A 72,089-nucleotide genomic window follows, 5' to 3' on the forward strand; every position below is an offset into this window, starting at 1 on the left:
CAAGTAGTTAAAAAGAAAATTCCATATGCAATTCCTGTGAAGGGAAATGTCTTTGTGCTCCCCCATTTTTGGGAAATGTATTACAAAATTAGTATTTACTGGATCTGTAGACATAAAATATTTATATTAGTACATCTATAAAATTCTATTTTAACCAATGCTGCAGTGCAGCTAGAAACTAGATATTTAAAAAAATGAAAATATGTACAAAGGAAGGCATGAAACATCATTAATTAGTCATATGGCATTTCATAAGGTATTAAAATATCTCTCAACTATAAAGACAGTAGTCATAATCAGGTGTATAGACATAAAATATTTTTCATCATTTCATTAGGCATTTCTATAAATCATAAATTAAGAGCTCCACAGTGTAATCATATGTTTTCAAATTTGAGCGTGTCGTATTTGGGATGCTTTCTACAAAGGAATGTCAATAGCGAGGATAAGGGCCTCCCTTTTTCTTTTTCTACCTGTGCCTCTGAAAACGCACACACTAATGGCTTTTTCTCCAGGCGTCTGATGCAGCTGGGTGCCCACGACGCATTACGTGCAGGTGGTCACTTAACTTTCTTACGGAAATATTTACGACAGCAGTTTCCGCTACAGTGACAGTCTCATATACAAAATTTCACGGGTCGAGAATTTGTGTTGCAAATGTGTAGAAACAAAATCTTATGAATATAACAGTGTCCAAAAAATTTTCGCCGGCATTGTGATACATTCACGCATTTACACACATTTCATAACTCTTAAAGTACGATTCTTGGTTTCCAACATCCTTTTTCACAAGTCAGAGTCCTTAACCACTATTCATTACTCCTTACCTTATTGCACATATATATATATTCGTCGACACGTCAATCTTGCGACGACACTTCAATATTTCATCATAATAAATACATAGCATAATCAAATTCCTCATATAGCATCAGCTTATTGATCATAAACATACTGCAAGAGCATAATACACATAGTCATCGTAATAATAACATCATAACACCTCAGTCAACTCTCAAAATCGTCGTAGCTTCCTCCAATAATTTCAAAACCTAAAAAAATTCTCTGCTCATGTCAAAAGTGCCATCTGCCTCAAACATACTTTAAAAATCGTGATCCCATACCAAATATATCATTCAAAGCTCTCATAATATCACAATGGGTCTGAAAAAATATCAACAGTTCACAAAGTACAGACAAAATACAATTTCGTAAGTGTGAAGTTATCCAACGGAGTAATTACGTAAACATCTGTCACTGCCGTAGTAAAAAAGTTTGTCTCAGTTAAATGATCAGATAGCTATGTAATTTATGTGTTAGAGGAATATGGTACCGATGTGTAAAGTTGTATAAGCAAATACCATATTAGCTAGGGCTCCTTGTGCTTGCCAAACACATGATACACAAAGTAAGTGTGTACCCCCCTGAGGATTAATGTAATTATACCCTTAGGTGTTACAGATTACAGCAATGGAATGAAATGTATCACGGAAAACCTTTGTATCATTGTACTTCAAATATCTTTAAAAATAAATGTTGTAAGTACAAAATTAATCACTCAAATACGTGTACCATAGCGCTAAACTGTGCGTCTTGTTGTAAGATAATCTCTGTGGAAGTGTCGTAGTTATTTTCCTCCGAAAGCTAAGTTCTGCAGAAGCCAATGTACTTACCTCTTCATAAACAAAAGTGAAATGCTTTGCGTATAGATATCGTGGTTATTACGTACAGTACCATGATCAAGAAAGTACTACAACTGTAACGTATTGTTGTGCTACAAAGCAAAAAAAAGGCTGTCTTATTGTAGCTATACCACAAAGTTACAATTAAACATGTTTTACTTTCCAGAAGAATTCAGAAAAACTATGCAGATATAAAACAGATACACCGCAAAAACAACATTGTAAATTGTCACTCATTAGTAGCGTCGTGATAAAATCGTGTAGCTGTGACATAAACTAACCACTGTGTCATCTGGTATCTCTCAGAAAGTAATTTAAATCCAGAATGTATTTTCAAGTAAACCAAAATGTTGCATTAAAATATCATTAGCAGTACTGGTAAATGTTCTAAGTATGTGAGCCTTATAGTCGCTATGTCATCGTGCAACTAACAAGCAAGAATGTACACACACAATAACACTGTGACGTCTGTTCACTATCACAATGCAGTGGTAATTTCTGTTTAAATAAGTTCTCTTGGTTCTTGACTGGATATTTAACTTCAAACATTGTTACATGTTAACAGTTTCTAAGATTGAAAAAGAGTACTAGTAACGTGACATGAAAAATTTTATAGCAAAGACTAAGTTAAAATGCAGATTATCTCCCAATAAATGGTTTTACATGTGAAATGTGATGTAACCCTTTGGTCTTCCTAGTATGCAGAGTTTCAACTTTAACGCAATTATCATGTGGTATACGTCGGTAAAGAATACTGGAATTTTTCTCAAGGTTAGCGTCTATGTTATTTTTCCCTGAGCCAGCGGGCGCACGTGGCTGCCTGCGGTGCGAGTCATTGTCTGTTTCTTTGTTGGTGCGCGTCGTTACTGGGATTAGGAGACCTAACTTCTACAAATTCGCCTTGTCGAGAGGGCCCTGCCCTGTTTAAATCCCGCCAGTTCTGATGCAATTCAGCTCTGTCGTTACGATCATATCGTCTGTCGTCATGTCGGTAGGTTCCATAGTTTCTTTCTTGTCGGTCACGTGGTGGAGAATTTCTCCCTGAATCGTAACTACACGCTGGACCGTTGCGTCTAAAGTTATTCTGTCTCCCTTGATAATAATTATTTTGGTTCCCATTTTGTCTGTTTCTCTGATTGTTTCTGTGATAGTCACTACCGCTGAGAGGTGATCTTTCCCTGTAATTATTACTGCTCTGCCAACGGTTGTCATACGGGTGGTGTCTGTTTTGGTCTCGATTTGTGTTGTGAGAATAGTCTTGTCGTGTCCAGTTATTATTTGTTTCATCACAGAATTGGAACGGATGTGACCTGTAATTGTTGTGTTCCTGTTTTCGCGTTCAGCGATTGTCAGTGTCAATTTCTAATTCTTGTAAGAGTCCCTGAAAAGCTTCAATGTCGTCTTTGCAACGTCCTGCCAAAATAATATATCGTAAATGTTCAGGTAATTTGATTAAGCAAATGCGGATGAGTTCTGAGGGGCTGTATGGGTTTGACAGGTACTGATTCTTGTGCAACATGTCTTCAAAATATTTCACAAGACTGGAAAATTCAGATTGTTCGAAATGTTTCATCATTATGATGCTATGTTTTACTCGGTCTTGTGTGGCTTGAGACCAATATGCTGAGAGGAAGGCATGGTAAAATTCTCTTTCACTGTGGCAATCGTGAATGACCGATCGCGTTCTTACAGCTGGTTCATTCTCTAAGTAGCCACACATAAATTCTAATCTGTGTTCTAATGACCAGTTGGGAGAAAAACAATGAGAGAATTGATGAAGCCACGCTTGTGGATGAATGTCGTTGCCAGAATTCTTAAATGTTTTGAATTTACGTGTAGTAATGAACAGCTTATAGTCCAAATCATCATGTCGGCGAGTCACATGTCGGTCATTGTTACGTCGTTTCGGCGGTTCCATCTCAAAATTCGGTGTGCCTTGCCAATTTCTTTCATAATTTCCGAAGTGACCTGTGTTATTATTTTGTGGTTGTTCCGTATTTCTATGTCCGTCTTCCCATACTGGAGCGCGAGTGTCCTCTGAAATATGTAATTCTTGTATTACTTGTGCCAACTGATCTTGTACTTCTCGGATTTCTCTTTTGTATTGCGTATTAATTTGATTCTGATTTTGTTTGAATTTCTTAATTTGTTCATACTCTTCTGTGTCAGTGATGGCTACAGGTCTTGTGTCATTCAGATCATCATCTACCTTTGTAGATAAGTTAGTGAACTGATCTGAAAGTTCGGCTACTTTATCCGTTAGTGAAATTATTTCCTCTATGTGTTTTTCTGAACCAAGTTTCAGAGTGTCCATTTGTGTTGAAATCGTATCTACTGTGTCCCTTAAGTTTTCCTGCGTTTTTGCAAGTTGCATAACCGAATCGGTAGATGCAACTGAGTCAATTTTAGCTTGCAAGTTCTCATGATTTTCATGAACAGTAGTTTGCAGTTCTTTTATGGCTGCTTCGTGCTTCTGTAAGGCATTTTCATGACGCGAAAAAATAGGTTGGAAATGCTCACAAATTTGTTTTTTTACGTCATTACAGACTTTTTGACATTTCGATTCGATTTTATGTAACTCAGTAGTTAAATCTTCACGTGTTTGTTCAAGTGTGGTGTCTAACTTTTGAAGATTTTGTTCCATTGCGTCTAACTTTTGAATATTCTGTTCCATTGTGTCTAACTTTTGAAGATTCTGTTCCATTGTGTCTAACTTTTGAAGTTTTGCTGTGTTTGTCTCTGGTGTTGTTCCATTGTGTCTAACTTTTGAAGCTTTTGCTGTGTTTATCTCTGATTTTGTTCCATTTGTTGCATTAGCTGTAATAACAATGCATTAGTGTCTGGAATATGTTCCTCTACGCTTTTCGGCAGTGCATTTGCACCGGAAACATTCACATTTTGACAAGCTGAAAATGTGTCTTGACTTATTTGAGAAAACGGTGAGGACGCAAAACCTGAATCTACAGTATTTTCAAAATTGTGTCCTGTCATTTCGGATTCCTGAGGCGAGCTGTTGCCGAGCAATCGATCGATAATGCTTCCCTGTTCACTAATTGTTTCACTGCCTACGCCGTTGTTTGCCGCCCGCTCCATTTCCCTATGCACAATTACCAAATTACTATGTTGAACATTAGTTAATTCATTATACGGTGGCGCTAACACACTGCTTTCGTCTTCACTGTCATTTCTCAGTTTACTTTGGAGCCTAGTATTACGTTTTTCACACGCCATTATTGACACAATATTTTACACGATAACACAGAAAAGCACAATTTGAAGAGCAAAAATAAGAGAACACATTAACATAGCACTGAAAATAATATCTAGTTAATTGCAAGCGCAGCTGCGAAATACTTGGTGCAAATCTACATGCATGCCACAACTGGTTTACTGTACAACAATGAAAGGCTGCAACTACAAAGGAAATTCTCTCTACAATTACGTGCTAGCAATAAACAAAGGCTGCACTAATTGCACAAACTACAAGAAGAAATCAGAAGATTCCAGTGAGGTATCCTCGGCTAAGGGTCGACATATGAAACGTCCCCTCTGAAAAATTATACAAGACTGTGCTTAAACTGATACACAATATTTTTAGCGCAACGCAATCTGACTTTCAAAAACCCTTACAAAAGAATGGCCCTGACTAACATTAACCTATACCTTTCACAAATCACTTACCGCACAAAAATCTTCATTACTCGAACTACTGCAATACAGCGAGCGCCAATACTGTCAGCTAAATAAAAGATTCAAACTACAGAAGGCACTAACTACTGAAAGGCATAGTTAGCAAATGAAAGATTTTAATAGAGAACAAACAATGTATTTACCTCAATAGTCATCAAAAGTCATAATATATACAGCAGTTCATGACATCCATTGTTACAAATTTCAAAACTCCGCCATTTATCTCCCCACATCCACCACTGCTGGCGGCCCACCTCCAACTGCGCAACGCTACGCACTGGTCACTTCCAGCTGCCCAACGCTACAATGGCAGACAACAATGCAAACTAGCCATAGACTGCACACAGCACAGCCAGTGATTTTCATACAGAGCGCTACGTAACGTTGCCAATAAGAAAACATAAACAGCCTACTTACATTTCGATTATTATTTTATAAATGAATCCAGAAATAAACATAGTAAACAGTACAGGATTCAGTAATTAATAATAGAAACTAAGTGTGCAAATAATTCATAATTTCAAATGTTTCTAGAAAAAAGTATTTTCGCTATATATTCAGAACTAGTACTTATCGATTTTAACATCCAAACGAAAATATTTTATAAGGTACCGTGTATAAAATTACATGAAAGTTTTCAGAAAAGCGACTGAGATAACATTAACCTGTCCAAAATTCGAAAAATAATACTATTGAGGAAAAGTAATTGCTGAAGGAGGATGTTCAGTTACAGGTTCACTTAGTGGAATTTCTTTATTCACAACGATGTTTCGGCTTCTGACAGAATACATTATTTGCGATTAAGATGAATGGAGTGCAAAGAGAGACAGGTGTTTGTTAACAGCAACAAGCTAATAAAGATAACATTTTTTTGAATGATTAACCGCCATTTGACTATGTATTACAGTATTTATCTTCTGTACGGGATGTAAATACAGTAATACATAGTCAAATGGAGGTCTGTTCATTCAAAAATTACTGTATTACTGTGGCTCAACAATGTCGCAAACTTTTTCAAAGGCAATACGTTAAAAACATAAAGGTCCTCTTCCTTCCAGTAACACTTAGTAAAAACTGCAGGCTGGTCACGTTAAACATTCACTTTACTATTGGGAAGAATTAGATTCCATCATTTTAATCTCGAAGCTAAATGCTCAGTCTGTTACTTCGACAAATTTAAATAACGAGCAAGACAACCTACATATCCTCGAGAGAAAGTATCTTGTTCAGTTGCTGAAGTACCCTTGAAGTTTTGTGTAGTAGGCACGCGTATCTCCTTCGCTGTGGTTCAGCGCGTTGGTCACTTTGCTCGCCTTCGCTCACTGTCACGTTTCCAGGATGCTGCGCCTTGCTGTCCGGATCTCAGTACGGTGGAAAAACCACCAGCGCCATTACGGTTGCCGCCGCCAGTAACACCACAGCAAAAACCAACAGCTAAGTATCTGAAGTAGACTCTCAGCCTACCTGTAAAATACTTCTACTCTCCATCCCTTAAAATACTTACTTTCGATTTAGTGTATATTTCGCAGTAATAAGGACCTCACTAAAGACTCCAATTCAGCTGTAGATTTAATACCACTGAACTAAACTGTCAACTAAGCTCAATGCCGACACGGAAGGATCGTGAAAATAAATCCAGAGGAAACACAGATAAATTGCAGACATCAATTTAACAATAACATATAACACTTACTACAGACAAGTGAGCCGTACCATAGCCCGCACAGTTTACAACAAATTCAAATGATATCGGCATTTCAGATGCAAAGAATGGCGTAGCCTTCGCAATCAAATAGTGACTACGGCCTTTCTGACAGCTGCATTCACAAACACACTGACAACTACAAGCTCAGGAGAAATCTAAAACACACATATAAACTCATTACAGAACTTAACATTAACAGATGAAGTGGCCAATAACGCTGCAGTTCAAAAACCAGAGAACTCCTTTAAAACAATCAAAACTTAATCGGTCAATCTTGCCACAACAAAAGCCTACATGTAAGACATATAGGCGTAGGTTTCACAGCCGTTGTCACACTCAACAAAATTCTTTTGGGTTTGTGACCGCATTTTCAGTGTGTAAAATTCTCCGACGTTTTGGCCACTATTTGCAAATGGCCTTTCTCAGTGTCTGTTAGCAAGAAGACTCTGTCAAAGGTATTTCACAATAGTAGCCGAAACTTCGCAGAATGATAATGCGGTCACATACCCAGAAGAAGTTTGTTGAAGAAAACTACAGTTAATAAAACTTAGCATCAGTAAATAAACTATATAATTTTCACTAAAAGCACTGCGTGCAGAAGTGCAATGACGTTTAAAATGAATTAAAATTCTTTAGCAGGAAAATCCTAAGAAAGCTTTCTTTAAAACAGGTTTTAAAACACTAAGGTTAAACAAATTTAAATCCTATTAGCTCTTATTCTCAGCTCACAATAATCAGCTGAAACAAACCAATCACAATCTATAGGCCAACTAGAATCTTGCTTCAAAACACAATCATGAAGAAACAGTTTCAAAATGGTTCAAATGGCTCTGAGCACTATGGGACTCAACATCTTAGGTCATAAGTCCCCTAGAACTTAGAACTACTTAAACCTAACTAACCTAAGGACATCACACACACCCATGCCCGAGGCAGGATTCGAACCTGCGACCGTAGCAGTCCCGCGGTTCCGGACTGCAGCGCCAGAACCGCTAGACCACCGCGGCCGGCAAGAAACAGTTTATTCCTCATCGTCCTAAGTGGCGATTGCAGGAGAAATAAGCCAGGAAATGAACTATTTAAAACATTACACATAATGAAACAGGACGAAGCGGTTTTTCTGTCATTTTTTAGAATATAGACAAAATGCGTAAGCAAGCAGGCGCGTTCTGCCCACTGAATATATGAGACTTGAAGGGAAAGTCACACATTGCATCATCAAGAAAATAAGGGACCCATTCGTCTGAATTCGAGCCAAAATTGTTTACATGCAAACATAATGCTCACCATTTCATGCCCTGTCGTATTGATTGCTCTTCGCCATAAAAATCCATCATTCATGTATCAGGAAGGATACACAATCCGGAACATGTACAAGCAGTGTCTGGCAGCTCATCTGATCCGCCAAATCGCACGCAAATAATACTTTTATTAAAGAACCTTATTCGCCAACCATACACAAAGACTACCGTGGCCCATCTCCTTCGATGTGCAATGTGTCGACCATCAAAGGACAATTACGTGCCATCAGTTAGAGAGACGTGCACAGACAGCACTAACTCTTGCCTCGAACGGAAACCACAACAGATGACGAGTCAGAGAAGGCACTGCCAACCAGGTGTCTCGTAGACAAGACGGGACGGACGGCACACTCACAGACTAGTCGCTCAGCCGGACCGCTTTCATTCCGAATCCCGCGACTCGGACGCCACCTAGCGAGGCGGCGGAGTAGCGCAGCCTCCAGCGCGGCCGCAGATATTTTCCTGTCGATAGCGGACCGGTTCACTAATATGCAAATTCATTTGGGACTAGTGACCTCAAGCAGATGACAAAGGCTTCTGACTAACACCGATCCTTCGATTACATCCTTAATGTAGGATGGCTGCGAATTCCTCGAACATATTTTCGCTTCAAATGTAATAAATTTCCTCGAGAGGGAAAAAAACTTCTATGCACAAATCAGTACGCTTCTGGAAAGCATTGCTCGCGCGAAGCTCAACTTGGCCTCTTGTCACCTGAGAGCCTGCAAATCACAGATGCAGAGCAACAGGCAGATTCAATATTCCTAGATTTCCGTGCAGTATTTGACACGGTAACGCAATTCCGAGTGATAACGAAGGTAAAAGCATACGGAATAGGTTGCCAAGTATGTGAGCTTCTCGAAAAATGTTTAAGTAACAGAACCCAGTAAGTCATCCTCGGCGGCGAGGTTCAGCAGAGACAAGGGTATCCTCAGGAATGCCCCAAGAAAACGCGATATTACCGCTGTTATTTTCTATAAACATAAATGATCTGACGGAAAGTTTAAGCAGCTGTCTGTGGCTGTTTGCCGACGATGCTATGATGTATGGGAAAATGTTGCTGAGTGACTGTAAGTGGATAAAAGATGACTTACACAAAAATTCTATTTAGTATGATGAATGGTGGCTAGCTCTCAGAGTAGGAAAATGTAAGGTAATGCAGATGAGTAGGAAAAAAACCATAATACTCGAATACGGCATTAGTAGCGTACTGCTTGACACAGTCACTCAGTGACTATTCTATCTACATATAACGTTGTGAAGCAATATGAAATGGAATAAGCATCGAACGACTGTAGTAGAGAAGTAGGATTGTCGATTCGGTGGAGAATTTTGAGAGAAAGTGGTTCATCTGCAAAGGATATCGCATATAGGACACTAGTGCCACCCATTGTTGAATACTGTTCGAGAGTTTGGGGTCCGCACCAGACCGGTTTAAAGGAAGACATCGAAGCAGTTCAGCGGGCTGCTAGATTTGTTACCGGTAGGTTCGAACAACACGCAGTTGTTACTGACATGCTTCAGGAATTCAAATGGGAATCACAGGACTAAATGTGACGTTCTTTTCGACGAACAATAGTCACAAAATTTGGAGAACCGTTATTTGAGGCTGACCACAGAACGATTCTACTGCCGCCATAGCATATTTCGCATAAGGACCAAGAAGTTAAGATTATAAAGATGAGGGCTCGTAATGAGGCTTAAAAATGTTAAAATGTGTGTGAATTCCTAAGGGACCAAACTGCTGAGGTCATCGGTCCCTAGACCTACACACTACTTAAACTAACTTATACAAAGAACAATACACGCACCCATGCCCGAGGGAGGACTCGAACCTCCGGCGGGAAGGACCGCGCAATCCGTGACATGGCGCCTCAAACCACGCGGCCACTCCGTGCGGCATGGACGCATATAGATATCCGTTTTTCCCTCACTCCACTGGAGAATGGTTGCTTCAGATGGCTCTGAGCGCTATGGGACTTAACTACAGAGGCCATCAGTCCCCTAGAACTTAGAACTACTTAAACATAACTAACCTAAGGACATCACACACATCCATGCCCGAGGCAGGATTCGAACCTGCGACCGTAGCGGTCACGCGGTTCCAAACTGACGCGCTTAGAACCGCACGGCCACACCGGCCGGCTCACTGGAGAATGGAACAGGAAATGAAATGGCTAGTAGTGGTACAGTCTACCCTCCGCCATGCACCATACGGTGGCCTGCGGAGTATGTAAGTAGATGTAGATACAGGTATGAGACAATCTTGCGCTAAACACAACTTTAATTTGAAAGAATGTGTGGCGTGGCATCTGGAATGCCTTCTCGCGAGAATGGCCTACACTTCTTCGAAGAGAACAATCAGGAAGCATTTTCCTTCTCATAAAAGAACAAGCCACAAGAAAAGAGCTACCTCAGCAGCGTACGATCCGAAAGGCGTCTCTGAGGCTCTATGTGATACGGAATTTGAAAGATGAAGAGGGTGGTATGCGCTAATTAGTGCGGTGTGCTGAAACATCAGAGAATATCTATATCTACTCCTAAGAGCGCTTGTGATTGTAATTGTGAAGCAGATGTTCGCTTCAGTTTTATGTCCGGCGGATGGAGAGAACTGACAGAGTGGAGGAGCGCAGAGATATGAGTACAGTCAGTTCTATTTAGTAATTTGGGTGTTCCATTTGCAAAATGGAAATTGCTAAATAAAAGTTAAACACCCGGCCGACTGCGAACTTTTTCAACATGAAACATAGCTCGAATTTGGTAAGCAAAGGGGAAGGGCAACGGCCATGGCCTTTTCAGAAAACCACACCAGCATTTAATAATCTTTCCCTTGTGGTTGTCACAGGTATACAGAAATTTCGAAAGAAATTTCCGCCATTTGACTGTTAGTTGTTAGTTTATTTCACACAATCATGATTTCGGCATTCTAGACATTTTCAAGTGCATGTTGAAATCTTACAACATTTCTGACTTGACCAGGCATGTCATGATTTAAGTGATGTAGGCAAATAATCCGAAACCAAAATTTGGGTGACAGCATCCTGTTTTTCAATACTTCGGGCTTCGCCACGTCTGACAGTGAGATAGCTTGCTGTCTTCAACTGGAAACATTTTCAGGGAGAATTTTTCACTCGTGAGTGTGAGCACTTACTGTCAGCTTACAATGTTTGCGGAACCGAGAGTCGAAACCCGAAACTTGTTTTTCGCGGCGAAAACTCTTACTGGCTGAGGTATGACCACACTTTCCCATCTATCCACCCAAACCACCCAGATACACACACACAGACACGTACACACACAGACACGTACACACACACAAATACATACACTGAAAGCTTAACTTTTGACAGTACCTCACTGATACCTTCCAAACGTCACGGAAGTTATCTAGCGAACCTAGGGATACTTAAACAGGTACAGATGGAAGTTAAGCTCTGAGGGTTAATGTGGGTCGTTTTTTCCCGATACTTATGTCCGTAAGAGCATTGTACTCGAAAGGCGAAGTTCTGCATTCGAGTTCCTGTTTCGAAAACGGTCCGGCAAACGATCCGCTTGGTATTTTCTGAAAACACTTGTTGCAAGGAAGCTTAACCATTACAACAGTAAATATCCTGCTTATGGTGACGGTATTGAAAAACATTTGAACTAAATGGTATAAAGTATGATTATACAACGAAGGATTTCATAACCGGATGACAAAACTGCTAATGAGTCTTTCGAGCTACATGACCGTAGTCAAAGAAACTTTTCATTCTTGAAGTTTCGTCCAGAGCTGTTGGAACTCCTCAGAGTTGCTCCTGGCGACACTGTCATGCACTGAGATCTATAAAAGTCTTTGCTGACTAGAAAAAAAAAACAGTAAAATTAGCTATTGCACCACATGCTCTTCACTCAGGCTAGCATGAAATGAAGCATTTATCTACTATGCAACTGTAAAGAGAAGCCACCGAAATATGTGAGCATAGTGATAATTTAAACAGAAAAGGAGAAGCATTCAAACTCAGTAATACAGGGACAGTGTCTCTGCAGAATAGATAAGTTTTGGTCTCCGACAAAGATTATCTGTGCTGATCACATGTAAACTCTACCACGCCCACTTTACATGGTATTTATGTCGCTCTACAACGTCCGACTCGTCCGTCGGCAAGTATTAGCATGGTTAGAAGCACCCCCGAAGACGTCCAGCGCAGTTCTGGACGAAATGTCAGGAACCGAAAAGTTTCTTTGACCGTGGCCTTACAGCCCGGAAGACTCATCAGCAATAAATTATGACTGTATTAATTGGGTGAACTGTAGCGTAGGAGATGAGACAGTGTAGGACTTGGCACTGCATCTGGAAATGTTTTCTAATCAGGATGGACAGGTTTCTTGCAATCATTTGCATGGAGATCGTTGTTTAGGCTACAACACCCAGCTTGCGCTATTCGTCCAATAGACTCAGAGGGCCATAGATACGGGTTCCCACGTAGATGCCGTGTTTCTTGACTTCCGCAAGGTGTTTGATACAGTTCCCCACAATCGTTTAATGTAAAAAGTAAGAGCATATGGACTATCAGACCAATTATGTGATTGGATTGAACAGTTCCTAGATAACAGAATGCAGGATGTCATTCTCAATGGAGAGAAGTCTTCCGAAGTAAGAGTGATTTCAGGTGTGCCGCAGGGGAGTTTCGTAGGACCGTTGCTATTCACAATATATATAAATGACCTTGTGATTAACATCGGAAGTTGACTGAGACTTTTTGCGGATATACTGTAGTATATCGAGTGCTTGTAACAATGGAAAATTGTACTGAAATGCAGGAGGATCTGCAACGAATTGACTCATGGTGCAGGGAATGGCAATTGAATCCCAATGTAGACAAGTGTAATGTGCTGCGAATACATAGAAAGAAAGATGCTTTCTCGTTTAGCTACAATATAGCAGGTCAGCAACTGGAAGCAGTTAATTCCATAAATTATCTGGGAGTAGGCATTAGGAGTGATTTAGAATGGAATGACCATACCAAATTAATCGTCGATAAAGGAAATGCCAGGCTGAGATTGATTGGAAGAATCCTAAGGAAATTCAGTCCGAAAACAAAGGAAGTAGGTTACAGTACACTTGTTCGCCCACTGCTTGAGTACTGCTCATTGGTGTGGGATCCGTACCAGGTAGGGTTGATAGAAGAGATAGAGAAGATACAACGGAGAGCAGCGCGCTTCGTTATAGGATCATTTAGTAATCACGGAGATGATAGACAAACTCCAGTGGAAGACTCTGCAAGAGAGACTCTCAGTAGCTCGGTACGGGCTTTTGTTGAAGTTTCGAGAACATACCTTCACCGAGGAGTCGAGCAGTATATTGCTCCGTCCTACGTATATCTCGCGAAGAGACCATGAGGGTAAAATCAGAGAGATTAGAGCCCACACAGAGGCATACCGACAATCTTTCTTTCCACGAACAACATGAGACTGGAATAGAAGGGAGAACTGATTGAGGTACTCGAGGTACCCTCAACCACACACCGTCAGGTGGCTTACGGAGTTTGGATGTAGATGTAGATGTAGATGTGCTACAATGTTGCAGGAGAGTGAGGACAGCTCTCCTTTAAAAGGATTTATTGTATGCCCGCATCAGTATGTAGAGGTGTAATCTGAGTATAACGATCAGTAGTACCACTAGTCTGTTTAAAAAAAAAATTGTGGTTCTGTGTGTACATCAGCTGCACTATGGATCACATTTTAGCCCAATAAGCAAGCAACAATACAAGGAATCCTGCCAACAAATGATATTTATCAGAATTCTGTTATTTCTGGACACATACCCAGAATGATTTTTTTTTTTTTTTTTAGGCTGGATGGTCGTTGAGAATGATTCGTTGGATTATCTGAATAAAAAGGAATGGCCAGGAGAAATTACATAAAGCCTACATATTTTCAAATTCTGGGGTTGGGATTTTATGATGGTGATTCCTCTTTAAAAGCCTATAATGTCAGTGACGGACATAGGACGACTTAGCTGTAGAGGCGGTTCTTCAGAGGACGATTTCCTGGTTGGATGAAGGAGGCACGTGGTTGCCATTTGGAGTGGAATTAATATAGAAAGTTTACGAGGACCGAATTTTTAAAGTTTTAGTTTGGTATATCTGGATATCCATAACTCAGAATTTCAACAATAGGTTGTCTTGATTCGTACATCGGCATGGCAAAATTGAAGGAAGATTCGTGAGGCTCCGGTTTATCACTTTGATATTAGGTCGAGCTACACCTGCTTCGTTTCTTGGGAGCAACGAATATCCAAGGTTTTCTCTGTGCTCTTTCGTTGCTGTCATATGGCGCTCTGTACGCATTTTATAGAGCACCCCTTGTCCCGAGGTTTCCTTGAAACAACATACTCCATTCGCAGCTATTTTCTCTGCAATGGCTATATATTAAAATATAAAATAAAATTCAGCCCTATATTAAAATTCAGTTAGATAAAATAAGGAACTTCATAAATTTATCAGTGACGAATAGAGCACTTGTGAATCATGAATCTGGTTCTGCATATAACTATTCAAATACCTTTAAACCGAGATATAGGTTAGTCATGGATCAGCTGAAAGGGACCTATTAAATCTTCATTCCAGGTCGATAGCTGAAATGAAGACGTTAACCTGACCGCTTATCGTCTGATTACATCGCAGGAGGCAACAGGTGGGCACCACGCCGGAGCGGCCGACTTCTCGCGTTGCCGGTAGCTTTCCTTGCGTAGCTTCCCTGCCTTACAGCGTCACAAAAGGGGGGGATTAGGCCATGCTGACGTCTCCTACAACGTACCTAAATATTTGGTATTCAACGTTAGTTGAAAAAAGAACAAATAAAAAATTCCTTTACTCTATGGTTTACAAATATTTAACATTAATTACCTTTGTATTTTGATTCAGGACCACCCGAGACTCCTCTAATATTATTCGATAGTTTGTATAAATTCATGAGTGATAACGAATAAAGGTAGGGTGACACAATTCAGATGAAGCTGTGTGTCAATTGATCACGAGAAATTATTCGCCATTACCACAATCTTAGCTGAAGCCTAAAATCTACAGATAATTTCTGTCTTTCCTCACTTTCCCTTCCAGGTGCATTACATCCTGCTAAGTTTCTCCGTGGCTTACGGACAGCGTGTCTGGCTACTAATCAAAACGCTCTGGTGTCGGGTCAGAACCCCGCCACTGCATAAAATTTGAATAAAAGTAGTCAACAATTACGGCCGTAACTTTGCGGCATAAAAAGTCACCCTCCATATGCCAACAGCATTGTCAAAGAGGGCTGAGGATCGCGTAGGTGTTAAGGGCACTCTCTTTCCCTTGGGGTGGGAAGAAACAGCAATTGTCAACGGCATGAGGATGCAACTGTAAAAGAAAACTACTGAATTAAAAGCATATAATTTGTGTCCACAGGATATGTGGCCTGTAACTGAAAAAGTGCCATGACGATCTCTCCATCAACAAAAGATTCTAGTCAAAACCCCGATTCGGATATCCACCAGGGGCGTGCCCCATGACCATGAGAGAAAGCTCGAATAATCAACGAAGGGATAACATTAGCGAGTCGCAGCATGGAATGTCAGAAGGTCGACCGTAGTAGCAAAGCTACAAAATATGAAAAGGGAAGTGCAAAAGCTCAGTCTAAATATAGTGGAGTTCAGTGAAATAAAGTGGGAAGAATGTAAGGATTTTTTGCCAAACGAATATGAGGTAACATTAAGAGTAGCAATGTTTATGAAAAGAAAATGCGGCAGGGAATACGTTACTGTGAACAGTTCAGTGGCAGGGTTGTTATCATCAAACTCAACATCACGCTAATGCTAACAACAATAGTTCAGACATACATGCCGGCGTCGCAAGCAGGGTATGAAGATATCGGGAAAGTATGTAACTCAATATGAAAAGAGACGTAAAAAGGTAATAATCACGGGGGACGGGAAGACGGTTTTAGCGCGAAGAACAAAAGAAATTTTACCGAAAAAATGTGGTCTATGCTATAGAAATGGCAGAGGAGAAGGAGTAATTGAGTTATGCAATAAATTTCAGATGCTAACAGCGAATACGCTACTCAAGCCTCACAAGAAGAGGAAGTATAATTGGAAAAAATCCACAGACACAGAAAGATTTAGGTGGATTACATCATGGTCGTACAAACATTCCGATTTCAGATATTGCATTGTAAAGTGTAGCCACGAGCAGATAACAGGCTCATAATTTAGTTTTGATGAAGAGCAGACTGATGTTTAAGAGAATCAACCGGGAGAAGCAGTGAGGAAATAAGAGCAATATTGTATTACTGACGAATGAAGAGACGCGTCTGAATTTCGCTAAGGCTGTAGACACTGCTATAAGGAATACCCCATTAAGCAGTTCAGATGAAGAGAAGTGGACATCTCTAAATAGAGCAGTCACGGATGTTGGACAGTCAGCCACGGAGATAAGTAATGAAACTCCTAGGAAACGTTGGATAACCGAGGGAATACTTCAACCGATGTACGAAACGAGGAAGTACAAAACTGTTCACAAAAAAACGCAATTATAGGAATAGAAATCACTTACGAATGAAATAAAGAGGAAGCACAATGTAGCCAAGGCGAAATGGCTCCAGAATCGATATGAATAAATTGAAAAAGAAATGATGGTCGGAAGGATTGGCTCAGCATATAGGAAAATCAAAACAACCTTTGATGAAATTACAAGCAACGCCGGTAACGTTAACAGTGCTATGGGAATTCCACTGTTAAACATTTAGGAGAGAGCGGGTACATGGAAAGAGTACACTGAAGACGTCTCTGAGGTGGAGCACTTCTCTGATTACTTGGTAGAAGAAGAAACTGTAATCGATAGGTAAGACATGAATCGATAAGTAAGACATAGGGAACACAGTATTAACATTAGAATTTCAAAGAGCTGTGGAAGCCACGAGAGCAAATAAAGCAAAAGGGACAGATAACATACGATCAAAACTGCTAAAAACATTGGTAGCAGTGGCAGCTAAACGACTGTTCACGTTGATGTGTAAAATGAAGTGGCGAGGAGAAGTACCTTCAGACTTTCGGAAAAATATCATCCACACAATTCCTTGGATAGCAAGGACAGATAACTGCGAAAACTATGGCTCAGTCAGCTTAATAGCTCATGCAAGCAAGCTGCTGTCAAGGACAATATACAGAAGAATGGAAAATAAATCTATCAGATGACGATCAGTTTGGCTCTAGGAAAGGTAAAGGTTCCAGAGAGCAGTTCTAACGTTGCGTTTGATACCGAAAGCGAAGTTGAGAAAATCAAGACACGATCATAGGATTCGTCACCCGAGAAAAAGAGTTCGACTATATAAAATGGTGCAAGATACTATAAATTCTGACAAAAATTTTGGTAAGCTATAAGGAAAGATAGAAATAGTGTAAGGTGGTTCGCTGAACCTTCTGCCAGGCACTTCAGAGTGAATCGCAGAGTATCCCTGTAGATACATATGCAGAAATGCACTTTCGGAAAAGAGACGGGCAACATGTTACTTCCTTCCACATATGTCTCGCCAGATAATAACGATGACAAATAATCGGGGAAATTGGCACCGTTACAGGAGAGTATTGACAACCGATGTTCCCACGCATTTGCGAATGGGACAGGCAAGAGAAAAGATGATAATGTAATCCGGCACACACCTTAAGGTAACTCGGGTGTATACACACACATCAAAAAAAGGTTTACATCACCCCGGTTTCCAGAACTCCTGAAGATACACGCTGACTGTGGATACGGGCCGGCCGGTGTGACCGAGCGGTTCTAGGCGCTTCAGTTTGAAACCGCGCTACCGCTCTGGTCGCAGGTTCGACTCCTGCCTCGAGCATGGATGTGTTGAAAGGTGGCTACACTGAGCCACAGCGCCAAAGATCGCGCCTGAGAGTATTGTTCCGCCGCCTCCACTGGCAGTGATTATTGAGACGTAGCGGCAAGCAGTGCTTGCCGAGAAGTTGTGGTGGACACTGCATGTCGTGAAGTCGGAGTTAGATGTGGTAGTGGAGAGTGTTGTTCCATGTTTTATGCAGTGGTTTGATGGGAGAGATAGCAGATGTTGTTCTAATGGAGATATTGTAATGGTCAGAGTGCATTTCGTCAATATATATGGAGGTAATAAACATTAATTTCTTTTATTCTTTCAGCGTCCTGAATAATGTGTCATTACAGGTTCAGTCAACCAAGCATCTGGCGTGTGTTCTTGTATTAGAGTGTAATTCTGATTTTCTTGCGCAATTATAGTATTTCTAATTTTCTTTTATCACGTCAGTATAATTGGCATTTAAAAATTCTGGTCTTGTTGAAGAAGAATCGTGCCAGATGTGCGTTGAGTCATACTACCACATACAGAACAGCTACACTTGTGTTTATTGTTTCGTAGGTTCTATAGTTGCTGTTATTGTGCTAACAGAAATTTTCTTACATTCTTTGTTGTCATTCTAAGCAGTCAGATTGCTTACTAAAACTAGTCAGGGCCAGCCGTTTACGAGACTTGCGTAATCGGACTTACAGCTACTACAAAAAAAAATATTTTCATTAATATTTAATAAAGCCCCCATGCACGTGGCGACCGCTGCTTCGGATCGTCCCTTGGAATTCTTCTGATTGTAAAAATAGTAGACAGTAGTATTATTGTAGTAATTTGTAGTTTAGTAATTGTAGTCTATATTGCATGTGTAGATTTGGTAATTGTCATTCTTCTTATGGTATTTCATAATTTAATTTTGTTGTCTTGTATACGCGTTTGACGATTTAGTGCAATTATTTCATTTGTTCGTCAATCGTGTTTGAAGGAAACATTTCGTGTGAATGGTATTGTTGGAGATAAAGTGTCATTATGTGCAATTTTCATATAGTGACGACTTTTGTATATTTTGTAAATGATTACGCGATCAATGAAAAAGGCAAAAATGATGAATAGTGAGAATGACGAAATTGTTAACATGGCGAACTCGCCAACACAGGAGAACAGTGTGATGGATAATGAAGTGGAAAACAATGTAATAAGTCGGGAAGATAGTCCGGAACCATTTCAAAATTTTTCTCAATCAGAAAATTCACAGAATATGAGATTAACGATAGAAGATTGTGGAATAGTATCGAACACAGATAGCTTTACAGCTATGACGAAGGAAACTGGTTTTGCGGGAAATGTTAGGGGCGAAAAGAATTTCGAACAGGTTAATATGGAGCAGTTGATGGGTGCAATATTAAATTTGGGATCACAAATGGGAACAATTAAAACACAGATGGGAACAATGGAAACACGGTTAGACTCATTGGGATCACAGTTAGGATCTGAATTGAAAACGGTGACAACACGGCTAGAAACAGAGATGGAAACAATGGAAACACGGTTAGATTCACGAATAGGGACATGTTTCAAAAATATGAAAGATGAATTAAAGAAAGAAATCAGAGAAGAAGTACAACCGATTTTGAATTCTCACAATAATAGATTAATTGCAGTAGAGATTAGACAAAGGGAACAGGATAGAGAACAGGAGGAAAAAGATCGCGTGATAGTACAGAAATTTTCAGAGTTAAATTTACAACGTGCACACGATAAGAAAGAAATATTTGAGAGAATCGAGGAATCCGTACCAATTGACAGAATAAATAACTTAACGCAACAGTGTGAACAGTTAACTACTAAAGGTGACAATACCGAAACGCGAGTCGCGACACTTACGGAAGACGTAAATAAACAGAAAGAACAAATAGGTGATTTATCGGAAAGAGTTGAGGAGATTTCAGACAAATTGACAAATCTTAGTCTGAATGGGGACAGAGATTCAGATGATACAGCACCATTGCCATTTGTAGAAACCGAAGAATACCAGAACATAAATAAACATGTTGAAAATCAGGGAAAATTTAATGAACGCGTTAAAAGGGAAGTTGAGGCATTACAAAAGCAAGTCAAACAAATTGAAGGCGAAATCGTAGCAAAAGACAGCAGAAGAAATCTAGAATCACAGATACCAGAGGGGTTTGAAGAAAATAATTTGTTTCATTTACGGGATGCAACAAGAGAGCGCCAGGCGCGCGAACTTGACAATAATCGACATTGGGACTGGGACAGACGCGGTAGGTCTTTGTCGCCACGAGGCGAAAACTTTGACTATAAACACTTTTTGACTGTTCGGAAATTTAAGATCTTTCGCAAATCTAAGAATGACATACATCCATGTTCATGGTTAGCTCAATTTCTGTACGCACTTCCGCCAAATTTGCCACTAAGTCACAAACTAGAAATTATGTGCAGCTATTAATGTCCTCAGGGGATTCACTACTCTAAGTGAATATGTGCCGTAGCAAGCATAGGGCCCCGAGCTGTAGTGTTGCTATTTCTCTTTCAGTTTTCTGTACCGCTGCCTACTCTTTTACTATTCTTTGCATCTGTCAATACAACTCTTCAACTATCAATCTATCTAGAGAGCGAGTAAAAAATAACCGGATATGACTATTTTACCCAAAAGTGACTTTGGAATTTACCGTTTGGACTTACTATATTTTCTGCAGCATTCATTTGTAGTTTAAACGAAATTTTACCTGTTTATCTTCATGACAATATTACTTCATAGGTTGACGATATTCTTATTGCTAAACATTCTTGGAGTGAGCACAACAAAATTTTGGGTTCATTATTACGTATTTTTGCAAGAGTTGGCATTACAGTGAACTTAGAAAAATCTGAATTTGGTCGTTCTCAGATGAGATTTCTCGGTCACATTATTTCTACAGAAGGTATTCTTCCTGATCCAGAAAAATTAGACGCTATTCGTAATTATGCTGTTCCTACCACAAAACGTGATGTTCGTAGTTTCCTTGGTGTCTGTAATTTTCTTAGACGCTTTGTTAGATTGGACGCTTTGGCCACACCTCGTTTATGTGAACTATCTGGAAAGAAATCTAATTGGTGTTGGGATGAGGAAGCTCAGTCAGAATTTGAACAACTTCGTGATGCTTTAGTTGCTGCTCCACTTCTTTCACACCTGGATTTATCTAAAGATTTTTGTTTGGCGACGGACTCATCATACAAAGGCCTAGGTGCACATTTATTTCAAGAGATAGAAGAAGACGGCGTTGTAGTCCAGAAAACTATTGCATTTGGAAGTCGTGTTCTTTCTAAATCAGAAAAGAATTATTCGATAACGGAACTTGAAGCTTTGGCGGTTGTTTGGGCTTTTACAAAATTTCGCACATTTTTGTTCGGCAGACATACTAAGGTTTATACCGATCATCGAGTTCTGGATTTTTTTATGTCGACAAAATTAACTCATGGTAGATTGTCACGATGGGCGTTGTACCTACAGGGATTTGATTTTAGTATTGTTTGCATACAGGGTTCTTCAAATATTGTTGCTGATGCTTTATCACGTGCACCTATGGGTTTGAAACAAAGTGCTGAAGAGGACTGCAAGGAAAACAATTATTGTTTGATGTATATTCAAGGTGTTGCGTTTGAGAACTTTATTTCGTCTTCGCTCCAGGACATTGCTAAGGAGCAAAATAAGGATCCAAGCTGGAAGGGCATTAAGGAGAAGTGGAGGAGAAAGGAAAGCGTAGCGATTAGACAGCATTATTTAGTTCGCAATGACATTCTTTTTAAACGAAAATCGGTCGACAACTCTGTTTGGTTAGTTTGTATTCCTGATGAGTGGGTTAATAAGCTGATTTGGTATACGCATTTCAGTTATGCACACTTTGGTCCCAGAAAATGCTTTCATAAATTGCGGGAAAATTGCTACTTCAGTAATATGGAAAAACGTATTCGATCTGTTCTGGCCAAATGCAAATTATGTCAAAAGGCTAAGCCGCCAACAATTTCTCTCAGAGCACCGTTGTTTCCTGTCATTCCAGCGAAATTAAAGGACATGGCTGCAGTTGATTTGTTCGGTCCAGTGGTTCGTTCTACTAATGGTTTTGCGTACATTTTCGTAGCAGTGGAGTTGACATCAAAATATGTGTGTTTTACACCGTTACGCAAAGCAACAGCTCGTTCAGTATCTAACGCTTTCATCAAACATTTTCTTAAAGAAGTGGGTCATGTTGATAAGGTTATATCAGATAATGGATCACAGTTTCGTTCTAAAATTTGGCTTCGTACTCTACGGTGTCGTAAAATTAAACCAATTTTCATTTCACTTTTTCACCCTCAATCTAACACTTCAGAGAGATGGATGAAGGAAATCAATAAATTGTGTCGTCTTTATTGTCATCAGAATCACAGAACGTGGGATCAGTATCTTCATATTTTTCAAAACATTCTGAATGAACTCCCTAATGATTCAACTTCTTTACCGCCTATACTGATATTAAAAAACAAAGCACCGACAAATCGCATATCTGAAATCGTTCCTTTTCCGCCTTCACGGAAACTGCGGCATTCTGAAGTTGTGAACCTGGCTTTGCAAAATATTGCATCTGCTGCTGCTAGAAGAGAGAAATCAGCTAAACATCCTGGTCGTTTAAAAATTTTGTCAGTTGGTCAGAAAGTGTTAATTAAGTCTCATCGTTTGTCTCACAAAGGAAAAGGCTTGTGTCGGAAATTTTTTCTGCTTTATAACGGTCCATATAGAATTCGCAAAATTATTCATGATAACACTGTCGAAGTAGAAACTCTTAAATCACGACGCTCTAAGGGAATACATCATATATCTAACGTTAAAATTTTTGTGGAATGATATACTTTTGAAAAATTTTTGTAGAATGACATACTTTTGAGAAACTAACAGTTGTATGTAAACACACGGAGAATGGAAGGATACCGCGCCGTGTTCCGGCGGCGGCAGATACTCAAAGCAACAGTCAAGTCTGTGCGCCGCACAAGGCAGTCGTTGACCGCAAACAATCACTTCCTACGTCACGCGCCTACAGCTGATCGAGCGCTCAGTGCGAATGCACTGACAGCCGTAAACAAATACACAGTCTTTCTCCGAATAAAATCAGTATAAAGCTATAGTGACTTGATGAATTATGTTATTAACATTCAGTATTTTTCAGGATACGGTTCTATAAAATATTTAAGAACTTCAGGTAAATTCTGTGCGTGTCCGACGTTAAGACGACTTGCTATCGAGAAAATTTCAGGAAAAATGTCATTTCGAAGAAGAAAGTAATAAACTAAAAAGGTAATTATTAATTGAGTTTATTTTTCAGGTAACATATTTCCACTTAGGTACGTACTTTAGACGTAATTTACTGCTGGCGATTACGTGATTCATACTTTGTGCTAATTACATGTTCTATGAATTTACTTGTGAAGCGACGTGCTTGCGTACGTTAACTGATTTTGACAATGATTATTAATGAACTGGGTTGTAACTTGTGTATATTATGCATCGCTTGGCTGCACTGCTTTTTCACTGATGTCATATTTTTTTTATTATGTGCCTGCTGTGTTTATTTATTTAAATTATAATTGTCACCTGATTAATTGTGCTGATGTGGTTAGGTATGTAAGTTATACTTTGTGATTTATCTGCTTGCGCCTTCATGTTTACTTATTAAGATTACATATGAACATTTATTTGCTTATGATGATATGATGCTAATGACCTGTTTAGTACGTAAGATATATGTTTGCTGCTATGCGTATGGATTGCATATTTATACATCTCTGTTTGTCGTCACAACTACTCTTTAATTTGGTATATAGAAATGCTGATATACTGTGAATGAACATAGAGTTTAGGTTACACTATGGTACTAGTTACAGATTGTTCGCTTGGCAGAGCCTCGTTGTAAGAAATTGTGCTGCATTCACTTGTTGACATTCTGTTCACTACTGGTATATTTACTCGCTGTTGCTTGTTTTGCTTACGCTCAGTGCTTTATATTTTAACATAAGAAAATGAACTGCAGTAATTCGACGAGCGACTTTAGTACAAGAAACGTCATAGAAGTCACATGAGCTGGAGGGTTTATGGAAGGTGTATAAATTTATGCTAATAGGAAGGAAGCTAACGACATGACATACCAAAACTAGGTTTAGACCATTGACAGTTATTACACTGCAATTGAAATAGGCAGTGACACTTGACACAAGAAATACTCCACATGTTTGCTTCTGTTTGCCATAATTCTTGAAGTGGTGTACACACTGTGAAATATTAGGATCATTCACACTCCGTAATCGTACTTAATTACTGAGAGTTATTCGAACTAAGTCTGTTAGAGGTCATGTATGCATTCTTGGTTTATAATTCATAATGAGTAGAAGATTTTGGTCAGATGGATTACACAGAGATTGTGTGTTGACAGTGTGTCTTCGGATTGTATGGGATGAGGAGGTTTGCATTAGGATTTTATCTGTACTTGTTCGAGGAGACTGACTAGAGGAAAGAGTTGTTATGGAAGTGAAATGATACTGGCAATAAGGTTTATATGTATCGACGTATTGAAGAGGTATTATTGAGGTATTGAGATTATATGAAGTTGATTGGAGTTTTGGTGTATAAGAGGTAAAATAAGCGAGGCGCATATTTTTTTTTTTTTTTTTTTTTTGTTGGTCTATATGGAACAAGGAGGATGAAGATAGCAGACTAGAACACTAAAATGGAAGGAAGATTGTCTACACACACTTTGTTAAATCACTAAGCAGTATGTACTTTTTTTTTGGAGAGAGGAAGTTGCATATCTTGGCACACTGACAGTTGTTCAGCAACCGTACATTTTGATCTGGCTTGGCAAACATTGGTCTTGACATGATGACTATGACGTTGACTTAACTATTATTGACTGTTATACATTGCTGTCACTACTACTTGATACACATAATGAACATGAAATTTTGACAGAAGTGCATTTACACAGTTAACACTATTCAATTACACAGTAGTACTTAATGTGGATGAAAGATGAGTGAGTGTGTTTTGTGTATTTTCCTTTCCTAATGCTACCCACCTATCTCCTAAATATTATTTTATTTGTTTGTAGTGGTTTGCACTGACACCCATAAATATTATAGGTTTACTGATGTTTGTGTATTTGTAATAGTAATATGACAATTATCTGATATCATTTGTGTGTTTGTTATGATTTGTATGTTTAGTGTAAGAGCGTTGTAAAAGCATTTGTATGTGCATCAAACTATTGTTCATGCTTGAACTGTCTGAGTAGTGATGGTGAATATTATGAACTGTTACCTGCACTTTTCAACATGATGTGTGACAGAAATGTTTAATTTCTGCTGATGAACTGTGTGAGCAGTGATAGTAAATATTATGGACTGTTACTTGTACTTTTTCTACATGATTGGTGCCACTAGGACATGTTTAATTTCTGCTGATGAACAGTGTGATCAGTGATAGTGAATATTATGGACTGTTACTTGTACTTTTTCTACATGATTGGTGCCAATAGGACATGTTTACTTTCTGCTTATAAACTGATGAACAGTGTGATTAGTGATAGTGAATATTATGGACTGCTGTCTGCACCTATTCAACATTGCTGGGTGCCATTGATGGACTGCTTCTACTGAAATGATGTCACCTGATGGTGTCTGCACCTACTCAACATTTCTGGGTGCTAGTGATGGAACTGCTTCTGGTGAAATGATGTCACCTGATGGTGTCTGCACCTGTTCCACAATGCTGGGTGCAACTGATGGAACTGATTCTACTGAGATGATGTCACCTGTTGCTGTTTGCACCTACTCAACATTGCTGGGTGCCATTCATGAACCGCTTCTACTGAAATGATGTCACCTGATGGTTTCTGCACCTACTCAACATTGCTGGGTGCCACTGATGGACTGCTTCTACTGAAATGATGTCACCTGATGGAGTCTGCACCTGTTCCACAATGCTGGGTGCCATTGATGGACTGCTTCTACTGAAATGATGTCACCTGTTGGAGTCTGCACCTGTTCCACAATGCTGGGTGCCACTGATGGACTGCTTCTACTGAAATGATGTCACCTGATGGAGTCTGCACCTGTTCCACAATGCTGGGTGCCACTGATGGACTGTTTCTACTGAAATGATGTCACCTGATGGTGTCTGCACCTACTCAACATTGCTGGGTGCTACTGCTGGAACTGTCAACCACTTGTTGTGAAAACATTTTATGTGAATATTTGTATAAACTGATTTTTTGTGTATTACTGTTTGTGAAAAGGTATGAGACTCTTACCTGTACATATTCGTCATTGCTGACGCTATTGATTGAACTGTTTAACCACATAATACTTGTGTAAACTATTATGTAAAGTCACATGTATGAAAGAATTTGTATTGCTTAGTGTATTTTATATATTAGGCTATTGAAAGGTCAGTGCAAAGCCAAAATGTTATCTAGTTGTATGATATTTACGTATTAATATTATCTTTTATTTTTGTCTTCATTTTTTTGACGAATTAGGTGGTATTTTCACCACCAATGCTGGCAAAAATACCATCAAATTCTAGCCCGTGGAGGAAGGGCATATGAAAGGTGGCTACACTGAGCCACAGCGCCAAAGATCGCGCCAGAGAGTATTGTTCCGCCGCCTCCACTGGCAGTGATTATTGAGACGTAGCGGCAAGCAGTGCTTGCCGAGAAGTTGTGGTGGACACTGCATGTCGTGAAGTCGGAGTTAGATGTGGTAGTGGAGAGTGTTGTTCCATGTTTTATGCAGTGGTTTAATGGGAGAGATAGCAGATGTTGTTCTAATGGAGATATTGTAATGGTCAGAGTGCATTTCTTCAATATATATGGAGGTAATAAACATTAAGTTCTTTTATTCTTTCAGCATCCTGAATAATGTGTCATTACAGGTTCAGTCAACCAAGCATCTGGCGTGTGTTCTTGTATTAGAGTGTAATTCTGATTTTTCTTGCGCAATTATAGTATTTCTAATTTTCTTTTATCACGTCAGTATAACTGGCATTTAAAAATTCTGGTCTTGTTGAAGAAGAATCGTGCCAGATGTGCGTTGAGTCATACTACCACATACAGAACAGCTACACTTGTGTTTATTGTTTCGTAGGTTTTATAGTTGCTGTTATTGTGCTAACAGAAATTTTCTTACATTCTTTGTTGTCATTCTAAGCAGTCAGATTGCGTACTAAAACTAGTCAGGGCCAGCCGTTTACGAGACTTGCGTAATCGGACATACAGCTATAAAAAAAATATTTTCATTAATATTTAATAAAGCCCCCATGCAGTGTGTGATATCCTTAGGTTAGTTAGGTTTAAGTAGTTCTGATTTCTAGGCGACTGATGACCTCACAAGTTAAGTCCCATAGTGCTCAGAACCATTTGACACATTTTGTGGATACGGAGGGGGTCCGACAGCCGATCAGTTCCAGTCATTCTACCAGGAAGGAGGTACACGGCTCGTGTTGCCTGTAGTTCAACCATGCCTAGACGGTCAATACCGCGGCTCAATCGCGCCCGCATTGTTACTTTGTGCCAGGAAGGGCTCTCAAGAAGGGAAATGTCCAGGCGTCTCGGAGTGAACTAAAGCGATGTTTCCAGAATGAGAAGTTTCATAAAGCGATGTTGTTCGTACATGCAAGAGATACAGAGAGACAGGAACTGTCGATGACATGCCTCGCTCAGGCCGCCCAAGGGCTACTACTGCAGTGGATGACCGCTACCAATGGATGATACCTCGGAGGAACCCTGACAGCAACACCACCATGTTGAATAAAGCTTTTCGTGCAGCCACGGGACGTCGTGTTACGACTCAAACTGTGCGTAATAGACTGCATGATGCGCAACTTCACTCCCAACGTCCATGACGAGGTCCACCTTTTCAACCACGACACCATGCACCGTCGTATAGATGGGCCCAACAACAAGCCGAAGGGACCGCTCAGGATTGGCATCACGTTCTCTTCACCGATGAGTGTCGCATATGGCTTCAACCAGACAATCGTTGGAGGCCCGTTCGGAGGCAATGCGGTCAGGCTGAACGCCTTAGACATATTGTCCAGTAAGTGCAGCGAGGTGGTTTAAATGGTTCAAATGGTTCTGAGCACTATGGGACTTAAAATCTGAGGTCATCAGTCCCCTAGAACTTAGAACTACGTAAACATAACTAACCTAAGAACAATCACACACATCCACGTCCGAGGCAGGATTCCAACCTGCGACCGTAGCAGTCGCGCGATTCCGGACTGAAGCGCCTAAAACCGCTCTGCCACAGCGGCCAGCGCAGCAAGGTGGAGGTTTTGGGGTGGCATTATGTGGGACCGACGTTCGCCGCTGGTGGTCAAGGAAGGCGCCGTAACGGCTGTACGATACGTGAATGCCATCTTCCGACCTATAGTGCAACCATATCGGCAGCATATTGGCCAGGCATTCGTCTTCATCGACGACGATTCACGCCCTCTTCGTGCACATCTTGTGAATGACTTCCTTCAGGAAAACGGTCGACTAGAGTGGCCAGCATGTTCTCTAGACATGAACCGTATAGAACATGCCTGGGATAGATTGAAAAGGGCTGTTTATGGACGACGTGACCCACCAATCACTCTTAGGGATCTATGCCTAATCGCCGTTGAGGAGTGAGACAATCTGGACCAACAGTGTCTTGATGAATTTGTGGATAGCATAACACGACGAATACAGGCATGCATCAATGCAAGAGGACGTGCTACTGGACGTTAGAAGTACCGGCGTGTACAGCAATCTTGACCACCACCTCTGAGGGTCTCACTATATGGTGGTACAATATGCAATGTGTGGTTTCCATGAGCAATGAAAAGAGTGGAAATGATGCTTATGTTGATCTCTATTCCAGTTTTTGTACAGGTTGTGGAACTGTCGGAACCGAGGTGATGGAAAATTCTTTTTGATGTGTGTATTTAGATATAGATGTAAAACACGTATAATCTGTGATCAAGGCGGGCTAAAAAAATAAGTGTCGAAGACACGCAGTTGCAACGAACAACTACCGATAGTGGCTGGAACACTATGCCTTTGTAGATAGTTTCTTTATTTTCTTTTTATTTACACGTCAAGTTCCGTAGGACCAAATTGAGGAGCAAATCTCCAAGGTCATGTAACGTGTCAGTACATGAAATTACAACATAAAAGTAATAACAGATAAAACAAAATGTTTATGAACCCAAAAATGTCAAAAGTTTAAGTAAATGCAATCAACAACATAAGATAAGAATGAGCTTAATTTTTCAAGGAACTCCTCAACAGAACAGAATGAGTGACACATGAGGAAACTCTTCAGTGTGGATCTAAAAGCGCGTGGATTACTGCTAAGATCTTTGAATTCGAGTGGTAGCTTATGGAAAATGGATGCAGCAGTGTACTGCACACCTTTCTGCACAAGAGTTAACTCTTTGATGCACAGATTTTATGTTTAATTAATTTTTTAATAAAACATGCATTTTCTATGTCTGGTGGGGTTGCTAATAAAGGAAAACATGAATTAAAATTTTTTATTGTATTGATTTTGGTTTTAGATGGTGGTATATATAATATACCACCATGCCACTTAGGGCCGTACCTAAAGTTTTTGAGATATCTTGGTTTGTGCTTGTAACTCACCTTTAAATTCTACTCTAAGCAGTAATAATTAGTATAATTAATGTAAAATAATTTTATTTCTGGCAATTGGTCATTTACAATACAAAATCAAATTACAAACCTTACAAATAAAATATGTTTCTTATTCCTTTTTGTGAAAATCTTGAAAGCACCTTTTTGTTTTGCTAAGGCACAAAGGCACTTTGCATTCAGCGCACATCCAGAAAGTGCGCACTTGCTTCTTTTTTGTACTGCATTTCGCACAACGTCTGGCGGTAGTACGCTCTGGCTGGTGGGATGAATTGTCGAGACGCTGGCGTGAGGAAACATATGGCTTGTTTTTCTTTACGTGGACTTGACTCTCATGAAGTCTAGATGGCCTCAATGGTGTTTTCTGGGTTACTAAGCTTTGCAGGATACTCATCCTGAAGACTTTGGCAGTCATTTTTTCTCTATCGCCTAGTTCCTTCCAAATTATATAGCTGTTGACGATACTGACATCAAGCAGGTGAAAGAATATTCGGTGCCACCACTTTTTACTTCTCCGGCTTATTTCATATGATTTTTTCAGTTGGTCGAACTTGTCGACATTGTTCATGTGTGCATTGTAATCCATCACTGCTTGAGGACAAGGTAGCTCTATGCGTGAACCATCTCTTTCACGGCGAGTCACTGTAGTAACTTCAGGACTGTGAAAATTTGAAAGGAGATGAACAGCTCTCTTATCTTTCCACTTCAAGTAGAGGATGCCACAGTTGCTGACCCTCCAGTCAAATTCACCTCTGCTTAATTCTTTGTCTGTTTTTAATTTGGGTAAATGTTTCCTTGTTGGTTGAACTGTCCCACAGGCATATATGTTTCTCTGCTGTAAACCAGCCAACAAGTTATAGCTATTGAAATAGTTGTCGAAATAAAGATAATGGCCTTTATTTACGAGTTCAGAGGACAAACTCAGCACTACATGCTCCCCAAGGCCTGTTTGCACTGTGTCACCTACTTTTCCGGTGTAAATATCAAATTTCAAGTTGTAAGAGGTCTTGTCACACAGCATCCACACTTTGTAACCACGCTTTATGGGTTTATCTCTCATGTATTGTTTCATACTGTTGCGGCCTTTGAATTTGATCATTGACTCATCAATTGCTAGGTGTTTGCTGGGTTGGTAACACTTGGAAAAAGATTCAGATAGTATCTTGATCACTGGTCGCAGCTTGTACAGTTTGTCATAACCTGGGTGTCCTTTTTCTGGATGCAATGTGTTATCATTCAGATGAATGTTCCTCAGTAACCATCCAAACCGATTTACTGCCATCAGAGATGCAATATAACGATCATGAAGTTCTGGGGCACTAGACCAGTAGTCTCTGTATGCTGGCATACGCTTTATACCCATCAAAATGTTGATTCCCAGGAAAGTTCGTATTTCATTGTCAGTTGTTGGAGTGAAAGACTTGCCAGATTGCGTCGCATATAAATTTGTTTGGAAAACGATTAGCTCAACTAGCTCTTTTGGAAATATTTTTTCGAATATATCGATAGGTTCTGGATCATCAATGTCCCTAATAAAAGCACTTGGTCCTGATTCACTGTCGAACTGCATTCCTGAGGTAGCATTGAATTGTTGTCCCCAAGTTGGCGCTGTGTCAGCAGCGCGTTTTGGCGGAGTGGACTCACTTTCTTCCTCGCTCTCTGAAACTTCGCCTTCAGACGACACAATAGCCTCCGCAACAATGCTTGCTTCATAATCAGATTCGTCATCTGTGGTGTCAACAGTGGAATCCTCGTCTGATGGAATTTCACACAATAATCGTTCGATTTCTTCATCTCGTAAGCCTCTTCTTGACATTTTCATTTTCAAACAACAGCCTGAATCCAAGTAAAGAATACGTAAGCAAAACAAAATGGAGAAAGAGCTAAAATAAGTCACAACACAATTAAAAACTAAACTTTGTAGCGGAGGATTTCGAATTTTATACTAGGAAACGAAATGCAATAGAATACTGCTACATGCACGGTGGTACAAATAATATACCACCAAAATAAATTGTATATAAATAACGGAAGATTGTGCATATGAATGTATACATGGGTTCATACCGTAGCTGTGACGTCCAAGATATGGAAAAAACACAGGCGCAACAAGAAATTCGTTATAAACCACTATTCACACGCAAAAACCATGCACAACTCAGCACGCAGCTTTCACAGTTGTAATCTATGCAATTCTTGGCGGGAACTGATTCCTTATAGGCAGTGAGTGCCATCTGTCTGATAAGTAGAGAACTAGGTGAGCATATTAGAGTGGTGGTCGTGCAGTTAAACCACTGTGCAAAGAGCCAAGAAAATTTTCAAAAGGTGGTATACTATGTATACCACCGTGCTCCAAAGAGTTAAGGAAGTCCGATCCAAATGCCGGCTGGATTTCTGCCGATTATTTACTGAGTGAAAGCTGCTTATTCTTGGGAATAAGCTGATATTGTTAACGATATTGTTAACGACAGTATCGAATATATATTGAGAGGCCGATGTCAAAATACCCAGACTAGTGAACAGCGGTCGACAAGAGGTTCGCAAACTTACACCACTTATTGCCCGAACCACCCGTTTCTGAGCCAAAAATATCCTTTTAGAATGGGAAGAGCTACCCCAAAATATAGTACCATACGACATAAGCGAATGAAAAGTTCAAAAGTAGATTAATTTTCGTGCCTAACGATCACTTAACTTCAGGTACTGTTCGAATAGTAACAATGGCAGCATTAAGTCTTTGAACAAGATCCTTAACATGGGCTTTTCACGACAGTTTACTATCTATCTGAACACATAGAAATTTTAACTATTCAGTTTCACTAATCATATGCCCATTCTGTGAAATTAAAACATCGGATGCATCAGAACTCGTAAGCTCGGTACACTTACTCGACACCGACGACGACAATTTAAGCACACCTAAATTATTTTGTACTACACTGGTGTGCAAAATTTAGGCACGAATGTAACTTTCGCATGATGTGTCGTAGTCAAGTTACATAGATCGATGAAAATTGTGTCACCGAGTTGGGTGTCACAGTGATTAGCACACTGGACTCGCATTCGGGAGGACGACGGTTCAAACTCGCGTCGGCCATCCTGACATAGGTTTTCCGTGATTTCCCTAAATCGCTGAAGGAAAATTCCGGGATGGTTTCTTCGAAAGGGCACGGCCGCTGTCCTTCTCAAGCCTTCCCTAATCCGGGCTTGTGCTCCGTCTCTAATGACCTCCTTGTCGACGGGACGTTAAACACTCATCTCCTCGTCCTCCCCCTCCTCCAGAAAACTGTTTTGTACACAGAAATTACTGCTACTGTGTAATACAGAAATGAAACGTAGTATTATTGTGAAAAATGAAGAAACCGCAGGACAGTTGCTTAATCTACGATCTTTTATTGTGTACACCGACTGGTGTCGGAACAGTTACAGTTCCGTCATCCGATGTAAAAAAATTCCATAACAACCGTTCCCCCGTGCTGCGCGACCGGGAACGCAAACAGAAAAGCTGCAATAGTTTTCTTAATAGATTGTGGACTAAGCACCTGTCCTGCGTTTCTTCATTTTTCGAAATGGACTTGTACAGTTGCAGCTGCCCCATAGGAAGAATTCTTCGTAATTGAAAGACATACCCAATGAGACGAGTAAAATAATGGTTCAAATGGCTCTGAGCACTATGGGACTTAACTGCTGAGGTCATCAGTCCCCTAGACTTAGAACTACTTAAACCTAACCAACCTAAGGACATCACACACATCCGTGCCCCAGGCAGGATTCGAACCTGCGACCGTAGCAGTCGCGCGGTTCCACACTGTAGCAACTAGAACCGCTCGGCCACCCCTGCAATACGTCTTCCGAACACTTCTAACACGTGCTCAACGACATTTAACTCGGTAAATGAGACCAGTCAGAAACCAGTATTACCTCGGCGAATCGTAACACACTCAAAGGACTAAGCGGAATGAACGGACCTTAGGGCAGCGGAGCATTCACCTTTTATTTTTCACAATATTTATGGATGTCAATAATAAATGGTCAAACTTTAGTTGTCACAAACTTCAAGTGAGAACATATGTACATGGAGCCCATCAGTTGGCTTTTAGTAACCAGTCAAATATAGCAACTCTTCAAATGAGAAAGACAATACCTAAAAAAAGGACAACCTTGCACATGAACTGTGAATAACTGTTTTGTGTTAACGAATAGTGAATAAATAAATTTGTAATAATAAACTCCCAGTCAGAGAACATTTATACATAAAGCCCATCACTTTGCTTTACTTACTTACAAATGTATAACAACTTTTCGAATGAGACAGTTACTAACTTTTTTATAGAAAATAGAAAACACAGCACGTCCAAAGCTCTATCATAAGCTCACTTACAGATAGTCTTTAAACCTTGCCATATATATTCATTTAAAAGAAAGAGTAATCTTACAAACACATTCCCAACTACACAGGCATTAATCTACATCAGACACTTCTCTTACAAATAGTTCCCAGCTCACAGTATCTGCCAAGTGCGGACATGAACGTCCTGCGGAGCGGCCAACACGGGCCACACCAGGTTGTGCCGTTCGGACCCGATTTATCGGCCCGACTGAGGGAGCGGAGCACAGTAGGTGCGTCCGACTTCACTTCCAGGGTGCTCCTCCCCCTCAAAAGGCTCTTTCAGAGGCCTGTTATTGGGTGCACCTGGTTCTCAATGGAACGTTCAATTCCGTCAGATTCAAGAGCAAGGGAGAAACCGAAGGTGTAGCCCAGACCCACCACCTAGCCACAGATGTAGAACAACACAAATATAGTCCAACACATTGCGTGTGCTGACGCTGCAACAACACCCTACAAATGTCTCAAACAGAGTTATGTTAATAAAACCAAAATCAATCACTTAAAAAGACTTTAAATAAAAGGGAATAGCAGCAGTATCGCAAGAGTTAAAACAAACTGCTTCAAATGGTTCAAATGGCTCTGAGCACTATGGGACTAAACATCTGTGGTCATCAGTCCCCTAGAACTTAGAACTACTTAAACGTAACTAACCTAAGGACATCACACACATACATGCCCGAGGCAGGATTCTAACCTGTGACCGTAGCAGTCGCGCGGTTCCGGACTGAGCGCCTAGAACCGCTGTACCACCGCGGCCGGCAAAACAAAGTGCGACTGCTAAATTTAGCTTACAAGTAACAATTAAACAAACTCAGGGTTGAGGTATTTTAAGTAACCGATTGAGCTCACTTCCGCACGTGATGTCCCAGAAAAGAAAACACCAAACGATATTTTACCCTTACGATAATCGACCCTTAGTGGATGCCGACATTCATACCTCCGCACAAGTGCCTCACGGAGATAGCGTACCTTGCTACATCATACAGTTCAAGATCCACCAGACTGTCTGGAACAAACTAAACACTCAGTTTTAAAACATTATACAGATATACACAGTAATCCCCACGGCTGGGATGGTAAGGCAGAAAACCGACGCTACTACATCTACATCTACATCTACATCTACATCCATACTCCGCAAGCCACCTGACGGTGTGTGGCGGAGGGTACATTGAGTACCTCTATCGGTTCTCCCTTCTATTGCAGTCTCGTATTGTTCGTGGAAAGAAGGATTGTCGGTATGCCTCTGTGTGGGCTCTAATCTCTCTGATTTTATCCTCACGGTCTCTTCGCGAGATATACGTAGGAGGGAGCAATATACTGCTTGACTCTTCGGTGAAGGTATGTTCTCGAAACTTTGACAAAAGCCCGTACCGAGCTACTGAGCGTCTCTCCTGCAGAGTCTTCCACTGGAGTTTATCTATCATCTCCGTAACGCTTTCGCGATTACTAAATGATCCTGTAACGAAGCGCGCTGCTCTCCGTTGGATCTTCTCTATATCTTCTATCAACCCTATCTGGTACGGATCCCACACTGCTGAGCAGTATTCAAGCAGTGGGCGAACAAGTGTACTGTAACCTACTTCCTTTGTTTTCGGATTGCATTTCCTTAGGATTCTTCCAATGAATCCCAGTCTGGCATCTGCTATACCGACGATCTACATTATATGATCATTCCATTTTAAATCACTCCTAATGCGTACTCCCAGATAATTTATGGTCTTAACTGCTTCCAGTTGCTGACCTGCTATTTTGTAGCTAAATGATAAAGAATCTATCTTTCTGTGTATTTGCAGCACATTACACTTGTCTACATTGAGATTCAATTGCCATTCCCTGCACCATGCGTCAATTCGCTGCAGATCCTCCTGCATTTCAGTACAATTTTCCATTGTTACAACCTCTCGATACACCACAGCATCATCTGCAAAAAGCCTCAGTGAACTTCCGATGTCATCCACCAGGTCATTTACGTATATTGTGAAAAGCAACGGTCCTATGACACTCCCCTGCGGCACACCTGAAATCACTCTTACTTCGGAAGACTTCTCTCCATTGAGAATGACATGCTGCGTCCTGTTATCTAGGAACTCCTCAATCCAATCACACAATTGGTCTGTTAGTCCATATGCTCTTACTTTGTTCATTAAACGACTGTGGGGAACTGTATCGAACGCCTTGCAGAAGTCAAGAAACACGGCATCTACCTGTGAACCCGTGTCTATGGCCTCTGAGTCTCGTGTACGAATAGCGAGAGCTGGGTTTCACATGACCGTCTTTTTCGAAACCCATGCTGATTCCTACAGAGTAGATTTCTAGTCTCCAGAAAAGTCATTATACTCGAACACAATACGTGTTCCAAAATTCTACAACTGATCGACGTTAGAGATATAGGTCTATAGTTCTGCACATCTGTTCGACGTCCCTTCTTGAAAACGGGGATGACCTGTGCTCTTTTCCAATCCTTTGGAACGCTACGTTCTTCTAGAGACCTACGGTACACCGCTGCAAGAAGGGGGGCAAGTTCATTTGCGTACTCTGTGTAAAATTGAACTGGTGTCCCATCAGGTCCAGAGGCCTTTCCTCTTTTGAGCGATTTTAATTGTTTCTCTATCCCTCTGTCGTCTATTTCGATATCTACCATTTTGTCATCTGTGCGACAATCTAGAGAAGGAACTACAGTGCAATCTTCCTCTGTGAAACAACTTTGGAAAAAGACATTTAGTATTTCGGCCTTTATCTGTCATCCTCTGTTTCAGTACCATTTTGGTCACAGAGTGTCTGGACATTTTGTTTTGATCCACCTACCGCTTTGACATAAGACCAAAATTTCTTAGGATTTTCTGCCAAGTCAGTACATAGAACTTTACTTTCGAATTCATTGAACGCCTCTCGCATAGCCCTCCTCACACTACATTTCGCTTCGCGTAATTTTTGTTTGTCTACAAGGCTTTGGCTATGTTTATGTTTGCTGTGAAGTTCCCTTTGCTTCCGCAGCAGTTTTCTAACTCGGCTGTTGTACCACGGTGGCTCTTTTCCATCTCTTACGATCTTGCTTGGCACATACTCATCTAACGCATAATGTACGACGGTTTTGAACTTTGTCCACTGATCCTCAACACTATCTGTACTTGAGACAAAACTTTTGTGTTGAGCCAACAGGTACTCTGAAATCTGCGTTTTGTCACTTTTTCTAAACAGAAAAATCTTCGTACCCTTTTTAATACTAGATACCAAGCAAATACTAGACACCAAGCAAAAAGAGTTTCATCAAAATGGTGCAACAAAATGCGTAGGGTTCGACCGTCTCAAGGCACAGCGGTAACAACTGCCGCCTGTACAGTGCCTTTTCAAAACACCTTTTCACCGGCCGCGTTGTCTCCCCTCCTCTGGCAGTCGCACAGTCTTCTCTCCCCCTCACAACCAAAACTCACTCGCGCTCACCCGTCGATCCGCTCATCGCCGCGCCACCTGGCCACTGACTCCAGCCCGGAAAGGTTAGCATCTCTAAGCAAATAATGACAGCCGCAAAGCCGGCATGCCTCACAGTCAATGTGCCGAATATTGTTTCGTTCCAAGGGCTCTTCAGGCAGCGCTGTTCGATATTGTGATGCTTAAAAATGAAGTCAGGGCTGGATTGACCCCTGAAAAGACACTGGTGAGTGAGTGTAGCGTAACATTAACATTGACCGGTGTGTGTACCACGTTAAGAGATGCCTCCCCACCCTATATCACCTCGATCACCAAAATTAACATGTTCCACAATGTTTCTGTGTTCATTACGTACGTTTCCCCACGTCCTGTTTTATGAGGCTACGTCTAGAATCGCTGCTCACCAATTTCGTCTGAATTAATGGTGTGTGCCGCGCTCAGTCAAAAGTGGAAGTGACAGGAGTGGGGAGCTCCTGAAGATAGCCGAGAGCTTTTTTTTAAAAAAAAAAAAAAAAAAAAAAAAAAAAAAAAAAAAAAAAAAAAATTTGGCGCGAGGCGAGCGAGATAATAATCATGTTATCGGATGGCGCAGCAATACATTAGCTCAGCATGTTCAGTCAGGGATTGCTCATCCTCTCCATCGGTTGAATTTGAAGAATGTCATGCAACAAAAAACCACCGGAGAGAGAACGACGAAGAAACAGATCGAAAGAAAGAAAGGAAAAGAAAAATACTGAACAGTAACCCGAGGGGAGTGTTTCTGAGACCCTCTGCGGGAACTTCTTGATTTTCAGTTGTAAGATTATCTACACTAAAAATAAACATAAATTATGTTCAATGTATTGTAATAGTAATGTTTTCTAGAAAGGCATGAAAAGGAAAGGGAAAGGAAATACCTTCACTATTTTACCATTTTTTCTGCGTCATAAAGGCAGAATTTTTGCAATTACATTGTTGTTTGAAAGTTTCTGTAGAAAAGAGAATTTGATTTAATTCATAAAAGGTCTCTCTCATTGCACAGTTTGGCAGTAGACCATGCATCATTTCGCTCAATATTGGCGAGATTGGCTGATGTACAGTGGAAGGTATTTTCATGCAAAGTTTTTAGGTTGTCTCGGTGAAATAAGAGCATTTTTGAAGCTTGTTGATCAAATTCTTTACCTCATGAGATAAACAAACAACGGAAGTTTGCATTATCTGTCGAGGGCTGCTCGAAGATCAAAATGAGACTAACGGGATATTAATTCCTGTACACTTTAGTTACAATCCCTTCTTGGAAAGTTATTTTCAGAGTCCTCGTGGAAGCTGTAAGTACAACGCTTTCTCGAAAATTTATTTTCAGTCCAAAATTTTCCTTTGTTGTCATGGCATTTATGAAAATATTAATAAATATATATTTCCAGAATGAGATTTTCACTCTGCAGCGGAGTGTGCGCTGATATGAAACTTCCTGGCAGATTAAAACTGTGTGCCCGACCGAGACGCGAACTCGGGACCTTTGCCTTTCGCGGGCAAGTGCTCTACCAACTGAGCTACCGAAGCACGACTCACGCCTGGCACTCACAGCTTTACTTCTGCCAGTACCTCGTCTCCTACCTTCCAAACTTTACAGAAGCTCTCCTGCGAACCTTGCAGAACTAGCACTCCTGAAAGAAAGGATATTGCGGAGACATGGCTTAGCCACAGCCTGGGGGATGTTTCCAGAATGAGATTTTCACTCTGCAGCGGAGTGTGCGCTGATATGAAACTTCCTGGCAGATTAAAACTGTGTGCCCGACCGAGACTCGAACTCGGGACCTTTGCCTTTCGCGGGCAAGTGCTCTACCAACTGAGCTACCGAAGCACGACTCACGCCCGGCACTCACAGCTTTACTTCTGCCAGTACCTCGTCTCCTACCTTCCAAACTTTACAGAAGCTCTCCTGCGAACCTTGCAGAACTAGCATTCCTGAAAGAAAGGATATTGCGGAGACATGGCTTAGCCACAGCCTGGGGGATGTTTCCAGAATGAGATTTTCACTCTGCAGCGGAGTGTGCGCTGATATGAAACTTCCTGGCAGATTAAAACTGTGTGCCCGACCGAGACTCGAACTCGGGACCTTTGCCTTTCGCGGGCAAGTGCTCTACCAACTGAGCTACCGAAGCACGACTCACGCCCGGCACTCACAGCTTTACTTCTGCCAGTACCTCGTCTCCTACCTTCCAAACTTTACAGAAGCTCTCCTGCGAACCTTGCAGAACTAGCACTCCTGAAAGAAAGGATATTGCGGAGACATGGCTTAGCCACAGCCTGGGGGATGTTTCATATCAGCGCACACTCCGCTGCAGAGTGAAAATCTCATTCTGGAAACATCCCCCAGGCTGTGGCTAAGCCATGTCTCCGCAATATCCTTTCTTTCAGGAGTGCTAGTTCTGCAAGTTTCGCAGGAGAGCTTCTGTAAAGTTTGGAAGATAGGAGACGAGGTACTGACAGAAGTAAAGCTGTGAGTGCCGGGCGTGAGTCGTGCTTCGGTAGCTCAGTTGGTAGAGCACTTGCCCGCGAAAGGCAAAGGTCCCGAGTTCGAGTATCGGTCGGGCACACAGTTTTAATCTGCCAGGAAGTTTCGTTTCAAATATATATTTACCATTACTTCTATTTATTTGGAGTGTAGGTAACGTAAAAGTTGAAAGTATAAAAAGTTTCCACGGGGGACTCGACCCCAACACCCTGGGATTACTGTTCAGTACTCTGTCGGCCATGCTAACCGCCGCCGCGGAACTATGCTAACATAAACGGCTCATGCCTCGACCTCCGGGTGCAAAAAATGCTATAAAAAATTTTTAACGCTTGGGGACCTGGAAATCTCACTTCTGTTACTTTCATTTCTGGTCAAAACCTGCATATATCATACGCTCGCGCATTGCCACACGCCGTCCTTTCCTACCCTTCAACTCCTTCGTGTTGCGGGGCCATCCGGTATTTGATGCTAGTCACGCCACATGACGTCCAGTTTTCTGTGCATGACTGGGAGACCACAGGCAACACCCTGCCGCATTTCCTTTCATTTCAATTGATCTCTTAATATGTTACGTTATTGTATCTATCTCGGCCACAACTTTTGCAGAATAGCGCAATTTCGAACGGGATCTGGATAGGTGTGCCTCAAAGCAATAAATTTTAATGGCATTATTTTAATGTAAGAATTGAGCAACCACTTTTGGATCTCTTGCAGTTTCTACGGGAATTAATTGGTATTCAACAAGTAAAAATACCTTTCAAAAGGATTTTATTATTATCTTAGTGACAGACGGTGCCTCGATATAAAGTAATACAGAGAGCAGAGAAAGTCTCTGACTAGCTCTGCGATTTATAGTTGTTGCTGGTTACTTCTCTTGCTCGCTAAATACATCCGCCAGAAGTATACGAACCGCATGTCTCTCTCTCTGACGTAGAAGTGGGAAAAATCGACTACCCTTTAAAACCGATAACGGTATTTCGGGTCTGATTAACCGGTATTTCTTCGTTATTTGCTTGGTACCGGTTATAGTATGAAGTTCCTATTTTTACTGATAACCGAGCAAAAAATTGAAATAAAATTTAGCGATAGCAGTACGCCTAAATTTTATCGTTTTTGAATCAACCTTTTTTAAAAAGAGAGTAACTTTTATTCGTAAAATTTGCATTGGTTTGGAATACTGCGTTATTATAGAAAACACGAAAAGTGATCAGTGCTATTTCAATAACAATGCCGACAGAAACGAGCAACAAACACGTTGTACAAGAACTGGCACAGAATTGCTGAGACAATAATCGCTTTGTCGCCGTGTGTCATGGTTTAAGGTACGCATGTACGTGCAGTATCCAAGAGTTGTCCCAGCTTGGTTTATGAGGTAGTTTCTCGCTGTTGTCGCCGGACGCCCATTGTATTGCTGAACCAACCCTACTCCAGTAATATTAATACGGGTTGACGTAGCAATGAAGTACAGTTCTTTTTTGCTTTAAGAGATTAAAGATTTACCTTTCATTTATGTGAAGTAATGAATGAGAAAGGAAGTTACAGTAACAGTAATAAATTAAAAATTTAACAACAGTTCGTTCATATTATAAAACAAAATCAGAAAGTAATTGATCTGCTGCGTATGTCTACATAATACGCCTTCATCTAGCTGCAGCCCTTGAAGACGGACAAATTAACAAGAAAAAAAAGAGTTCGCAGACCCAGTTTTCACCCTTTACAACTGACCATTTACACTGAAGCTCCAAAGGAGCTCATCACAGAGATACGTAAAAAGCCAGAATACGGCGCTGCGGTCGGCAACGCCTATACAAGACATCAAATATCTTGGGCAGTTGTTAGATCGGTTACTGCTGCTACAATGGCAGATTATCAAGATTTAAGTGAGTTTCAACGTGGTGCTATTGTCGGCGCACGAGCAATGGGCACATCATTGAGGTAGCCTTGAAATGAGGATTTTCCCGGACGACCATTTCACGAGTGTACCGTGAATATTAGAAATCCGATGAAACATGAAATCTCCGACATCGCTGCGGCGGGAAAAAGATCCTGCAAGAACGGGATCAACGACGACTGAAGAGAATCGTTCAACGTGACAGAAACTCAACCCTTCCCCCCCCCCCCCCCGCGAAAAAAATGGAAATGACTGTATGGCATCGTTGGCCGGGAGGCCCCATCCGGGGAAGCTCGGCCGCCAAGTGCAAGTTTTATTTTATTCGACGCCACTTTGGGCGACTTGCGCGCCGGTGATGAGAATGAAATGATGATGAGGACAACACAACATTCAGTCCCCGAACGGAGAAAATCTCCAACCCATCCGGGAATCGAACCCGTGCCCGTTTGCTTGGGAGGCGAGCACGCTACAACCCAGCTAAGCAGGCGGACACCGTTCGCCAGATTGCTGCAGATTTCAATGATGGGCAATCAACAAGTGACAGCGAGCGAACCATTCAACGAAATATCATCGATATGGGCTTTCGGAGCCGAAGGTTCCCTCGTGTACCCTTGATCAGTACTCGACACAAACCTTCACGCCTCGCCTGGGCCCGTCAACATTGGACTGTTGATGACTGGAAACATGTTGCCTGGTCGGACGAGTCTCGTTCCAAATTGTATCAAGCGGATGGACACGTACGGCTATGGAGACAACCTCATGAATCCATGGACGCGTACGTAAGTATCCTGTCTGATCACCTGAATCTGTTGATGTCCATTGAACATTCCGACGGACTTGGGCAGTTACAGCAGGGAAATGCGAAACCCCACACGTCCAGAATTGCTACAGAGTGGCTCCAGGAACAGTCTTCTGAGTTTAAACACTTCCGCTGGCCATCAAACACCCCAGACATGAACCTTATTGAGCATACATGCTGTTCAGAAGAGATCTCCACGCCTTCGTGCTCTTGCGGATTTATGGACAGCGCTGCAGGATTCATGGTTCAAAATGGCTCTGAGCACTATGGGACTTAACATCTGAGGTCATCAGTCCCCTAGAACGTAAGAGCTACTTAAACCTAAGTAACCTAGGGACATCACACACATCCATTCCAGAGGCAGGATTCGAACCTGCGACCGTAGCGGTCGCGCGGTTCCAGACTGAACCGCTCGGCCACCACAGCCGGCATGGTGTCAGTTCCCTCCAGCCTACTTCAGACATTAGTCGAGTCCATGCATGCCACGTCGTTTTGTCGCACTTCTGCGTGCTCGCGGTGGCCTACGCGATATTAGGCAGGTGTACCAGTTTCTTTTGCTCTTCCGTGTATAATGGCCAAACAGTGGTAAGAACCTCGGTTAGAACATGATTTCTGAGCACAGTTTTAAAAAAATAGAATCAGTAGTATACTGGTGATTTTTTGTAATATTTAACCATGTATCGCTAGTTGAGAGAAGCAGCGAACGGTGGACAAGGCAAGTTCTCTTTTATTTGCATATTTAATTTAACATTCTGATTCTACGTGTCTTGGAACTGGAATATTCAAAGTTTTTCTATCTTTATTCGATTTCTACGTTTATTACAGAGAACTGGAATATTCAAAATTTTTCTATCTTTATTCGATTTTTACGTTTATTACAGAAAATAATAGGAACAAGAAACCGGATATATCCGAAAAGCCGTTGTCTCAGTAGTAACTGCCATCCGTAGTCTGGCGTCACAGCCGAACCGTGCGGTATGTCCTTCGGCGACGGGGGGCGTGTAGCACAGAAAATTACGTACCGCAAAAGCTTCCGAGATTAAAAACCGGAATGGACGTCCTAGACAATACCTTCCTACCAACGCAGACAGATATCTTCCAGCAGCCGCCACACATCGAAGAGTGGAATACGAATGTAGATGTAAGGGGGATGCGCCGCTGCCAGCAACAGATGTCCGCACCCGTTTGGCCACCGGATCGATGCGTTTGTTTACAGCCGCGAGGCGCAAATCTGCCGTGCCGGCCGGCGCGCGCTTCCCCCTCCACCGGCCTTTGACGGACGCTGCCCGCCCCCCTAATTTCCCCAGCGGCCACTGCCGGCCCGATCTCTGCTGATGACGCAGCCGCCGGATACCGATAGCCGTTTGTCAGCCGACGTAAGGCCCCGCGCCCTCTCCACAGTCGTCCGTCATTTGCAGCGCCGGCACCAGTCTTCGGTGAGCGGCGCCGCTGCTGAAATACGTCCGCATTCCACGCAACGGAACTTGGCCCCTCCCGTTGCAGTAATTGCTTTCTCCCTTCTCGAGCGCAACACGGTATAAAGACATTTAAACATCGACCAATTTCTGTTTGCTGATGTCAGCAACAAACTCAACCTAATAGGAAAGTGAAAGTTATGTAACGTTAGAATCAAAGAGACAGGCCATAGATATACCTGGAGATGCTGTGGCACGTTAATTAGCGCTCCCTTCGGTGCCACACTGAAGTATTGACCATTATGTTTTGTGAAGGCGTTCTGCGGTTATTTGAAGCAAGATATTGTATGTAAGATTAGCAATTGCCGAAGTCCTTACGGCGTTATGCCTACCTATTGTGCATCGTGCGACTGCAGCCGTTGAAGCACTTACTGTTTAAAGTAGTGTGTATTAGTGGTTTTGCTCATTTACAATATACACCAGCAAAGAAAGAACTTTCACGTGTATAAATTGAAAGGTAAATATGTGACTTCATTATTTCACTAGTTTTCCAATGCCTCTACAACTTGAAACGGACACTACATACAATTATTGAAATCAACACAACTGTTCTGTACGGGCGTTCGTCTCTAAAATCTTTGTCATTCTTAAAAAGTTTTGTGTTGAAAAGGATGTACCACATGACACCAAGACTAATCGTAAACTTAATTTTCCGGACTGTGTCTTCTACTTGTAAATTCTCCACTAGTAAGCGTCTGCATTACAGAATTTATGGAAAGCTACTGACTCTGAGACGATGTACAGGGTAAATATAATTAAACTTTCAAAACGCTGTAAAAATAACACAACCGGTCAGAATGACGTCAAATTGCAACGGAATATTATCGGAGGAGGGGGAAAACGTATGGCAGAAGAAAAAATAGTGTGAAAATTGATCAATAGATGGCGCTGTATCTGTCAGAATACGTAAATGAAAATGATGTGTCATACGCACGACCCACTGAAGCTGGTATAGACACGCCGGGTACACGGCTTTTCCTTCTTTCGCGTCTGCGACATTCGCCATGACTTGTCTCAAAACAGGATCGCGCTGTGCTTGTAAAGCTTTTCTACAAGAATGATGACTGTGCACACATCGTTCTGCGGAAGTTCCGAACCCTGAAGGGTTTGAAGAAAGGGGTTGGGCGGACGACTGCCGTGGGCCTGGAGAGAATGATTCGGAAATTCAAAAAGACGCTTTCTTCTGGTGTGCAACCTGGTTGTTGTTGTTGTGGTCTTCAGTCCCGAGACTGGTCTGATGCAGCTCTCCATGCTACTCTATCCTGTGCAAACTTCTTCACCTCCCAGTACCTACTGCAACCTACATCCTTCTGAATCTGCTTAGTATATTCATCTCTTGGTCTCCCCCTACGATTTTTACCCTCCACGCTGCCCTCCAATACTAAATTGGTGATCCCTTGATGCCTCAGAACATGTCCTACCAACCGATCCCTTCTTCTGGTCAAGTTGTGCCACAAACTTCTCTTCTCCCCAATCCTATTCAATACTTCCTCATTAGTTATGTGATCTACCCATCTAATCTTCAGCATTCTTCTGTAGCACCACATTTCGAAAGCTTCTATTCTCTTCTTGTCCAAACTATTTACCGTCCATGTTTCACTTCCATACATGGCTACACTCCATACAAATACTTTCAAAAATGACTTCCTGACACTTAAATCTATACTCGATGTTAACAAATTTCTCTTCTTCAGAAACGCTTTCCTTGCCATTTCCAGTCTACATTTTATATCGTCTCTACTTCGACCATTGTCAGTTATTTTGCTCCCCAAATAGCAAAACTCCTTTACTACTTTAAGTGTCTCATTTCCTAATCTAATACCCTCAACATCACCCGACTTAATTCGACTACATTCCATTATCCTCGTTTTGCTTTTGTTGATGTTCATCTTATATCCTCCCTTCAAAACACCATCCATTCCGTTCAACTGCTCTTCCAAGTCCTTTGCTGTCTCTGACAGAATTACAATGTCATCAGCGAACCTCAAGGTTTTTATTTCTTCTCCATGGATTTTAATACCTACACCGAATTTTTCTTTTGTTTCCTTTACTGCTTGCTCAATATACAGATTGAATAACATCGGGGAGAGGCTACAACCCTGTCTTACTCCCTTCCCAATCACTGCTTCCCTTTCATGTCCCTCGACTCTTATAACTGCCATCTGGTTTCTGTACAAATTGTAAATAGACCTTCGCTCCCTGTATTTTACCCCTGCCACCTTTAGAATGTGGAAGAGAGTATTCCAGTCAACATTGTCAAAAGCTTTCTCTAAGTTTACAAATGCTAGAAATGTAGGTTTGCCTTTTCTTAATCTTTCTTCTAAGATAAGTCGTAAGGTCAGTATTGCCTCACGTGTTCCAGTATTTCTACGGAATCCATACTGATCTTCCCCGAGGTCGGCTTCTACTAGTTTTTCCATTCGTCTGTAAAGAATTCGTGTTAGTATTTTGCAGCTGTGGCTTATTAAACTGATTGTTCGGTAATTTTCACATCTGTCAACACCTGCTTTCTTTGGGATTGGAATTATTATATTCTTCTTGAAGTCTGAGGGTATTTCGCCTCTCTCATACATCTTGCTCACCAGATGGTAGAGATTTGTCAGGACTGGCTCTCCCAAGGCCGTCAGTAGTTCCAATGGAATGTTGTCTACTCCGGGGGCCTTGTTTCGACTCAGGTCTTTCAGTGCTCTGTCAAACTCTTCACGCAGTATCGTATCTCCCATTTCATCTTCATCTACATCCTCTTCCACCTCTTCCATCACCTGGTAGAGGGAGGAAACGAATTGATTCGGCGTTAGTGGAAGCAGCGGCCACAACAATGCAGGAGACGAGTGGTGGTGTGCGAACGTCAAGTGCACGGAGAATTGCCCAAACATTGAACGTACCCGTGAGCACGGTGCGTAAAATCCTACGAAACATCCTTCTTTGCGATCCATTCAATATTACCATGTGCACGAGTTGTTTCCTGTTGACCTGCCAGCAAGAGAGACCTTTGCTTTAGAATTTGTTGCTCGAATGGAAGTGGACAATGATTGGCAATGGAAGATTTTGTGAACAGACGAACGCCACTTCCATCTGACATGATATGTCAGTACACAGAACTGTCGCATGTGGGCAACAGAAAATGCACACGCAAATCAACCAGTACCACTTCATCCTGAAAAGGTCACTGCGTGGTGCGAGATTACGGGATCATTTGTCATAGGGCCATATGCTTTCGAAGAGACAGGCGCTTCCGGTCCTGTTACATGTACCGTCACTGGTACGCGCTATTAATGTCTTCTGCCCAACCACGCCATTCAAGTTCTCCAACAGCGTGGATGGGATCATTTTTATGCAAGATGGTGCACCTTCGCTCATTGCAAACCCAGTTAAGCAGCTGCTGAAGTGAATCCTGCCTCGGGCATGGATGTGTGTGATGTCCTTAGGTTAGTTAGGTTTAAGTAGTTCTAAGTTCTAGGGGACTGATGACCTGAGAAGTTAAGTCCCATAGTGCTCAGAGCCATTTGAACCAGCTGCTGAAGCGCCATTTCAGAAATGCTAGAATTGTTCGCGGCCATTTCCCTATAGACTGGCCGTCCCGATCACCTGATCTTAATCCTTGTGGCTTCTGGCTGTGGGTATATCTGAAAGATGTTGTGTTCAGTGTACCGATTGCAAAATTAGTAACATTGAAGGCATGCGTTGCGCAACACATTCCGAACGTGACTCCGGAAACACTTCGACCAGTTGTGGACCATGTTGTTTCTCGATTTCAGCTTGTTGCAGAAAACGGTGGACAGCATATTGGACATGTTTTGCGTTAGTCACACGGACATTAATAGTCCGATTTGTCTTTGATTGATGCTTTTTATGCAGTTTTTGGCCTCAGGAGATTGAAAACCGATGTAATTGATGCATTTTATGCAGTTTTTGGCCTCAGGACAATTAAAACACGATGTGAGTCATGCCGTTTATACGGTATTTGCCCTATAGACAAATAAAAACCGATCTTTCCCATCCCACTTTGTCGTGGTGGATGGGCTTACGTAACTAACAGTATCACACCAGTACACGCATGCACACTGAGTAGTATAGTTTGCTTAATGTCAAACGTACACCTTAGGCATTGTTGTATGATTCATTTGTGATTTTTATTCGACGACTATCAAATTATGATGCTTACAGCGCCATCTATTGCTACATTTTGTAACTACACTACTGGCCATTAAAATTGCTACACCACGAAGATGACGTGCTACAGACGCGAAATTTAACCGATAGGAAGAAGATGCCGTGATATGCAAATGATTTGCTTTACAGAGCATTCACAGAAGGTTGGCGCCGGTGGCGACACCTACAACGTGCTGACATGAGGAAAGTTGACCTGCGTTGCCTGGTGAAACGTTGTTGTGATGCGTCGTGTAAGGAGGAGAAATGCGTACCATCACCGGCCGATGTGGCCGTGCGGTTCTAGGCGCTTCAGTCTGGTACCGCGTGACCGCTACGGTCGCAGGTTCGAATCCTGCCTTGGGCATGGATGTGTGTAATGTCCTTATATTAGTTAGGTTTAAGTAGTTTTGAGTTTCAGGGGACTGATGACCACAGATGTTAAGTCCGATAGTGTCAGAGTAAATTGAAACATTTTTTTGCGTACCGTCACATTTTCGACTTTGATAAAGGTCAGATTGTAGCCTACCGCGATTATAGTTTATCGTATCGCGACATCGCTCCTCCCGTTGGTCGAGATCCAATGACTGTTAGTAGAATATGGCATCGGTAGGTACAGGAGGGTAATACGGAACGCCGTGCTGGATCCCAACGGCCTAGTATCACTAGCAGTCGAGATGACAGGCATCTTATCCGCATGGCTGTAACAGATTGTGCAGCCACGTCTCGATCCCTGAGTCAACAGATGGGGACGTTTGCAAGACAATAACCATGTGCACCAATATTTCGACGACGTTTGCAGCAGCAGGGACTGTCAGCTCGTAGACCATGGCTGCGTTTACCCTCTACAGGAGCGCCTGCGATGGTGTACTCAACGACGAACCTGGCTGCACGAATGGAAAAACGCCATTTTTTCGGATGAATCCAGCTTCTGTTTACAGCATCATGATGGTCGCATCCGTGTTTGGCGATATCGCGGTGATCGCACATTGGAAGCGTGTATTCGTCATCGCCATACTGGCGTATCACCCGGTGTGATGGTATGGGGTACCATTGGTTACACGTCTCGGTCACCTCTTGTTCGCATTGACGGCACTTTGAACAGCGGACGTTACATTTCAAATGTGTTACGGCCCGTGGCTGTACCCTTCATTCGATTCGTGTGAAACCCTACATTTCAGCAGGATAATGCACGACCGCATGTTGCAGGTTCTGTACGGGCCTTTCTGGATACAGAAAATGTTCGACTGCTGCCCTGGCCAGCACATTCTCCAGATCTCTCACCAATTGAAAACGTCTATTCAATGGTGGCCGATAAACTGGCTCGTCACAATACGCCAGTCACTACTCTTGATGAACTGTGGTATCGTGTTGAAGTTGCATGGGCAGATGTACCTGTACACGCCATCCAAGCTCTGTTTGTCTCCACGCCCAGGCGTATCAAGGCCGCTATTATGGCTAGAGGTTCTGGGTACTGATTTCTCAGGATCAATACATCCAAATTGCGTGAAAATATAATCACATGTCAGTTCTAGTGTAATATATTTGTCCAATGAATACCCGTTTATCACCAGCATTTCTTTTGGTGTAGCAATTTTAATGGCCAGTAGTGTATTTTGTTCCCCCTCCTCCGATAATATTCCGTTGCAATTTGACGTCATTCTGAACTGTGATGTTATTTCTATGGTGGTTTGAAAGTTTAGCTTTAATTATTATTACCCTACGCATGGTGTCTGTTATTTCTTGGTTCACGCAGTTGCCTAGTGGGCAGTAGATCCCGGGGTAGAGTCCCAGACCAGCCCGCATTTTCCCTCGTCGCCGCAAAATCCGCGTAAAGTCCTGTTGCAGCTGTTATCAGCAGCTCCTTTCCTTCCCTGTACTTTGCTACATGGTATGCTGTGAACTCCGTGTGGTGTCTCTGCTTTTGGACATGTCGGAAAGAACGGACGCCAAGCATTCATACTAGTATTCATGCTTCGCATGGGACTGTTTCCAGAACGCGCTTCTCTATTATGTCTTTTCTTGAAAGAGTCGCCGTTCTACCTCACCGCTGTACGTCATCCACCGCCCTCGTACTGCTCGCAGTTCCGATTTCCACTCTCAGAATGTGCGCGGCCCGCGACGCAGTTCGGGTCTCAAGAAAGAAAACACTCCGGCGCTCCTCGCCCGTTACAGCTGCAGCGGAGAGCGCGCAGCTGCCGCATCAATACCAGAAATTCAATTTCTCGTATTTACTGTGGCATATGCCGGCGTAAATAAACAACGCCGGCGGCGCTGCCGGGTTCGCCCGCCTGCCACGGTGGCACACGCCGGCGGCGGCCTTGAGTGAAGCCGGCTGCTATTTCACCGCCTCCTCCGAGCAGGGCGGCGGTTCGGTTTGTACGGGTCGCGCCGTTCCTCGTACACCTGCCCGTGCGCCGCTTCATTTCAGACGGGGGTAACGTGAGGACTGGCAGCAACGTACATCGTTCCATAGATCTCGTTCCAGGTACTCACTGACGTTGAGTAGCAACTGAAAGAATTGAAAAGTGATTCCGTTTAAAAAAAACTAATTACGGTGTTGGCTTCCTATTTAGCCTGCATTTCTCGCGAATCTCTTGCCTAGCGGGAAGCCCCTTAATACTGGAAAAAAGCCCAGGTATCTCCTGGACACCTTGTGGGTAAGACGGGTAAAAAACTGACCTGCAAAATCACAGACCCGTACCCTCAACATGAGTTTGTTGCAGAATTCTGGAGCGTATTCTAAGCTCAAAACATAACCAGTTTCCTTGAGACAGATAAGCTTGTGTTCACAAAACAGACTCCATTTACACTACTGGCCATTAAAACTGCTACACCAAGAAGAAATGCAGATGATAAGCGGGTATTCATTGGACAAATATATTATACTAGAACTGACATGTGATTACATTTTCACGCAATTTGGGTGCATAGATCCTGAGAAATCAGTACCCAGAACAACCACCTCTGGCCGTAATAACGGCCTTGATACGCCTTGGCATTGAGTCAAACAGAGCTTGGATGGCGTGTGCAGGTACAGCAGCCCATGCAGCTTCAACACGATACCACAGTTCATCAAGAGTAGTGACTGGCGTACTGTGACGAGCCAGTTGCTCGACCACCATTGACCAGACTCTTCAATTGGTGAGAGATCTGGAGAATGTGCTGGCCAGGGCAGCAGTCGAACATTTTCTGTATCCAGAAAGGCCCGTACAGGACCTGCAACATGCGGTCGTGCATTATCCTGCTGAAATGTTGGGTTTCGCAGGGATCGAATGAAGGGTAGAGCCACAGGTCGTAACTCATCAGAAACGTAACGTCCACTGTTCAAAGTGCCATCAATGCGAACAAGAGGTGACCGAGACGTGTAACCAATGGCACCCCATATCATCACGCCGGGTGTTACGCCAGTATGGCGATGACGAATATACGCTTCCAATATGCGTTCACCGCGATGTCGCCAACAACGGATGCGACCATCATGATGCTGTAAAGAGAACCTGGTTTCATACGAAAAAATGACGTTTTGCCATCGTGCACCCAGCTTCGTCGTTGAATACACTATCGCAGGCGCTCCTGCCTGTGATGCAGCGTCCAGGGTAACCGCAGCCATGGTCTCCGAGCTCATGGTCCATGTTGCTGCAAACGTCGTCGAACTGTTCGTGCAGATGATTGTAATTTTGCAAAGGTCCCCATCTGTTGACTCAGGTATCGAGACGTGGCTGCACGATCCGTTACAGCTATGTCGATAAGATGCCTGTCATCTTGATTGCTAGTGATACGAGGCCACTGGGATCCAGCACGGTGTTCCGTATTACCCTCCTGAACCCACCGATTCCGTATTCTGCTAGCAGTTATTGGATCTCGACCAACGCGAGCAGCAATGTCGCGATACGATAAACCGCAATCGCGATAGGCTACAATCCGACCTCTATCAAAATCGGAAACGGATGGTACGCATTTCTCCTCCTTCACCAGGCAAAGCCGGTCACCTGCTGTTTGTGTATGAGAAATCGGTTAGAAACTTTCCTCATGTCAGCACGTTGTAGGTGTTGCCACCGGCGCCAGCCTTAGCGTGAATGATCTGAAAAGCTAATCATTTGCATATCTCAGCATCTTCTTCCTGTCGGTTAAATTTCGCCTCTGTAGCACGTCATCTTCGTGGTGTCGCAATTTTAATGGCCAGTTGTGTAGAAAGAACCGCTCGTGTGAAAATCAGCTTGCCCTTTTCATACACGATACGCCAAGAATAATGGATGGAGGGCAGCATGCAGTTCCATTTTCCAATCCTTGACACGATGCCCCACTGCAGACTGTTAATGAAAGTGCGACTTTACATAATAGATTCTCAGACATGTGAGTGATTTGGAGACTTCTTAAGTAACAGAACCCAGCACGTCGTCCTAGTAGAAGTAACTCCACCATATCTATTACGGATACCGTTGTGCTCAGTCGCACAGAGGTGTAAGCTGTGACACCTGATGGCTCTGCACACTGTGACACCAGGAGTAATACTGATACGCCTCTTCAAAACGTTAGAAGAATGGGATCTCTCTCTCTCTTGCTCTGCGCCATACTCGCCGACGATGGTCTGGTGTAGTGGAGGACTGCAGTTTACTGTTGAAAGCAACTGAGTGCCATTCATCAAGAGCCCTTGACATCTGGTGACGGAACAATTCCAAATGCAACTGTTTGCGTCATTGTGTGAATGGCAGTCTACGCACTGGAGAGTTATTCACTGGTGACAGAGAGCTCATTTCTTGTTCTCAGATGGCAGGCGCAGATGGGAACGGGTTACTGTTTGCGTGTTGTGAAACATGACGACCCTCCTTTATTGTGGTCCGATGTGGTCGACTAGAACCTTGACGTCGGGTACGGCTGCTCTCGTGTTCCCATGCACTCCAACATAGGGCCTTTCTCACATAAGAACACTCCATCAATCTGCATGTTAGACCAGTTGGCCGAAGAAGAAAAATAAACACTAACAACACTTAGGCTCTCTGGTGTGCTTTCTGCCTGTTACAGGCAGAGCGGTCCCATCACACTCCCGTGGGGCACTCCTGACAATGCCGTTCTTTCTAATTAACTTTCGTCTACCAGGACATCGTGCTGGGTGCTATTACTTAAGAAGTCTGAAGCCACTCACATATCTGAGAACCTATTTCGTACGGTCGGACCTTCATTAACAGTCTCCAGTGGTAGTCTAGTAGCAGCTGCACTAGGGAATGACTGTCCAACGCGTAGATGACAAGTCGCTCAACAACGCTGAAAACGGCTTTACTTCCCATTCTATTTTCGAGTTGTAAAAATTGTCACGGATAGCCCATTTTGCCACAAGATATCTTATCTGTGTTCGCCTGTGCTGCTTCGGGCATCCAACTGCGACACTACAAGAGACCGTTTGGTGGCCTGCAAGCCATTGATCTGCGTGCCTCCTGGCATTCCCTTTCGACAACCAATTAATTGGTGGTGGCCTACATGAAACCACGGGCACATCGCCTCATGACAATGTGCTTTCAACGTCCTCTCATTTAAACAGGGTGATCAGAAAATGTCTGAAACGCTTGTAGGGATGTTGCAGGGCAGATTGTACTGCCAGGGCGGTGTTGCCGAACGAGTGCCTTGTTTGGTTAGCTGAAACTTGGATTTGCGCGCACGACGACCTGATTGCTAACTTCAAAGCTAAATAATGGCACAATGTATCGAAACTAATTCTTAACATTTATGTCGCTGTAGCACCTGCGCTGCAACATCCCTACAAGCGTTTAAAACATTCTCTAAATGCCCTGTTTGAATCAAGCAAATTCGAAAGAAGTATGAGATGAAGAATAAATTACAATGGTTAGATACTGATATATTGTTATGTATCAGATTTCTCAGAGTAAATTCATTATTCCGGTGAAATGGATCTTTAATTATGATTCCACATACGTTATGGGCCTATTTCCGTAAAAACGGTCGCCTAACTTTATATTGTCAATTTCTTTGTTTATTTGACTGGACACTGTAGTCACTGAAATAAAATGACACATCCTCTCGGCCCGAAAAGTTTCTTTGAGTTTCGTCCTCGTCATCTAGGTGTACCATACTTTTTTTTTTTGAGGTGTGTGCATGAATTGTATAAAGACATAGTAACACCACGAGAGTTGCATGCTTGAACATAAATGCAAATGCTAGACTAGCCCAGATGTTGTGCTGTAGTATTTGATCACGAACGACACCTGCGTAAAGCCCTCAATTCGTTTCAGGTGTCAGTCATTATCATAAAAGCGTTCTTCGTAGTTGTAAGTGCATTGCGTCGGAGGTAAGAGGATTCAAATATGAGTAAATTGTTGGTTCTCGAGTAGTGGGTACTTCTGTAACCAAGGTGACCAATGTGCTCGGTGTTTCAAGAGACACCATATCGAAGATTCATACCACGTACAGGGACAACGGAAAGAACATCATAGGCTAAGTCACTACGCTGACTAATGTGGGTTTGCATGGTCCTGACAGACGGGCATTGAAGAGGATCGTCATGGAAAATGGGAAGACGGCAGCTGAAAAAGTCACTGCAAAACTGAATGTCACACTCTCAAACCCAGTCGGCACCAAAACAATTCGAAGGCAGCTCCGTAACCAGAGAGTTGCAGGATGTACTGGAGTCCAAAGCAACTCAACGGTGATGCAAGTGCCCGTAACAAGAAACGTGGTATCGAAGCCGTAAAACTAGGACTATAGAACAATGGGAAGAAAGTCATTTAGTTGAATGGATATTGTTTCTTACTGTTCCCAACTTCTAGCCAAATTTACGTCACCAGATCTAAGTATTATTGGTCTTTGTGGTCTATATTGGAGTGAAGCTTGCTTGCTCACTATCCACTTCCATTCATCGGTACCTGATCTTGCACCATTTTGCGCTAAGATTCTCTTGAAAGTCATACAGAACCTGTATTTACCCTTTCCGAGACGACTGGAAGCGTATTAGAATGCCAATGGATTTCCTACAACATATTAGGCATGATTTTGTTTTTGGGGGCTTTCACTACTTGTGTCCACCCCCTGTACTTTTGACGGATGGGGTGAACAGCACTTTGTGACGGTTGTTATGACTCTATTGTACCGAGAAGTGTCATCGTTGAGTGACTGTAGGAAGCTGAAGGATTCCTCACACAGAATTTCAGTTTTGTATGATGAACTGCAGTTTGCTCTAAATGTAGAAAAATATAAGTTAACGCAGATGAATAGAGTAAAACTCTTCTGATGTTCCATAAAAGTATTACTTGTGAGCTACTTGACACATTCGCATCGATTAAATGTCTAGACGTACCGGTTTTAATTTCTCTCCGTCTGAAATTCAAGCTAAATTATTATGAATGAATAATATCAAGTTTCTTGAAGTGAAACTTTTCTACATGAAAACAAAATGAGAGAAAAGGGGTGATACCAGAAATGTCTTTCATTGGAGCAACGAAGCATAAATACCTATTAAATTTTATTACTACCAACTGAAAAGGGATTGTTCAATATTATTAATTAACTGAGAATGAATTAATGTTAATCATGTTCATTTGCAAACAGACCAAAATTTACTAACACGTCATTTAGTAGAAGGATACTGACTTTCACGTGTGGAGAGGCGTAATTCTAATTCTACGACACAACAATAGAAGATCATAATAAATTCAGATCTACCCATTAGGGAGCTTTATTCCAGAGGGAAACCATGTAAACCTCGGAATATAGACCCGAATCCTTTACCTATTCAAGATATATAGATAAGACGGATATTAAAATTTTAAAAATTACACACAGAAAATAAATAACGAAAATAGAATGTACAGAACGCCTTGGATGTTTTAAAACATTAACCAATTTCGTTTGGTAAAGTTTTTGAGTGTTCGGATTACTAATAGGGAATAAACTACAGTTTGTGTGTTTCAAACAGTTCAGTGAACAATAATAACTATCTGTTTACTTGTATAGACGGTTTCGACGACGGTTGATGGAGCTAGATGGAATTGGTCGACAGATGGATGGCTGGATGCTGGAGGTTGACTGGAACTGTGGGAGAGTGGTGTAGAACGAATCTTACGGGAACCAGGAATGATGTTGTAGGAAAGTTGGATGATCTCGAACCTCACGGCTCCAGATAGGACCAACATGACATGAAACAATTTCAAACTTTGGATCCGTTGGAGTTCTTTACTTTGGAAACGGAAAAAGAACGGGTTAGTGGCACATTTCTCCATTGGATCTTTCATGAATTCAGTAGGTTCGGAAGAGGTGTGATCTACTGCAGTGTCCACTGCATAGCAATCGCTTTTATATGTTTTGAATAAGTCTTTCCAATGTAGTTCACTGCTTATGATCAATTCATTACATTCAGGCTTTCTTGGACTATATGAAGTCAAAGCTGCTCCTCGCCCCAATAGCTGACGTTGAGTATTCTCTCTTGTAGTTATTTGGACATTCCTCTTGTTAATGTGCTCGGCCTGGGCCAAGGTGCGTCCCCTGTTCCTAGTAATTTGGTCACTCTTGTTGGGGTGTGCCCACTGTTGCGTGGAACTTAAATTGACTATTAAGATAACTTTCTTTTCTGCCTAAATATTGTTGTTATATGTGAAAGGAATTGCACTAGTGAGTTCAGAGGAATAAGTCAATATATAATTGGTGGAATTCCGTTGTTCCGTGATCTGTTTGCTGGTATAAGGTCCCTTTTACTTAAAATTTGTTATTTAATGAAACTTGAAACTTCCTGGCAGATTAAAACTGTGTGCCCGACCGAGACTCGAACTCGGGACCTTTGCCTTTCGCGGGCAAGTGCTCTACCAACTGAGCTACCGAAGCACGACTCACGACCGGTACTCACAGCTTTACTTCTGCCAGTACCTCGTCTCCTACCTTCCAAACTTTACATAAGCTCTCCTGCGAACCATGCAGAACTAGCACTCCTGAAAGAAAGGATATTGCGGAGACATGGCTTAGCCACAGCCAAGTGATGTTTCCAGAATGAGATTTTCACTCTGCAGCGGAGTGTGCGCTGATATGAAACTTCCTGGCAGATTAAAACTGTGTGCCCGACCGAGACTCGAACTCGGGACCTTTGCCTTTCGCGGGCAAGTGCTCTACCAACTGAGCTACCGAAGCACGACTCACGACCGGTACTCACAGCTTTACTTCTGCCAGTACCTCGTCTCCTACCTTCCAAACTTTACAGAAGCTCTCCTGCGAACCATGCAGAACTAGCACTCCTGAAAGAAAGGATATTGCGGAGACATGGCTTAGCCACAGCCTAGGGGATGTTTCCAGAATGAGATTTTCACTCTGCAGCGGAGTGTGCGCTGATATGAAACTTCCTGGCAGATTAAAACTGTGTGCCCGACCGAGACTCGAACTCGGGACCTTTGCCTTTCGCGGGCAAGTGCTCTACCAACTGAGCTACCGAAGCACGACTCACGACCGGTACTCACAGCTTTACTTCTGCCAGTACCTCGTCTCCTACCTTCCAAACTTTACAGAAGCTCTCCTGCGAACCATGCAGAACTAGCACTCCTGAAAGAAAGGATATTGCGGAGACATGGCTAAGCCACAGCCTGGGGGATGTTTCCAGAATGATATTTTCACTCTGCAGCGGAGTGTGCGCTGATATGAAACTTCCTGGCAGATTAAAACTGTATGCCCGACCGAGACTCGAACTCGGGACCTTTGCCTTTTGCGGGCAAGTGCTCTACCAACTGAGCTACCGAAGCACGACTCACGTCCGGTACTCACAGCTTTACTTCTGCCAGTCGTGCTCCGGTAGCTCAGTTGGTAGAGCACTTGCCCGTGAAAGGCAAAGGTCCCCAGTTCGAGTCTCGGTCGGGCACACAGTTTTAATCTGCCAGGAAGTTTCATATCAGCGCACACTCCGCTGCAGAGTGAAAATTTCATTCTGGAAACATCCCCCAGGCTGTGGCTTAGCCATGTCTCCGCAATATCCTTTCTTTCAGGAGTGCTAGTTCTGCATGGTTCGCAGGAGAGCTTCTGTAAAGTTTGGAAGGTAGGAGACGAGGTACTGGCAGAAGTAAAGCTGTGAGTACCGGTCGTGAGTCGTGCTTCGGTAGCTCAGTTGGTAGAGCACTTGCCCGCGAAAGGCAAAGGTCCCGAGTTCGAGTCTCGGTCGGGCACACAGTTTTAATCTGCCAGGAAGTTTCATATCAGCGCACACTCCGCTGCAGAGTGAAAATCTCATTCTGGAAACATCCCCTAGGCTGTGGCTAAGCCATGTCTCCGCAATATCCTTTCTTTCAGGAGTGCTAGTTCTGCATGGTTCGCAGGAGAGCTTCTGTAAAGTTTGGAAGGTAGGAGACGAGGTACTGGCAGAAGTAAAGCTGTGAGTACCGGTCGTGAGTCGTGCTTCGGTAGCTCAGTTGGTAGAGCACTTGCCCGCGAAAGGCAAAGGTCCCGAGTTCGAGTCTCGGTCGGGCACACAGTTTTAATCTGCCAGGAAGTTTCATATCAGCGCACACTCCGCTGCAGAGTGAAAATCTCATTCTGGATTTTGTTATTTAATGTTCTGTATTGTTGCTTGTTTTACCAATGGTGATTTTGTCCCGGTAAATTCCTGATAAATTTGTGGGCAGTTATGCTTGTCATCATCTGAGGCTACTTCTTATTTAGTTAAAAAGAAGGATATTTACTTAACTTGTTTCATTCCATGTACTCTTATAAGGTTTTCAATTATATTTGTTATTGGTGGTTATTGGAAGGCCGGTTTTGTAAAAGATTTTGTAAAATTGTTTTTGGGAATATATGTAATAAATCTTTGTGAACTACAAGCCTGTGTTTGCGTTTTATTGTGATTGTCCTTTGTGACTGATTTGAGGATTGAGAATTTCACGTCGCACTCGTGACCAGAATTGATGGGATACGTTCAGTCTATGCTGAGCTTCCGTTGTAGAATCATCGTGATGTTTTCAATTAATGAGAAGAATATGAAGGATTGAGCAGCTTTCAATAACTGTATTTGATGTACACATTTGAAGGAGGACTGTAGCCACAGTTCATTACAGCGGGAATGGAAGACTATGATAATGGAAGCTTGTAGGAGAAAGAAGCAGAAGAATTCAGTTCAGCAGATTGTGACAGTGCAGAAGGATGGAGCCAAGGTGCACGTCGCAACCAATACGTGCTCATCCATATGCACAAACTGCCGAGACATTGCACATGAACCATTCACTCTTCCAAAACAGAAAAGGCGGGCAGTTGATGCTAATTCGCTTCAGTGGAAGCATAATCGTGTACAGGATATATATACCATTGAAGAGCTTTAACTGCTCATCCCCATTCAGTTACCCCTCCACCATCCTATTCTTGCGGCTGTACGGAATGTGTTCTGTCGAAGAGCTGTTGGTTTCTGAGCGGGAGGAGTTTAACAGTCATGTTGCCTGTGAGCATATATCTCAGGACTGCATCCACAGCCCCCCCCTCACACACACTCATACGGAATGGAAAGGAGTCATATTGCGTGAGTGCCTGAAGAAGAAGAGGAATACAGTCCATCAGATAATTGGCTACGCAGCAGAATCGTCAATATGCATTTGCAAGTCAGGCAGACCAATGCTGTTATTATAATTGCCAACCATTTTTGAAATTCACAGTCAGTTTTCCGTCTTACAAGAGATGTCTGTCTCCGATCGAGAGTACCAAGCAACTGTTCTAGTTCACAGTTAGACCACCAGAGGCACCTGAAATTGGCCGTAGCCAATAGGAACGCAGCATTTGATCACTACGGGGATATATGGACGGCCCAACAGCTCTGCAGCCTCAATAGCAGTCAGAATGAGGGTCAGCCATCGACCAGCGCCGTCCAGCCACAGCAGCAGCAGCAGCAGAATACACAGAAGTCGCAGAAAAGTAAGTAAACCCCGCTTAATGTCTATGTTTACTTCCGTGTAAGAACGATGAGTCTTTGTGCTTCTATCATCGCTTGTAACGGTTTTTCATCTATGGTCATCAGTGGGTGCGACGTCCTCCAGCCTGTCGGGTTCTGCAACAGTGACGTGTTCAAGCCTGTTGTGAACCGCAGCAGCGGCAGCATCCTGGGATCCTGTCGCGCATCTGGTCAATTTGATGAAGCAGGACATCAGATGTTATTGTCGGTTGAAGACATCCTGCTAGCCCCTGACTCACTGAAGTGCACCGGAAGTCCTACTCAGCATGTCGCAGGTCCGTACTGGACTCCACGACACCCACCATAGCAGAATATTCCAGTGCTACTATATAGACAAAGTGAGGATGCAGTGTATGAGAAGATACCAATTAAGCCCTGTGCACCACTACTCTTCCCTTCAGTGGTTCGAGACGGTTACATATTTGTATAGAAGCAACGACGAGCAGAGAGTGGCGTATTGTGATGGAAATTGAGAACACAGCTAAAAGTGTTAAAGTATTAAGGATGGGCGGATCCCAAAGTAGCACTGAGGAGCGAGTCGATCTGGAGCATCTTGGACAATACTGCAGCTGCAGTGTCCTGAAAGGGTAAGGATGACATCACGAGGCATTCAGCCATAGGTCAGCATGTTGTCATCCAGGCTAGAGAATATATTATGTAGTAAGAGAGAAGATAAGCGAGGTCGGCAACCACCGAATAAAGCAGTGTGCCAAGAATCTACATTTCGTTGGTGCAAGTGATCATGGAAGTGTGCACTTTGAGACGTAACAATGATGGTTGGAATTACTTGCTATAGTGGAAACGCTGCTGACGAGCTACCCAACGCTCAAGGAATTCAGCAGACAACGACTGTTGACCGTGGAAGTATGAGGGTGGATCCAGTAGCGGGAACAACCATCTACAAGTTAAACGCACAAAAACAAATGAACAAACAGAGAACAAATTCTGTAGTGCTCCTAGTATTATTAGTAGCTGGGTAACTGGTTAAGGATTTCATTGTAGTTTTTTAGTAGGAGAAGTAGCTGCAGTATTGTAAAAACTAAGTATCAGACAAAGAGTTAATACATAATTCATTAATTTGAAGGAAATGCGATTTGTATGGCCTCGCATAGATTGAAAAAAGAATAGTGAAACTAAGGTGAGGTTGAAGAGGAAGAGGATCTGGGACTGTATGTGCGGTAAGTGTAACTAAGTTGGTAACACAACGTATAAAAACTCCATCGGGGGGGGGGGGGGGGGACCAACTAAAGAATTTATTGCATAAAGGGTGTTGATGATAGTGAAGTATCATTCAAATTCGATGTTGCACTTTAGATTAACATTATTGATTCTATTACATAATTTGACTGCGCCCAAAAGAGTTTTACATATTTGTTGTTGTAAACATATATTGTTTCACTGATATCTTGTACCTGCTTTTACTGTAACATTCAGTATTAATGTTTCCCTCTTTTTGCTTATGTTCAGAGGTGTTGGTAAAGATATTCTCTTCCCCCACCTTACCACTGACGCAAAGGTATGTTGTTATGCTACCTATGCATCCCAAACGTACCATCTTTAAGATAACTTGAATGCTGATGGATTCATCCAGTAATTGATCGGAAATTTGGAAATTTGCGGTAAGGTTCTATGGGACAAAACTGCTCAGGTCCTCGGTCCCTAGGATTACACACAAATTAAACTAGCTTAATCTGACTTGCGCTAAGAACAACAAACACACCCGTGGTCGAGGGAGAACTCGAACCTCCAAGAAGGGGAGCCGCGCGGACCGTGACAAGGCCCCTAGACCGAGCAGCTACTCCGCGCGGTCGTAGTTGATTGTCTTGTTCTCCTGTGATGCCTATCTATTTCTCTCTACAATTTCAGTGGATAATTTCGATATTGTTCTGCTTCAAAGGGATATGGGATCCTTTTAACTAGTCCATTCTACCTTGTAGAATAGAAATGAAATTTTGCACCCATATATTGGTTGAGTTTTACTAATTTTGTATGTATTCTACCTTCATAAGCTTTTTAATGTTGATGTTGATAGACATCCTGGACTATGGTTAATAACAGAAACCAGTAGATGATTATTCGAACAAATAAACAGCTGATGGTTAAAATGCATTCAAAAAAGAGAAAAGAAAAGAATCGAGAAATCAGACAAAAAGACGTTTTATCAAAGGACACCATATTTCGAGACGCCAACTTGAGCTAACGAACCTTCCAGTCCTTTTTGTGATCTGTTTCGGTCAGACCGACTGAGAGACAGCTCGTTCTCCATCAACACAGGTATGTAACTGGACTTTTCGCAGAACGGATTGCACAGTAAGAAAAGAAAGGCCCTCACTCGTGAGTTATGGGTGTCGGTTTTTACAAAATCAATAATTATTAAAGACTGGAGTGGGGGTATCTACACTCCTGGAAATTGAAATAAGAACACAGTGAATTCATTGTCCCAGAAAGGGGAAACTTTATTGACACATTCCTGGGGTCAGATACATCACATGATCACACTGACAGAACCACAGGCACATAGACACAGGCAACAGAGCATGCACAATGTCGGCACTAGTACAGTGTGTATCCACCTTTCGCAGCAATGCAGGCTGCTATTCTCCCATGGAGACGATCGTAGAGATGCTGGATGTAGTCCTGTGGAACGGCTTGCCATGCCATTTCCACCTGGCGCCTCAGTTGGACCAGCGTTCGTGCTGGACGTGCAGACCGCGTGAGACGACGCTTCATCCAGTCCCAAACATGCTCAATGGGGGACAGATCCGGAGATCTTGCTGGCCAGGGTAGTTGACTTACACCTTCTAGAGCACGTTGGGTGGCACGGGATACATGCGGACGTGCATTGTCCTGTTGGAACAGCAAGTTCCCTTGCCGGTCTAGGAATGGTAGAACGATGGGTTCCATGACGGTTTGGATGTACCGTGCACTATTCAGTGTCCCCTCGACGATCACCAGTGGTGTACGGCCAGTGTAGGAGATCGCTCCCCACACCATGATGCCGGGTGTTGGCCCTGTGTGCCTCGGTCGTATGCAGTCCTGATTGTGGCGCTCACCTGCACGGCGCCAAACACGCATACGACCATCATTGGCACCAAGGCAGAAGCGACTCTCATCGCTGAAGACGACACGTCTCCATTCGTCCCTCCATTCACGCCTGTCGCGACACCACTGGAGGCGGGCTGCACGATGTTGGGGCGTGAGCGGAAGACGGCCTAACGGTGTGCGGGACCGTAGCCCAGCTTCATGGAGACGGTTGCGAATGGTCCTCGCCGATACCCCAGGAGCAACAGTGTCCATAATTTGCTGGGAAGTGGCGGTGCGGTCCCCTACGGCACTGCGTAGGATCGTACGATCTTGGCGTGCATCCGTGCGTCGCTGCGGTCCGGTCCCAGGTCGACGGGCACGTGCACCTTCCGCCGACCACTAGCGACAACATCGATGTACTGTGGAGACCTCACGCCCCACGTGTTGAGCAATTCGGCGGTACGTCCACCCGGCCTCCCGCATGCCCACTATACGCCCTCGCTCAAAGTCCGTCAACTGCACATACGGTTCACGTCCACGCTGTCGCGGCATGCTACCAGTGTTAAAGACTGCGATGGAGCTCCGTATGCCACGGCAAACTGGTTGACACTGACGGCGGCGGTGCACAAATGCTGCGCAGCTAGCGCCATTCGACGTCCAACACCGCGTTTCCTGGTGTGTCCGCTGTGCCGTGCGTGTGATCATTGCTTGTACAGCCCTCTCGCAGTGTCCGGAGCAAGTATGGTGGGTCTGACACACCGGTGTCAATGTGTTCTTTTTTCCATTTCCAGGAGTGTATATAATGAGCTGATAGTCTTGGCCTGTATCAACACCATTTTTGTTACTTTTTGTGAGCACTCACACAAAACACGGAGCATATATCAATGTGATCAATCAAATAAAAGGAACGCAACAGAAAAAAATGGTAAATGTTGACATAATTTAACTGAATCTCAGAGCTGCTTGAGAAGCTCACAGGGAAGGGATATGGCAAGAGTGACAACCATTTCAACATCTTATTGCTAACAGTGGAACAAGGGGGCTTCTGCACCACTTTGACATCAAATTGATAGCAAATTAATTATCCAAATTAATTAAATTGATCAATTAATTACCCCCACCACCGGATGACGTCATGAGTTTTCCCCAGCCGGTATTTGGGTCCCTTCCCCCACCACATGTCCTCCTTCCACCTTGGAGATGGCGGGAAATTAAAAATTTTTGCGACAAATTCAAAAAACGTTGAGAAATTCAAATTTATTGGCGGGAATATCGAATTTCGCCTGTTCATCAAGCGACGTAGTCCATGATATCACCACCAGAGGGCACTGCTGTCCACCCCCACCACCACCCCTCCCCCCATTGCCGTTCTGCCTCTCCTCCTCCACTTGTGAGGGAACTTCAGTCTGTGCCAAGTTTCCCAAGAGGACAGATGTAAAAGTGTTTATCGTTTACTATGTGTTCAATGGATGAGATGTCTGCGCTCGTGGAGGAGTTTAACAGGTTTATTAGCTAGAATTATGCAGCTGAGGACTGAATTCATAGCCACCTGCACGATGCTTGAACAGCAATGATATTTGGTGAATGTGTGAATAAAATGGATACTTTTCATCAAACAATGAAGTTGTAGCAGCCGGCCCATGTGGCCGAGTGGTTCTACGCGCTTCAGTCCGGAACCGCGTTGCTACTAGGGTCGCAGGCTCGAATCCTGCCTCGGGCATGGATGTGTGTGATGTCCTTAGGTTAGTTAGGTTTAAGTAGTTCTAAGTCTAGGAGACTGATGACCTCAGATGTTAAGTCCCATAGTGCTCAGAGCCATTTGCACCATTTGAAAATGCAGCAGGGTGGTGCAAAGATACACTTCGCAACTCATGCTGATAAATGCCTCTGCTCTTACTGTAGATCATTCGGTAGAAGCCCAGTCAGTCCTTTGAAGAGCAAGAGGTAAGACGCTCATCCACTACAATGCAAGCGCCCTTATGTACAATTAAAAATATGGTGGTGTAGAGCAGGAATGAATCTAATAAATATACTGCATGCAAGCACACAACTGAGGACTTTACCCATAGCTTCCTGCGCAATGACTGGAAAACCAAGCTAATGGATGAGTGTGGGGTGAATACTTTTAGGCAAATAACGGCAACGCTGCAAGATAGGGTGAAGATGCATTTCAGAACCCATGCAGATAGATGCTTATTAATGGAACTGCCTAGCATTTTTAAATTACCTAACATTCCAAATCAACTTCGCCCTCTTCCACAATGAACCGTATGTGTTCACCTTCAGGTTTGGAGACCATGTGACCTAGTTCATAATACGATGACCAGAGGACACTGTTGTCCACCCCAACCACATCCCTACGGAGCCTACAGGAACGCAGGAACGCTATATCTAGTCATGTGATTGTGATGTAGAGGATAAACGGCAAACACAGCAGCTCAGGAAGAGGAATAGCCATGAAATGTCACCAGCAGCAGTTGAGATCATGCAGCACAGTGCAGCTCCAGAATAGGAAGAACTGATTTATATATATCTACTACTCCTTCTTCTTGCAGTGGCATCAGAATCTTCTGAGACCGTCTAGGAGAGGAATGAGAAGGGGAGTAATTCCAACCGACGTCCTGGGTATTGGTAGAATCCTGGTTGGTTTAATCGATGGTTTCTTTTTCTCGCTCCTTTCTGCTTCAGAGTGATTTTTGCTGCATACAACGCTGTCAGGATACAATTCCTCATGTACCCTTGGGCTGTCATCTTCTTCATAAGCGCCCTATGTGTAGCGCTTATAACTTGGCTGAATCTCCTCACTCCCAAGCCCAACTTAGTTACATCCAGGAAGGTGTAATTGGACAGGTAGTTTCTCAAGCATACTGCCTTCTCCTCTAATGCGCCTCCTATCACGCATGATATGACACTGAGGTGCTTATGGTCTGCTCTCCCTTTTAAATAACAAATCGTCGGCGTCCATCCAGCTGTTTTGTGCTGTTTAACCAACGGTCTGTTCCCTCGACGCCGTATGACCCTCTCTACGAGATACACATCTGGTTCCGAGCTCAACTGTAGCTCTTGTGTGTAAAAGCATCCTGCAACCACTACTGTCCTTTAAGAGGTAGGTTCTAGGATTTCTTCTCTGCAATTTAGAAACTGTGACTATCTCGGTTGACCAGTTTGGCATGTATGATTTCTGGAATGTTGTCTTGTGTTCTGAAATACGTGCTAAATCACCCACATTAAATTTCTGTTTGCTCGGATCTAATACGATTTTATACTGTATCTAGAAGTCTGTTACCACGAACATCGATTGGTCTCATTTTGGTTGTGCGGTGTTTGGTTCGATTACGCTGTGCAATTATTTGCGGGAGGATATCGATCCATCTGCGCGAGCCTCGAAGATTGAATTGCATCACCATCTGGGGTTTCACCGTTCTGTACAGACGTTCCACGATATTCGCCTTCAGATGGGTGAACGTCGAGTAGTGATGTATTCCATATCGCTCCATAACAGCGCTGAAATATTTATTGTAAAACTCACCGCTGTGATTTGTCTGCAGGTTGTCTGGGCTTCGATTCATCCCCGTCTGCAGCACTCCATCAAACACATGCGTGACGTCCTTCCCTCTTTTCTCTTTCACGGGTAATGCCCAGGCATATTTAGAATAAGTAACAATGACCATTAAAATATGTTTGAATCCGTTATTCACACGTGAATATTCCCTCATTTCGACGAAGATCCGCCTGACACAGGTCGACCAAACCTTTAATCGTAACATTTCTTCGAGGAATAAACTTGTTGTAGCTGGGATTCACAGTCATAAAAAATTTTTTGAAGGGCATCATCTTTCCGCCAGTGACTGTTATAAGTTTTTATTAAACTATTGCAATTTCGGCCTTAAATTACGTTGACATGACTGATAGCCATAATATCACTTGGTAATGGGAAGGCCGAAATAGCAATAGTGTAATAAAAACTTATAACAGTCAATGGCGGTAAGATTACGTCCTTCAAAAAATTTCTTCGAGGGTATGTTTTGCGTGCTGGTTTGTGCAGTTCTCGAACTACCGTCTCCATACTTATGCGATAATACCTCTCTATCTCTCTCTAAGCTCAGAAATTACTGAAACATCTCCATTCAAATGAGGTGTATTACCTGCGGCAGTTGATGGCATGAGCAGTCGTTGCCTATTAGCTCACTGGGGTCGTCATAATATATATACTGCTGAACGTCAGTACCACTACCACAGCTATTTCTTTCATCGTCCAATATGGGTTTATTATGGATCTGTATTTCACATTGCTTCGGCTTTTTGCTTTCTTATTCAGATCAGTCAAAAGCAATATTTCAAGATACATTTCCAGATTTTTAGGCGAGCAATTTACAGTTTTTGTGGGGCTCTGAAAAATAAGATTCAGTCGACTGGGTATTCTTTTAAACTGTTTTCCACTTATCTGTATTATTTTTTCATTTAAAGTTAGGCTGCGTCCCAACATTTACGGTTTTTGAAGTTAAACTGCGTCCCAACGTGTACGGTTTTTCGCCACTGACACCAAATGTTTTCTCTACCCTTACTTCACTGTGACGGCTAGTGAAATCGGTAATAACGTCATCATCGTCGTTGTGGAATTTCGCTGAGATTTCATCGAGAGATTCAGTAACTGGTTTAAGGATTGCTCGAAGTGTCTGCTTCCGCTTCAAATGCCCTAACCTCAGCAACCGTAACTTCTCGCGAACGGCCTTCCGTGCCTCGCTGACTTTATGCTTAGTTGACATCTCTGTGTATACTATTCGCACTTCTGTGCAGCGTGAGGTTTTATATACGCGCTCTTCTTCTTATGCTGATCCCTCTTTTCGGTAACTGCTATTTTCCCTTCAGTAAAGTTACCTATTTTATTTTCAGTTGCACACTTTGCACTTTACTAATTATTACTACTTCAGTACTCTTCCAGAGTGCAGGGACACTTCCCTGCAAGAGACATCTGTTGTACACTTCGAGCATGTAAGTATCTAAATGGTCACATAGGGCTTGTATTACTTCGACAGTGATGTCTTCCGGTCCTGGAGAATGTTTCTTTTTCAGTGTTAATACTATCTACCTTATTTCTTCTTCTGCAAAGGAACGAGCAAGTTTATTATTTCTATATTCTTCCCGCAACCTAAGCTGATCATCTGTCTCGCCTTCTTCTGCATCGTCAGGAGGAAGTGTTTCCAATAGCAGGGAAGCTGACTGTTCCCAACTTTATGTTACCATCCCATCATTCCTTCTGAGCGTGGATGGGACTGTTGGTGAGCGTATTTTCTCGCATACTATTTTGTATGGTACAACCCTGGGATTAGTTTCTGAGTTAACCTCCACGAATTGCTTCCATCGTTCCAGTATTGTTTTCCGTAACTCTTCCTTAAAACGTTGTTTAACTTACCTGTATCTACGCATCTTTCGAACTCTTTCTCCTTGGGTCATGCTGACTGTTTTTGTTTCACACCGTAATTTCTACAGCGCCTTGGTGCAGCTGCAAGCCACTCCTTTTGAATGACCTCTGCTGACAAGTATCGACGCTCCCATTACTCAATGCATAGTCAGTGACAGTTCATGCGCTTTAACATCTACGTTATCAGCCATCGATGGACTTCCCGGACACTGAAACATCCTTCTTAGTTATACCCAGTTAGCGTCCTTGGACAAAATGGTTCAAATGGCTCTAAGCACTATGGCACTTAACATCGCAGGTCATCAATCCCCTATAATTAGAACTACTTAAACCTAACTAACCTATGGACATCACACACATTCATGCCCGAGGCAGGATTCGAACCTGCGACCGTAGCACCAACGCGGCTCCGGACTGAAGCGCAAAGAACCACTCGGCCACAGCGGCCGGCATCTCTCAACCTCCCAGCCTTCAACATGACGCGCCGCTGACGTATTTGTTAAGGTGACTTCAGTATTTGACGTTGGTCCAACCCTCCTTTCGTAGGTTGGCGGATTGTGAGGTGCATTTAATAACTGTAGGTTGAGTTCCATAATGGCTTCCACGGTGATCAGTCAGGCGGCTACGCCACATACACAAGAAACTTTGTTCGTCCTATGTGACTAACATACTCGTCAATTTCATCAATAAACTGAAAAAAACTTGGAATCCAGGATGCAACTCTCCCTTCCGGCTAATATTTCCACATATATTAATTGTTCTGAACAGTACTGGGATATTTTTCTCAGTGTTATGCCGTTGTTGAAAACTATTACTGCTGCCATAGGACTTTGGCCTTGTGTGACTATCTGGGCAGTCATTGGTCTACTAGAGATCTTTACTGTCTTCGTATACGGTTCTTGGAGACATAAGACATCTAACTGCAATTCTTCTGCCACTCTTCTAGCCTCACACAATACGCTAATACTTGACATGGTTTCAAGCTGTCCTAATTTTCTAACGCGCCACCACTCGTTTATTGCATTTATTTGGGAGAAGCATGATTATCGCAAGTACTTTCCTACCTCTAAACGGTGGAGCGACTTGTTGTTTGTTGTTGTGGTCTTCAGTCCTGAGACTGGTTTGATGCAGCTCTCCACGCTACTCTATCCTGTGCAAGCTTCTTCATCTCCCAGTACCTACTGCAACCTACATCCTTCTGAATCTGCTTAGTGTATTCATCTCTTGGTCTCCCTCTACGATTTTTACCCTCCACGCTGCCCTCCAATACTAAATTCGTGATCCCTTGATGCCTCAGAACATGTCCTACCAACCGATCCCTTCTTCTCGTCAAGTTGTGCCACAAACTTCTCTTCTCCCCAATCCTATTCAATACTTCCTCATTAGTTATGTGATCTACCCATCTAATCTTCAGCATTCTTCTGTAGCACCACATTTCGAAAGCTTCTATTCTCTTCTTGTCCAAACTATTTACCGTCCATGTTTCACTTCCATACATGGCTACACTCCATACAAATACTTTCAGAAATGACTTCCTGACACTTAAATCTATACTCGATGTTAACAAAGTTCTCTTCTTCAGAAACGCTTTCCTTGCCATTGCCAGTCTACATTTTATATCCTCTCTACTTCGACCATCATCAGTTATTTTGCTCCCCAAATAGCAAAACTCCTTTACTACTTTAAGTGTCTCATTTCCTAGTCTAATTCCCTCAACATTACCCGACTTAATTCGACTACATTTCATTATCCTCGTTTTGCTTTTGTTGATGTTCATCTTATATCCTCCCTTCAAGGCACCATCCATTCCGTTCAACTGCTCTTCCAAGTCCTTTGCTGTCTCTGAAAGAATTACAAAGTCATCGGCGAACCTCAACGTTTGTATTTCTTCTCCATGGATTTTAATACCTACTCCGAATTTTTCTTTTGTTTCCTTTACTGCTTGTTCAATATACAGATTGAATAACATCGGGGAGAGGCTACAACCCTGTCTTACTCCCTTCCCAACCACTGCTTCCCTTTCATGTCCCTCGACTCTTATAACTGCCATCTGGTTTCTGTACAAATTGTAAATAATAGCCTTTCGCTCCCTGTATTTTACCCCAGCCACCTTTAGAATTTGAAAGAGAGTATTCCAGTCAAGATTGTCAAAAGCTTTCTCTAAGTCTACAAATGCTAGGAACGTAGGTTTACCTTTCCTTAATCTTTCTTCTAAGATAAGTCGTAAGGTCAGTATTGCCTCACGTGTTCCAGTATTTCTACGGAATCCAAACTGATCTTCCCCGAGGTCGGCTTCTATTAGTTTTTCCATTCGTCTGTAAAGAATTCGTGTTAGTATTTTGCAGCTGTGGCTTATTAAACTGATTGTTCGGTAATTTTCACATCTGTGAACACCTGCTTTCTTTGGGATTGGAATTATTATATTCTTCTTGAAGTCTGAGGGTATTTCGCCTGTTTCATACATCTTGCTCACCAGATGATAGAGTTTTGTCAGGACTGGTTCTCCCAAGGCCGTCAGTAGTTCTAATGGAATGTTGTCTACTCCCGGGGCCTTGTTTCGACTCAGGTCTTTCAGTGCTCTGTCAAACTCTTCACGCAGTATCGTATCTCCCATTTCATCTTCATCTACATCCTCTTCCATTTCCGTCCGCATCTCGTGGTCGTGCGGTAGCGTTCTCGCTTCCCACGCCCGGTTCCCGGGTTCGATTCCCGGCGGGGTCAGGGATTTTCTCTGCCTCGTGATGACTGGGTGTTGTGTGTTGTCCTTAGGTTAGTTAGGTTTAAGTAGTTCTAAGTTCTAGGGGACTGATGACCATAGATGTTAAGTCCCATAGTGCTCAGAGCCATTGAACCATCTTCCATTTCCATAATATTGTCCTCAAGTACATCGCCCTTGTATAAGCCCTCTATATACTCCTTCCACCTTTCTGCCTTCCCTTCTTTGCTTAGAACTGGGTTGCCATCTGAGCTCTTGATATTCATACAAGTGGTTCTCTTCTCTCCAAAGGTCTCTTTAATTTTCCTGTAGGCAGTATCTATCTTACCCCTAGTGAGATAAGCCTCTACATCCTTACATTTGTCCTCTAGCCATCCCTGCTTAGCCATTTTGCACTTCCTGTCAATCTCATTTTTGAGACGTTTGTATTCCTTTTTGCCTGCTTCATTTACTGTATTTT

General features: G+C 42.6%; 1 protein-coding gene and 1 non-coding gene across 2 annotated transcripts; both read right to left on the bottom strand.

Moving 5' to 3' along the window:
• Positions 1-12,187: 12,187 nt before the first annotated feature.
• LOC126188727 (piggyBac transposable element-derived protein 4-like) lies at positions 12,188-31,736 on the bottom strand. The gene is made up of 2 exons (XM_049930335.1): positions 30,888-31,736; positions 12,188-12,220 (listed from the first exon to the last, which is right to left on the bottom strand). Exons 1-2 carry the CDS (start codon positions 31,734-31,736, stop codon positions 12,188-12,190), a joined length of 882 nt encoding a protein of 293 aa, XP_049786292.1.
• Positions 31,737-58,210: 26,474 nt separating this feature from the next.
• Trnal-caa (transfer RNA leucine (anticodon CAA)) lies at positions 58,211-58,285 on the bottom strand. Its single transcript has one exon. It is a non-coding gene; the product is annotated as a tRNA-Leu (tRNA).
• Between the last annotated feature and the right edge of the window lie 13,804 nt (positions 58,286-72,089).

Source organism: Schistocerca cancellata, chromosome 5, assembly GCF_023864275.1.
Source record: "Schistocerca cancellata isolate TAMUIC-IGC-003103 chromosome 5, iqSchCanc2.1, whole genome shotgun sequence".
In the NCBI taxonomy this organism is placed as follows: Eukaryota; Metazoa; Arthropoda; class Insecta; order Orthoptera; family Acrididae; genus Schistocerca; species Schistocerca cancellata.

What these genes read in the sequence shown, in the direction of transcription:
- LOC126188727 (XM_049930335.1), bottom strand. Translation starts at nt 31,736, where the DNA reads ATGTCAAGAAGAGGCTTACGAGATGAAGAAATCGAACGATTATTGTGT. An exon ending in TTGATATTTACACCGGAAAA is followed by an intron (nt 12,221 to 30,887) that starts GTAGGTGACACA and finishes TTTTTTTTCTAG; the next exon opens with TCAGCAAAGACTTTTATAGA.